Source organism: Ascaphus truei, chromosome 3 (assembly GCF_040206685.1).
Source record: "Ascaphus truei isolate aAscTru1 chromosome 3, aAscTru1.hap1, whole genome shotgun sequence".
Lineage (NCBI taxonomy): Eukaryota > Metazoa > Chordata > Amphibia > Anura > Ascaphidae > Ascaphus > Ascaphus truei.
The window spans coordinates 260,903,706-260,975,794 of NC_134485.1; positions in this window are offsets into that span (position 1 = coordinate 260,903,706).

Below are 72,089 nucleotides of genomic sequence, written 5' to 3' on the forward strand. Positions count from 1 at the left end.
GGGCGCAACCTGGAGGCGGGACCAGAGGGCTTGATATAAACTTCCGTGCGTGATGCACGCGCGCCTGTAGTCCGATGGCTGATAGATGGCCCAGGTGACGCGCCACAGGAGGCAGGGGTAGCGAAGCACCGAATTGCGGGCCGAGGTAAGGAGGGGGTGCGCCGAGGGTAGTGGGACTCATTTTTCCCAACATTAGCGCAATGATGTTCTGGCATTTTCCTTACAAATAACAAATCGATACATTTGAAACGACGTTTGGTTTACTCGTATGCAAACCATATGGTAATTAGCCAGTTTATCTAACAACGGAGATCCTCAGACCTCCGTTCATGTTAGCACATGGTAATAATACTATGATATTTAGCACCTTCCAAAATCTTCCATTACTCACATCCAGACCCTGATTATCATGGAGTTATTTCTGGGAATAGCCTAAAAGCAATGGAATGAGTATAGAACTTAACCCTTTCATTACAAAAAAAGTTACATGTGTCATACAAATATATATGCAAATACAACTGTATGCTCATCTGCATGTCTTAGGCAGGTCTGCAACCCCGCCTTTCCCCATTATCACCCAGCATACAGCACTTCCACTGCAGCAAGGAATTCTGGGAAATGACATGCAAATGAGCGCACAGTGTCACTTTTTGCCTCAAAAACCATTTTTAACATGGTTCCCTATAGGCTTAAGCTTGCTGCATGGTCACAGCTTTGAGCACAGCCAGGGTTAAGGTGCATACCCAGAAAACCACCCACAGACAGCCGTTTCGACCTTTATGGGTCTCATCAGTGTGGGGTTGATTTTAACTGGGTATGCAAAGAGGCTATGGGATATGCTATACCATAATACTGAGTTAAGTTATGTTGAGTAAAAAAAGTGACAAAAACCCTCCACAGGAAAGCAAATATGCAAATACAACTGTATGCTCATCTGCATGTCTTAGGCAGGTCTGCAACCCCGCCTTTCCCCATTATCACCCAGCATACATATATACATATACATATATATATATATATATATATATATATATATAATTAAAGATCATCATAAAGATATCTGAATATCTGAAACACATCATAAACTATATTAGGTTTTTTAGTAATTAAAGTGATATGTTTGTGTGAACTAATATGGTATTTAATGTAATAATAACTGTATAAAGTATGGGTGTACAATAATGTATATCCATACATACACTGGCGACACAGTTTATTACACTGCAGCCAGATCCGCAAGCCGGGAGATTTCCCGGCTTGCTAGTGGCCGCCCCTCGGCGTGCCGCGCTTCATAGACGCGCGGTCACGCGTCTTCGGGAGCGTGTGCCCCCTGCACGCGCGTCCAGGGGCTCCCCGAGGGAGCCCTGGTGTCCCGCGATCGCGGGACAGCGGCAGGGGGTTCCGGGGGACCCGGCGGACCCGGCAGCGGTAGGGAGAGCGCCCCGATCGGAGGGCGCTCTTCCGCTGCTTCGGCGCGCGCCCGTCACTCTCGGGCGCGCGCCAGGCTACTGCTGCGGCACAGAACGGGCAAATGCTCGAATAAACTGTGCCGCAGCAGTACCTCAAAAGTATAAATTAATATTCTATTTTTATTAATGTTTAATTAAAATAAATATACAATGAATAAAAAAGGAAATATTAATTAATATTGTTGAGGTATGTATGGATACACATTATTGTGCACCCTTACTTTATACAGTCATTATTACATTTATGCAAGCTTGTCACTGTCTGCTCAAACAAGTTATGAAATCTTAAATTGATTCTTGATTAACAAGTCTGTGTGTGGAGGAGAATTTTTCTATATTGTGACAGTTATTATTGCATTATATACCAAATAATTAAGTGAAAAAAATCAATAAGTGCAAAAATTATACATTTCTCAATGTTATAACAAGATATGGATGAGATTTGTGGTAATGCACATGAATATCTCCATTAATAGTGCTGCCTTAATAACACACCTTAAAGTTTGACCAATGCACATGTGCAGTGAATTGGAGAACGCATGAAAATAACATTTAATACTTTGACGAACGGTTGTTATTTTTGCATCTCATTAGCTTTGAGGATACCCGTTAGTTATAAGAAAAATAACATCTGTTTGGTATTTCATGAATGTCACGTTATTAGGTAAAATGACTAGAGCTCTGGGGATCTACCCCTCTATTTGGTGCCTGAGACACAGGGAGATAAGTGACTTACTCAAGGTCACAAGGAGTTGATAGGGGCATGTGAATCAGACTCACCTGCATCAATGTCAGGGGCCTATTCACAAAGCAGTGATAAGTGGTTTCAAGTGTGATAAAAGCCCTTATAGCGCAATACTGCCTTCTCTGCTACTCACAAAGTAGTGATAACAGTGCAGTATTGCGCTATAATGGCTTTTTATCACCCATAAACAGTCAGTAAGAAAAAAGTCGTACAATAGGCCACAAAATGGCAAATCCGCTGTTTTTTGCCAGTAAGCGCTATTCACAAAGCAGTGATAACGTTATCATACTATAAAAGCTCACCATTTCTTTTCACCAACTAAAGGCTGGCGCAAAAGAGATGGAGACATGCATAAAACAATTTCCCCCCTGCACAGCATTAATAAAAGAGGCCGACGGGGGTCTCTGGATGGTGTCCGGGGATGTTCGGTGGCCCTATGGGTGTCCAGGGGTCCTCGGTTGGCCCCTGTGGGTGTCCATTGGCCTCCACGTGGTCCCTGCAGGTTTACGGGGTCTCCACGGGTGTCCGGGGGTCTTTGGATGGTCCCCGCGGATGTCTGGGGATCCTCAGGTGGTTTACGTGCATGTTCAGGGGCCCCACGGGTGTCCAGGGGTCCTTGGTTGGTCCCCACTAGCCTGCATTACCAATCCTGTGGCGAAAAAATAAAAAGTGCGAACACTGCTATAAAGACGCCCCCTCTCCCCCTAACACATACAGTACAGTAATGGGCAAAATTACTAGTATCCAGATATGGATAATAGTGCATTTGCCCATTTAAAATAAAACATCAACTAGCAGCATAAAGTAAATAAAACTTGCACTTACCCCTGCCAACCGCAAGTATGAAGGCCGTCCTCACCCTCATCACCAACCTTGTCCTCTGTTGCCAGAAACAATGCAATAAAAAATACAATCTAATGGCCCCTAACCCCTTAATCACCTTAGCGGTTAGTAACCGCTATAGTAATTAAGGGGTTAACCCACCCTCCCCCGCTACCTATCCTACCCAGGGACACCACCCACACCCTCCACCCCCGCTACCCACTGATTGGCACAGTGTTAAAGCATGCCCATCTAACATGGGCATACTTTGCAACTATAGCAATAAATGGGGAAGAAAAAAAAACTGGCCCAAAATCAAATACATTACATAGAAAAATCAACACCTTAGAAATGCCAATAAACCAATTGATTGGCAAATGGTACATCATGCCCGCTAAAAAATAAACAACCACCATGTAACAGGGGAGTAGTCCCTGTTCAAGTAATGTGCCTTTAATCTAGCAGTGTGGTGGTTAACTGCTGGTAGTCAATTAATAAACACCACCTGCCTGATCTAGATTGCTTACAAAAGCCTGTCTGTTGAGACAGGAAGGGACTCCTTAGCTCTGAATGAGAGCTGACCTTTGGAGAGACAGAGAAGTGTTCTTGAGTCTCCCAGGAGAGACTGACCAAGAGAACACACATCTCTGGAGCTGACCAGTCTTGAGCTCTGCCCAGCATAGCTGATTGCAAGACACCAAATAAGACTTCTAAACCTGGATGCTGATTTTCTGTGCACGCACGGGTGCGGTTCCAGGAGAGCAGAGAAGCTTACTCTACAGCAGCTAACAGATAAGACTTTCATTATTAAGAGACTGCTTATATCTGCTTATTTCATGCTATATTTTTTGGGGCTGCGAGACATGCTTTACTAAGGGAGATGTGAATTAATTGCATAGGATTTCACTAGAACTACGCCCAAGTGAATAGAAGCTTTGTTTCCCCCCTGTGTTTGGATGATTTTCCTGATGAAAAGGAAAAGGCACAATAAAGCCTATTATAATTTCACCTTATAAAGTCTCCAATTGTGTACCTCTGTGAACGTCTGTCTACATATGGTGTCCGAAGTGGGACAAGAGGTGTCTTTGAAGTTAAAAAGGACCGGAGATTTTTATGTGAATTTTTTTTGTTATGCTTTTTGCCTACAAACCATCTGAGCAACTTAGAAAAAAAAACAACAAAAAAAAACCTCATGCAGCAGAGATCAGAGTTAAAGGGATACACACCACTGAAACCACACTGCACTGAAACTTACAAAACCACAGATGGACTCTTTGCCCCAATCCCAAGAGAGAGAGACTGCTGAAGTAGCTAAACCTTATTTTGCCTATCACAAAGTGTAATATGGTCATTGAAATAGGGGTTTTGCCTTTCAGCCATAGTCAGGGTTCAAGAAGTGAGTCAGCCCTTAAAAAGGGATAGGTGTAGTGGTACTGATTTTGCAAATAAAGGTTGCCACACCGCATAGGGCTACCAGCTGTGAATGGAGTATATGCAGAAAAGTGTGAAAATTGATACAAGACTGTGCTGAAGCAGGGGAATTTTTAGCAAACAAATGCTGAGTGTAAAATTGCCCTATAGGGGAAAAAGTGATTTCTGAACTGTGTAAAGGGTTTTTCAAAACCAATTGCTGAATGTTGAGTCACCCTGCCGGGAATGAAAGAAATAGTCCACTGCAAAGAATGTTTTTTTTCTGCAAGTAAAAAAGTCTGCCTATATATATCTTGGGAGCAAAAACAGACACCCAAAGTGTGAAGTGTGAATGCCATAATACCCAAAGATGAGACTGAAAATTACTGAACTCAGGCAGAAAACCAAATTCTGTTGCTGAAGCAGAGAGATTGCACCTAGCAAGTAAATGGTGTAAAGCAAACAGAAGTTATTTCCTAGCAACTACACATTCAGCATACCTAATGAGAGTTTATGCCTAGCAAGTAAATGGTGTAAAGCAAATAGACTTTTTTTTACCTAGCAACTGCACATCTTGTATACCCGATGAGAGAAAATGCATGCACAGTACTGCTGATATTGTAAAACTTATCCAAGAAAGAAAAATTCTACAGAGATGCCTGGGAGAGCTACGACCTCTACATGCAAAATATGCCTACCTGTAGGACTACCACAATTGGGGGTTCTAGCAAATACAGTGGCAACAGCTGCAATAGCACCTCCTGAGATCAGGAAGAAAATTACTCCTGATAGCCTAAAAATGGAGGACAAGATGCAGCGTTCCTGTAATGAACCCTACCCCATGGAAGAGTGGCCCTTCCACTCCAATAAAGAGGAAGATATCTCTTATGAGGAACCCGAACCGAGTCACATCCACAAAACACCCCAAGAATGGTGGGGGTGCCTGAACTCGGCACGAACAGAAAAGACCGCTCCCTTTGATGACGAATATGATCAACAGGAGACAGAGCGGGAGCAGCAGATCACCCAATATTTCTGTCAGCTAAAGCAACTGCAAGAAAATGGAAACAAAAGAAAACAGCGCACAACGCCAAATAGTGAAGCAAATTCAACAATATATTATAGAATTAAAAAGGGGGTAATATATCTGCGTAAATAAAAAAGGTTGGTAAAAGGCATGTAGTGTGTATCACACTGTTTACCACTCGGCTGTTAGCTGTAGATTCAGGTGCTTGTTTCCCTCTGCTGCTGCAGCTCAGTTGATTCTGGGGCAGGACGTCAGTCTTTTCACTCCCAAGGGGATTTCCCTTCATGCAGCCAGGTTCAGCAGCTGGTACTGGGGCTCGGTGAAATCGCTCCTGCTTCCTGGCCGATATGAAGCTGCTCCTGTACCGCGGCAGGTGTATCCTCTGCACAGAGGTTAAAACGCAGCTTGCTGCTGTCTTCACAGCAGTGGTGGATTCAATAGGGAAGTTTGAACAGTCTTACAAAGTCTCTCACAAGTGTCCAAAACAGCACACAGGATGAAATAAAAACAGGACAGGCCAACACATAGACAAAGGCCAATGTAAGCAGATATAAGGCAATAGAATGTTACATCCAACTAGTTTCGTAGAATTAACTACTTCTTCAGAAAAGCCTGGCGTATATAATGAAGCTGCTAAAATTTCAAATGAAGATGGAGACCCCAATATCCCTGATGGAACGGTATCATCCAAATCAAAAAGGCGGAGAAAGAAAAAGAAAAGAAGTTCTTCTCTTACCGTGGAAGGAACAGACACGTCCGCAGATCCTGTGGAGGAAAAGGGGGACCGAGTTGCCCTGCAGCCTAGAGAAAATGGAGACTTTGTCCCGCGGGTAACCGAATATCCAGAGGGCCCAAGGCAGAAGTCGTGTACGCCAAAGAAGTGTCTGTCCAGTGCAAACAGTGAGGAACCCTCAACCAACCATCCCAGTGAAGTGGAGTCGGAACCAGTGAGTGACGATCCCTTGACCAACCCTGAAGATGCCCTGAAAAATGCCAGGCATGACTGTGATATGCTCCGTGAACAATTGAAACAAAAGGAAGATGGTTACACAGAGCTACAGAAAAATAACGTGAGGCTACAAAAAGATGTGCTCACAATTTACTCTTTAGCCAGGACAGAATTGGATGATCTCAAGACTGAGCTAGATACTGCAAAGGCTACTATTTCCGCCATGGATGAAAAGCAGAGCCAATCTGATAAAATGGTGGCTACGCTATAGCAGAAGTATGAGGAGGCACTGAAGCAGATGACAGTCTTTCAGCAAGAGGTTCACACTCTTCGCATAGAGCTGAATGCCTCACAACAGGAGGTCAACAGTGTCCGGATAGAGGTGGACGTATCTCAGAAAGAGGTTCAGAGCACTGGATGCCTCATATCAGGAGACCAATAGCTGCCGCACAGACCTGGAAGTTTCCAGAAAGGAACTACACAGTCTCACTGAGGAGCTGGACATTGCTAAAGAAACTATTGGTAATCTTGATACAGATCTCAAAGTCTCTCAGAAGGAGCTTCACACCCTCAACCGAGAGAAGGAAGTCTCACGCCAGGAGATTGTCATTCTCAAAGCAGATGTGCGTAAATGGGAGGAGGACTACAAAGAAGCCCTGAAGAATACAGAGACTGAAAAAGGAGAAAATTCAAGATTAAAAAGAGAAAACTTAAAACTGAAAGAAGAAAATTTTCAGTTGACAGAAGAAGTCAAGGAAAAGTTTGAAGCAGAGCACCAACTGCAGAACCAACTGCAAGGTCTGCGTACACACCTCCAGTATGCTGAGGAGAAGCAACAAACGCTGCAGGAAGGAAAGCTGCAGGCTGCTAAAGAAATTCAAGTGCTGCAGGAACGTCTGATGACCCAGTATGTCCCCGCAAAGCAGCATGAGAAACTGAAGGCTACCCTGAGCATCACCAAAGCAACGCTAAAAGCCAAGCTTAGAACCCAGGTGACGCGGCACAAAAGGGAGCACAAGAAGGTCCAGAAACAAAAACAAGTAACTGTGGCCCAAGCAAAGAAGTTCATAGGGCTTCAAAATGCAATAAAAATTTGGAGGCAAGCTCAGAGAAAGCAAAGCATGCAGATAAATTCCCTGAGAAGAGACTTGCAAGACGCACTCAAAAAACAGGGATCTCTCGCGGATGAGATTACAGTCCTACAAGGACCAGTATTGACCCTGACTAAGCGTCAGTATCCCACAGCCTCAAAAACCCATGAAGACAAGGGTACAGTGAGAGCTGGGAATACCGCTCATCTGAAAGACAAGGTTGCAAAATTTGAACCACCTAAACAAGCACTAGCAAAACCTTCAGCCACCCAGCAGGCAACAAAAGAAGGTACACGTGCTGAATTAAAACCAGAAGAATCCTTAGCTGATGAAGCTGAAAAGATGGGACATTCTCTGGAAGTGGGTGTGGAATTGCAACTTAATCTAAAATGGTCTGAACTAGCAACCCCATTGAGTGGGAAAAGGGCAGAGCGACAGCTTCAAGAGCGGAAAACTAAAAGGGCTGTTTTTAAACGCTCTGCAACTGCTGCCATACAGTATGCCTACAATAAGACGAGCACCCGACGCGAGGGAAATCTCATAACCGCGCACTATACTTGGAGAAAGTCCTCCTCGAGCGACTGAGGGGTGCTGATCTCAAACACCTTCAGGAGGAGACACGAATAAACTGGAGAAAGGGCTCCAATACCAATAGGACTGAGGGTTCTCTTCCTCCATCCACTCTCATTCAAGTCACTGAGATATCTAGAATGAGAGTGGAAGGATGGGCTTTGGCCGTGGCAAGCCCAAGCTTCCCACTAACAGGGGAGGTATGTAACAGGGGAGTAATCCCTGTTCAAGTAATGTGCCTTTAATCTAGCAGTGTGGTGGTTAACTGCTGGTAGTCAATTAATAAAAACCACCTGCCTGATCTAGATTGCTTACAAAAGCCTGTCTGTTGAGACAGGAAGGGACTCCTTAGCTCTGAATGAGAGCTGACCTTTGGAGAGACAGAGCAGTGTTCTTGAGTCTCCCAGGAGAGACTGACCAAGAGAACACACATCTCTGGAGCTGACCGGTCTTGAGCTCTGCCCAGCATAGCTGATTGCAAGACACCAAATAAGACTTTTAAAACTGGATGCTGATTTTCTGTGCACGCACGGGTGCGGTTCCAGGAGAGCAGAGAAGCTTACTCTACAGCAGCTAACAGATAAGACTTTCATTATTAAGAGACTGCTTATATCTGCTTATTTCATGCTATATGTTTTGGGACTGCGAGACATGCTTTACTAAGGGAGATGTGAATTAATTGCATAGGATTTCACTAGAACTACTCCCAAGTGAATAGAAGCTTTGTTCCCCCCCCCTGTGTTTGGATGATTTTCCTGATGAAAAGGAAAAGGCACAATTAAGCCTATTATAATTTCACCTTATAAAGTCTCCAATTGTGTACCTCTGTGAACGTCCGTCTACACACCAACAAGATCCAATTCAATCAAAACAATCACCAAATAAAACGCCAATAAACAAGTAACACAACAAAATTATCATCAATAAAGCAACTAACAAATAAACATCAGAATTACAAATTAAAAAAAAAAACAAAACATCAATAAATAAAAGAATACTCCAAATAAACACCATTTTTAAAAATCAAAAGACCAAAAATAAACCACATTTAAAAAGCAAACACCAACCCCCCTTCAGAAATAAACATTTGAAAACATAACAAAAAATGCCATCATTCAAATACAAAACACAAAATAAATAGCATAAATATTTAAAAGCAAAGAACCAAAATAGATTTAAATGAAATAAAAGCAAGAATTTGAAAAAAATAGCATTGCTTGTCACTCTATGTATGTATGTTTGTACAGTCATGTGAAAAAGAAAGTACATCCTCTTTGAATTCCATGGTTTTACATAACAGGACATAATAACAATCATCTGTTCCTTAGCAGGTCTAAAAATTAGGTAAATACAACCTCAGATGAAAAACAACACATGTTGCTGGAAAAAAAAAGTAATTTTGCCTTTTTTTTTGCTTCTTGTACGACTTTTTTTGGTCAGTGTTTAAGCTTGTTAAAAAGCCATTATTGCATGATTCTGTCCTGTTATCACTGTTTAGTGAATTGCAAAATGGCAAAATTGCACTGTAAAGGCATTTATAGTACTATAAACCACTTATCACTGTTTAGTGAATGAGCTTCTGTATGTCTTGTAATCTAATATAATCAGGTATGATATTCTGTGCTCCGTTGTCTTCTCATGCTACTGGTAGTAGGGCTGGGTATGGTAGATACCTTAACACTACACACCATGTAAGATTATGACCTCTTGGAGAAAGTACTAGATGATGTCCCTCAATTCTGAAAATGACCCAGTTATTAGCACTTTATTTCTAAAATGGGTCAAACTTTATTACCCTGTTCTGTTGGATATTACTGTCATGTGGTCAAGTTTTACAGCATCTCCTTCCCCACCTATCATTTCTGATTAAGAGAGTTTCCAGCTTCCTATATTGCTTTACGATGTGAGAACAATACAAGAAAAGAATCTTTGCTGCCTGGTACTGGTATTTATTGGCAATATCTTGCAAGAGCTAGGATGGGTCAGGCATGTGAGCAGTGAACGATAAAATTAAGCAGTGTGTAAAGCTTTGATCTCCCCTCCCCTGCGGAGATGTTTGGAAAGAATTGAGAGAATGCCAGTAGTGTTGATTGATTGCACTTGTGCTGTGACGGTATGAGAACTAAGCTGTGACCCTATTTGCATTAAAGATGCAGCCCTACTTATTTGGACCCAAAATATTTATGTTTGTCAATGACCTTTGCTTTTTTAAACATTTTTGTTTGTAACGACCTAATTCCCAGTGACATTCTAGCATAATTTTCTGTTAGAGAAATACTAAACTGCATACTCAGCTTACTTTGCAGTTGTTGCAGGATAGACATGTCAGTTAGGTATGAGCATCTGAATAACCTCTAAACAAGGCAACACGTGTTGTGTGATTTTTTGCTCTTACTTTTGAAAAATGGAAATTATGATGGATTAAATGTGTAATGCATCTATTTTTTAACACCTCTTATTTGTGGAGCAAAAGGTGTTTGAATTGGGGTACAGAATAAAGAAACAGAAGGGATGCAACAGCGGTTTGAGAGCATACAGTTTAAAATACATTTTACAGTGAGAGGAATACGTAGAGGAGAGGAGGCAGAGGGGTATTAGCACCTATCTAGGTGCATACAGTTGTATGATGTGCTTTACCATGAAGAGACAGATGGGGGAGGGGGGTGACAAGGTGATATAATAGCTATAAAAGTACATACCATCTTTGTCTTATACTGCAGAGGCGCAACATAATTGTGTTTATTGTTTTAAATACATTTTATAGAGGACTGAGTACCGGGGATGGGGGAAACTTGGGGATATAACAACCGTAGTAGTGCATACATTGTTCGTTGAGAACTGATCTGATATGTATCTGGATGCATTCAGTTGCATAATGCGTTTAACAGTGGGAAGGTTATTGGGGAAGAGGGAAACAGGGGACTATAACAGCTGTGGTAGATTGTATATTGTTTGATGTAGTCTGCTGTGGGGTACAGGTAGGGGTTTGTCACTCTTAGCTGAACAAGCATTTAGGAGTTTCTGTCTGAGATCTCACTGTTTTACTCGTGAATTCTCTCTCACCAGGGGCCATGCCAAGGAATTAGAAGGGTTGCCTCATGCTCGCACTATGTTCCCATCTGTTGATGGATCGGTGAAAACCTAATTTGGGACCCACAAATTTTTGTAAAGTTCATTCATCTATTTGATAGAAAGCTTGTGAGATTTCCATTGTCATCATGTGCCATATGCATGTGACTTTGTCTATGCATGAGGTGTCTAGCTGATTCCACTGAGCCGCAACGCAACAACGGGTTGCTATGATATGTTTCACCAGCTTACATTACCTGTGTGGGAGGTCATGATTAGGCTTATATGTAGTGCCACCCAGTGATCTGGGTGCACCGTGGTCCCCAAAATTCCTGACAGATAGAAGATCCTGGACCACATTACTGTTATTTTTGGACAATCCCACTATTTGTCTGAGTGTGCCGGCAGGCCCTAAAATATTCTGGGGGGACCTCTAAGTACATCTTGCATAGCCACACTGGCATTAGGTACCATCTGTGTAGACTTTTGTACACATTTTCCTTTATGGTGACGAAATTGGAGCTTGTGGCTTCAGCTTCACAGATGTCCAGCCAATCGTTCATATCAAGCGAGGTAGGGGACATCCATTTCCTAAATGTCACTTTTATGTCTGAAGCACTTCTTCCCATTATGTTATTTGTATTATTTGTTATTTATATGATTGTCACGTGTATTACTGCTGTCAAGAGCTATGTACATTAATGGCGCTATTTAAGTAAAGCTATAAATACATACATTGGATATGACAATTGGATCTGAGAGAATGCCCATGCAGCATTTTCTAGTGGCCCATACCTTCCCCCCAAGGCCCATATCTTCCCTCCCCCTGACCCATACCTTCACCCCATGGCCCATACCTTCCCTCCAGGCTCATACCTTCCCCCCCAAGCCCATACCTCTCCCCCAGACCCATATCTTCCCCTCCCCCTAGGCCCATACCTTCCCCTCCCCCCCAGGCCCATACTTCCCTCTCCCCGGCCCAAACCTTTTCCCCCCCAGGCCCATACCATTAGCCCCCCTGGTCAATATCTCCCCACCAGGCCCATACTCTTCCAGGCCCCTACTTCCCCCCAGGTCCCTACCTTTTCACCCCCTCAGGTCCCTACCTTTCACTGCCCCAGGTCCATACAAATATTAAAATAAACAGATTGCATTGTAATATAATCATTTTTTTTCAGTCCTCAAATAAGCATTTAAGTTAAAGTTATGTCCTGAAACATTTTTTTTTCATGGTAGGTGCACCATGGAGGGGGCGCTATGAAGGGGGGGCTGATCCTTACATTTGTCCTTGGCCCCAATTTTCCTGTTGGTGGCAACTTCGAGAGACTTCAAGGTAGGATTGTGCCAGTTGTGAGGCGTGATCAGATTGTTTGCTGAACCTTGGGACCCTGAACAATCGTTTGGAGTTAGATCTCAGGTGATAAGTGCTGGGTGTGGTAGGGAGGAGGAGCTTATTCAGATTGGCGGGTAGATTGCCCTGAAAGTATTTGAAGGCAAGACAGGAAAAATGTACTTTGAGGCTAGACTCAAGTGATAGTCAATCCAGTTCTTTGAGCATTTCAGTGATGTGTGTTAAAGTAGACTGGAGGACAAGCACATATTGAGTTGAAGAGTGTGTCTAGTTTGCTAAGGTGAGTTTGGGGTGCCGTACCATATACTACTGTATGTCCCCATAGTCTATAATTGTAATTAGCATCTGCTGTGCGATTGTGACGGTGTTCGTCTCCGATCAGGAAGCGGAACCACAGGGCTGAGGTAGGGATGCCAATTAAACGACCAGAGCCCACAGACAGAGTCTTGTTAGAGTATCCATAATCTGTAAGCAGGCAGAGGGTCAGGGCAGGTGGAAGTGGTACAGAATCCAGGCGACAGGCAAAAGGTCAGGACAGGCGGAAGGCAGCGAGTTTGGGGTCATGGTCTGGGGTCAGCAACAGGGATTGCACAGGAACAGATTAGCCACAGCAACAGACTAGCCTCCGGAACAGGGAAGCCACAGGGACGGCTCAGGCACAGAGAAGTTTCACGAACAAGGAAGGCTCACGAACTAGAACCTAAGGTGGACATGAAACCAGGGAAACACATGCAATGCTCAAGCAGGGGCTGGAAGTCACTGGCTGCTATTTAAGCCCCTGAACAGGTACAGCCAATAACAAAGTTCAGGAGGACGCTTGCCAGCAACCAAGATGTCCACAGCAGCCAGGTAAGTGCAGTTTCCAGCCAAAGCCTGGACTGGAACCCTTATAGCGATGCACATTCTGACAAGCGAGCTTATAGAGGATTTGTTCCTATAAAGTACACCCACTTTGGGATTGGATGTCAGAGTTTAAATGTGCGACTCAAATGTTACAGGGGAGTCAAACCATATGCCCAGATACTTAAAACTAGTAACAGGGGCTAGAATGGAATTAGAGCTGGTTCTGATCTGAAGCTCCATCATTAGTAGCTTTAGAAATGTAGCCTTGATCTCAAATACCATTGTTACAGCCTTGTCATTGTTTAAAAACAGTTTGTTTTGGGAAATCGAGTTTTCACGTCTTGAAAAATCAGATTGAAGTAAGTGTGCAAGATCAGAGGCTACGACTGCGTGCATATAAGATTTTGTCATCCGTATACATGTGCATTAAAGCTCTCTTACAAGCTGTAGGTAGATAATTAATTGGTGCATGCCCTGTCATGCACATGTACCTGGTGCATACATGGGCAGCAGGCACTTGTGGAAATTTTCCACCCATATGGTGGGAACGTGGCGGGCCTGAGATGGGGAGGCTGGCTCAGATAGGGGTAACTAGGGGTCTATTGGTTAGAAAAAAAGGGACCTAAAATGCACAGGAGAGACAAAAACAAAAACAGAACATAGTGTACTGTGTATAATATAAAAAGTAAAGTCCTGCTGTAAATTACTACACTTACAGGATAACAGTTGAATGCAAGCAAAATTGTTGATCTTAGCTGCTTGTGCTGTTGGGCTGTCAGGCTCAGCTGGGCTCCTCGTCAGAGATACAGCTGCTGGACTCAACCGGGATTAACTTCTCCTCGTATCCAATGCTTACACTGGACCAATTAGCTCAGTTGGGCTTCCAGGATAGATAGTAAGATAAGGAAAGAGAAGAGTGTACAAACAGATTTATCGAGCTAAAAAAAACTTATAAAAGATATGCCCGCCAAGGTAACACTGCGCACGTCAACCGGATCCTGCAACTATCCTTGATCATTCAAGGAAATGTCCCGCATCCTTCTTCACCGATATCTCAGTGTACACAGCCTATGTACGTCACACGAGGGTCCTTAGCGGTTCAAATCGATGTTCCGCGTCATTCTCCGCCGGTACCTCCTTGCACCCGAATCACTTCAGTGTCACGTGAGAGATCTACTCGCATCTCGTGAGATTTCAGTGAGGTAGTCACAGTCTGTCAGCAATAGCAATTGCAAGTATTCCACGGAACTAATCACACGTTCTCAACGTCCATGTTCTCCACCCTACTTGTTTCGCCTTTGGCTTCATCAGGAGTTATGTTGGAGCTGCTCACCCTATCTCAGTTTATACCCTGTCTCAATAATAAGGAAATGGGCAAACATATAATGCAAGTACAGCTGATACAAATAAAAAGTACCACTATGAATAACAAAAATGATTCCTACTATAACCATAATGAACCTTGGATAAGGAAGAGAACCTTCTAATTAATAAAACACAGCACATACATATAATGTGTTATAAACCCATAATAACTGTGGATAGCATAAATCACCTTAATTATACAATCAATTAAACAAGACTTAAGGAAATCATTGACATCATTACCTCCAATTATTATTGGTATTGTGGACTCAATTTTGAACTTTTAATTATAAAAATGATACCAGATCAATTTCCAAATTGAGTCCTTGTGGTGCTAATGTCTTTAGTTTAAAGATCCAGGTTGTTTCTAACCTATTAATTGATAAAATCCTATCTCCACCACAATAACTTTGTTTAGACAAATCAATAACCTTATGCAAAACAAAAACCTTATGCCTGTCGGGTCACAATTATGACATAATTTAAAATGATTGGAGACATTATGAGTCTTCAACCCTATCCTGATATTCCTAATGTGTTCGGACATACAAATTTTAAAATTTCTTTTGGTTCTACCGACATAATATTGATTACAAGGACAGATTAAAAGATACACTTAAAAGGTAGAATCACATGAGATGAAATCTTTCATCTTAAATTTAAGATCTTTATCATGGGATTAAAATTCTTTGATAGAACCATTATTATTATTAGAATTACTTTGTACATTTTTAATTTGACCAGGGGCTAATTGTTTTTTTTTTTATATATTTCTAGCTTTTGTAAATATCATCTTTGGTTGTTTTGGCAATAGATTTTTTAAGACCGAACCTTTGGTTAAAATTTCGCAATGTCTTGTTAGTATCTTTTTAATCTCATTCGCCTGATTACTGCATTGTGTAAAAAATGCAAACTCACTGTGGTTTGCTTTATCTACCAAAGTAGTGTTTTTGTATTTAATTAAATCAGACCTTGCTACTGTTTTTGATTTGTCATAAGCATTCTCTATAATCTCATTCTTCTCTTATTTGTCTCTAAATTTACTTTTCAACAATTCAGCTTGTTGCTCAAAATGTCCAAATTAGAACAGTTTTGTCTAAGACGACGAAACTGTCCGTACGGTACATGGTTTAGCCACATAGGATGGTGGTTACTACTGGCTAGTATATTGTTGTTCCTATCTACCGTTTTATTGAATATTTTTGTTTCAATTTTCACTTGTTCAATGTAAATAACAAGATCAAGGAACTCCACATGTTCTTTACTACAAACCGTATTGAAAACCAAATTAAAAGGATTCTGATTGAGATAAATCAAAAAAGCATCCAAAGATTCTAAATTTCCTTTCCAAACAAAAAGGATATCATCTATGTTGCGTTGCTACAGAACCAGGCTTGCCCAAGGTCTGCTCTTGACCATAAATAATGGTCCTCCCAAAAGCCCATAAGGAGATTGGCGTACCCAGGGGCAAAACTGGGTCCCATCGCGGTACCCTTTGTTTGTAGAAAAAACTTACTTTCAAAAATAATAAAAATGATGAGTTAGAAAAAACTTGATGCACTCTAAAAGAAAATCTATCTGTTGAGTTTTCAAATCTCCATATTTTTCCCAAAAATATTTTTCGATTTTACAGCCATCATCATGATTTATCACGGTATATAGTGATGTTATGTCACAACTAGAAACAAATCCTCTTCCCAATTTAAATCTGCATTTTTTTTTGCAGGATTTGGGTGGTCCAGGGGTTTATTGGTGTTTAGTCAGCCTCCTTCTTGCTGTGTGTGTTTTATAGTAGTAGGGCCTTAGCCTAACTATATGGTTGCTTAGGCCTCACCTGGGCTGCTGTTTTAATTGAATTTGGAGGTAGCTACGCTAAACAAAATAAGCCTAAACCTTGTAGGGGGGGGGGGGGGGAACTGGGGATCAAGAACCAAATGGGGGTTCGCATGAGGTAGTGTGGTAAGATTGGGTGTGTCTGGATAGGTCTGAACCAGGACAGCATATTCCACAAGGGTTGTGTATAGGGGGACCCCTTTGTCTACTGTGTAGACCAAATGGGCGGGGGGTGTTTGGGTATGATTAGTTTGGTACATATTTATGTGTCCTGGAGTCCACGTCTCAACTCGACAGAAGCTGCCCTGGCCAGGCCAGCTGAGCATGGGCAGGGTTGAGGTTTATGTTTCGGCCTTCCCAGACACGTTCCTCAGGTGGGAGACCGGTGAGACCCATGTCAGTTGGATACCGGTCCCCAATGGCCTCCAATCAGCCTTTGGCCCGATGGCACCTCTGGGGGGTTGTCAGACACTCCCATCCTGCTCAGTAGGTCCTCTCCCTCTGCCAGAGTCCACATGGTTCTTGCTCTTGTATTTGATGCTGCATCTTCTTAGTGCCTCTGTCACCGGACTTATGTCCTGTGCCTGGAGAGGGTCTAATGGGAAAGGTAGGCATAGAGCTGAAAGACCGAGGCTGTTCTGAATCCCTGGGTCTGCCATGCAGGGCTTTGTGCTCCCGATCCAGGAACAGGAACTCTGGTAGCATTTTGTGCATGCAGGTTTTTGAGGATGGCTTGTATTGTTAAGTCCAATTCCAGGAGCCCCATGATGCGAATGTTATTGTGATAGGACTGGTTATCCATGTCCTCATTTTTTGTCAGATATAGCGTCATTGTAGAGGTAAAAGTCATTTTTTGAGTATCGAGAAAAAGGTGATTAGATTTTCTTTATGACAGGAAAAATTCTGTATTTAAAAAAAGGAAGGTATTTTGATATGACAAGTTCTGAATATTAGGTGTCTTTAATTATTTTTTCAATAGAAATATCAAGAAATTCCAAGTCAGGAAGTGCATTTAGTGTGTGTTTGCCAAAAATGTACTTAATGTTTTACCTCTACAACGACAATATCTCCCTGGTTTTAAGCTCCCTCAACCCACTTTTAAATGGCAGGATTTGTTATGCACCTGTGAATGATCAGTTTATTAAGACATTTCTCCCTCCATTAGAGAGGTTAAGAGAGCGTTTGCAGATAGTGTTTGGGCCTGTAAAAAGGAATTTCACTAAATGGCCCTTGCTTATGACAAGAGAGACAGATAAGTATTTAACTATATAATTTGTCAAATTGGATGTAGCACTGAGGCGTTTTGTCTTTTGTGTTATACATGAGGTAAACCTTACCATTTTTATCTACTGATTAATTGAGTGCCTGGAGTAGATCTTCTCATACATGTAACCTACATACATGTAACCTTACACTCTGTCTTAATAAAAAGGCAGGTATCAATATAGCACTATTGAGAGACATAATAATAATTCAGTCCCTGTCATGTCAGCTCTTGGTGCTTGAGAAGGTGAATGGAAATCAAAACAGTATACATTGAAAGTAATTTAATTGAGATAGTTTGGGAAATTTCCCTAGAATAAATAGTGTAAACCCAGAGCTAATCCTAATCACAATATCGGCAGAAAATGTGCAAAAAAGTCCCAGATCCACAATAGGCTGCTAACCTTTAGCACACATTTACAGCTATTCATATGAGTAGGAGCTGAAGCATGCTAAAGCTTAGCACCCTTTTGTGGATCTGGGCCTACAGTAAGTGGTCAGGGTAAAAGCCCATTTATTTCCCCCAGGATTTGATTTGTGATATTTCTCTAAAATTGTGCGTAACCCCCTTAGGCTGCGGCCAGGGTGGGAGAGTGCTCGCTGGCGCTCGAGCGCCATGACATCAGGCGCTGGGCGTTTCATGGTCAGCCAGTTGCGTGCTTGAGGGGGCGTGTCAGGGGGCACAGCCTGCACGTCACGGAGCTGGTTCGCTCTCATTGGGCCAACCACTCACGTGACGTATCAGCGAGCAGCCAAATCAAATTTGGTTGTCTCGCCAAGCAGGCAAGTGCCGCGCATGCGTAGGCGCTTGCTCACGCTGGCCACACTCATTGCATCAATGTGTTTCATCGCGGCAAGCATGAGCGCGCCCCAATGCTCAGCAGCAACCTGGCCGAGGCCTTACAGACTACACACAGTTCTTTACTTTCCTGCTAAAGTGCTGCCTACTTATGTCATCGTGCCTAGGCCTCAATGTTTCGACAAACAAAAGTTTCCTTCCCCCCTCATTGTTTTTAAGGTTGTTAACTCTGCAATGGTAAATACTATAAATTAGAATGTAACTATTCATGTTACCTCTGTGCAGGGGCTTCAATTTCCTAAATCTATGGAAAACACCAGTGATATAATAGCTGTATGATGCAAATGTGAGTGCTTCTGACTCATTGCACATGCAGTGAAATAGCAGACATGTGGGCTCATTTGGTATGTGTTCTGTAGAGAATGGTACAGTTTTCCTATCTGCGCACAAGACGGCCCAGGAGTGAACCAGGGTCACATAATTATAAACCTGCGTAATGTGCAATTTGATGTCTGTATTTTAGAACTAAAACAATCATGCATCAAAGGATGTCTTTGAGTAGCTGTGTTGTTTATACAGTTTCATACTGTAATTTGCTGAAGTTCTGATTACTATTCCAATCATTTGGTATGAAATATGTAGTAGTACATTATTTTATATGTACACTACATCGATTCACTACTCATTTAAAGTGGAGTTTAGTTTATTCTGCTTAAAAGAGTTTTAGTTTATCACTAATGCAAAAATCAGTCAAAATCATGGCAATGATTGCTTTCAACCAGTGTTACACAAAGGGGTTTCTATGTGAAAAGCAACAGTTCATGAAAATGACCACACTGCAGTGTGCAGTGAAACTAAATGATTCTATACCAGCAAACTCCCAAAGGTCTTTCTAATTAAAGAGATTACGCTTGAAGTAATACATCCAAGAATACACCCTATCTGCAATTGCTAGAGATGGGCGAATCTGTTGTCTGGATTCTAATCCGACGTGGATTGGCCAGTTTCTTTGAGCTGTGGTTTTCCACGGATCAGTCTCAAAAAGTAATGGATTTGGTCTAAAAAATCCGCAGTTCGGACTCAGATGGGTTCGCTCATCTAGTAATTGCCCAGTTATTAACCAATTAGGGAACTGTAACCGAAACTGAGGACATTAGCATTCAATAGGTGTTAACAAGGCAGTTGCACATAACATCTGAACATAACATCAAATAACATGGAAGCCCGGACTCTGATAGTTAACCATATACAATATTTAAGAATTGCAAGAATATATCAGAAAATAAAATTATAATATAATTACCATCCCCTTATAATCTTACTGCAGTATTATACATAGAATATACACAATATTGTTGCTTGTATGAGAAGGTTAATTCTTTATTTAGTTTGAAAATGGTCACCTACAGTATTTAGTGCTGTTCAATAAAGAGCTACAGCTGCAGCGGCCGTTATTCAAACAAATCACGCATTGTGTACATCGGAATACCGATGTCATGACGCGGGATGTCTTCCAACCTTACCGCCTTAAGACGCGAGTGCGGCGAGTGCAGAAAATGGCATTTTAGAGTTCTGTTTTTTAAAAACCTTAAAATGACACAGTAGCACAGTACTGTACATTGCAATTCATTCATTTCATTGCACCAAAGGAAACAGAATCCATGAAATTCAACAAAGCAATCCCGATAAGCGAGGGTGCCTGGGGCAATTGGCCGCGTTCATGCTGCGTGGAGTACAGCAGAGCACACGAAATAAGCGCCGTGATTTGTTTGAATAACGGCCGCTGCAGCTGTAATCCGAGGACCAGTTATGTAATTCTCATCTTACAGAGATAGAAAAAATTTACCATACTGATGTTGATTCTGTTTACCAATGCACCAAACACATAGAAGAGTATCTGATTAATAATGCTTCATTGACAATATAGAACATTCGGTCATTTGTTATTTTTAAATGTCAAACTTCTGCTTATTTCTCAAAGATATACTGTAACATTCTTGGACTCAAGGTGGTCTCTTTTATTAATCGAAGTAAAGGTGACAAGCCCCTTTGAGTTACATCGAGTCTGGCCTCTTATTGAATCAGTTGCCGGAAACGTATATCTGTTAACAAAATTATTGTTATTCCTTTATGTTTAAAAGAGAACCGGTTGGTGCTTAATACTATGTTACCATAATTCTCACGTGTATTCAAATGTCAAATTTTTACATGACTCCTTCTTAAAAGACACATTTATTAAAACTTACATACCCTGCATAACACTTATGTGATGCCAAGTAATACATTCGTTGGTCCAAGCTGGTCTGCTTGGACCTCAATGAGCTAAGTTTGTATAACTTGGCATCACAAACCTTTTACAGATGTATGTCGGTCCTAATAAATTTATACTTCTTAGCAAAGCAAGCCTAAATGTCACATTTTAATTTACCTGCGGGACTTCTGGTGTTTAATGTGGGGAACAATACGCCTGTTTGATGCTATATTTGTGTTAGTCACTCCCACTTCCACTGTGTGAAAACTTGTGGTACCATTTTTAACCACTGTGGTGCTGGTTTTTGTTTTTATACTTTGTAGATCAATCTTTTTTCAGGCTCCTATTTTGCAGGAATAGTTCATATTTTCTGTGTGCAGCTGGCAAATGCACATTAAGCTTACAAATATATTCCTTTGGTTTGTTTTGACACTAGCTCTAGCTAGTTCAAACATAATGATTGATATATAAACACAAAGGTTTACTTTTCTTTTTAGAAACGATATACTCACCATTAAATAACTTCCGTCCATCCTTTGCAATCAGTCAGTTGCTGTGCGTCACTAGATAGAGTATACTTAATCACACTACAATAGCTACTTAACCCTATTTCTTAAAGATGTCGCTGCATTTGGCAAATGTAGATTGGAGTAGAAATGAATGGAAGCACCCAGCTATATAACAGCTACTAGATCAGTTCACATGGATGTCTATTCTTTTTTTTAATTCAGGTCCAATGCTTTACGCTCTTTCTGAAGAAAGTACAATATTAAATCATTCTATACCGTAAATAATGCTTCTTATAGGGTCTGACTCAACAACAGGAAATGCAAGACTGCAGTAATTAAATAAGTACATTTATGGTTTTTAGCTCCCTTATTCCACTTTTAACTGGCAGGTCTTGTTATGCACCTGTGAATGACCAGTCTACTAAGACAGTTCTCTCTCCATTACAGAGGTTAGGAGACCTTCTCCAGGTACTGTTAGGACTTGCAAAAAAGACAGGATACCTTGGCGTGGTTTGCAAGCTTAAAATACTTTGGCCAAAGAATTGACCTAAATGACCCTCATTTATGAAAAGAAAAACAGATAAGTATTTAACTATATAATTTGTTATATTGGATGTAGCACAGAGGCTTTTTTTTTGTTCCATGAGATTACAATCCCAGTAGCCCTCCTTTTGACACAAATATATACAGTATGGTGTGGTGGGTTTGGGTTCGAAGCTTGCACAGGATGTGTGTAGAGATTGGCAAATCTGTCAAAATCCATTTCCCAGAATTTCCAGATCTTTCCATTCAAACTCCGTTCCGCGGTGTAAAATCCGTTGGCGGTTGTTCCTGTTTCAATCCGTGCGGATTAATCAAAAACTGCCATTGGATACAATCCACTGTTGGATGTTACCAATCCAATCCGGGGATTTTAAGAATCCACGGATTCAACAATAAGAATCCACGGATTGGATTCTTAAAATCCACGGATTGGATTGTCAATGATAAAAAAAAAAAATTCGGAAAAAGCAAATCACCCTTTCTGAGATTGATCCACGGAAATCTGCGGAAAAAAGGAAACCGAAAGACCCGCGGCGGATCCAAATCCACCCAAAAGATGTGCCCATCTCTAGTTGTGTGTGTTAATAATTAAATAACGACTGAAATGTAAAGCAGATTTGATAAATTTTTGCATACAAGGCACCTGCAGCACTGAAGGGTTAATTATTCTCTCGAGTGCTTCCAGTCAAATTAAGCAGTAATCCCCAGAAGCCTGTATGTCTTTAACTCGTATAGTGTTAGTATTTTGTGTCCTGTGCATGTCCTGTTTTTTTTGTTGTATTTTTAAATGTTTTTTCTTAGGGTTAAATAAAAATCATAATTTTCTTAGTCTCTAGTGTCTGAGTTTCTCATGGTAATTTGCAGAGGGCACTAGGCTCAGGGGAGAGATCCATTTTAACCTTGCGGGCAATTATTATTTCAAATTCCTACACCTGTTGAGCAGAGGTATAACAAATAAAAACAGTGTTGGAAAAGGCAAGAAAGATCTCTAAAAAGTCCCCCACACAGCTGGTCTCAAAGTGAATGTGCAAGGTCAAGAGGCCCTCTATATACTGCCCTTTTCACAACATTTTGGCAAAAATTGGCAACATTGGTAATATTTTAAACAATGGAAATTTTTCCTAAAGTTTCATGAAAATGTGAAATATAAAGCAGCAATTCCAACACAAAACGTAAATGAAGTCAAAACATAACCTAATAGATCAGCACAACATGAACTATTTCTAAGCTTAATTTTTTGCTAACTCTTCATTTTTTCCAGTGTTTGCACCTGTTTACTATTTTGCTGGCATCATCTATTATCACGTAATCTCAGTTGTCTTAATGAGTGAATAGCAGTGGCTATTTTAACCAATTCCAAAAGTGAGAGGAGGTTATAAATAAAGATGAACAAGTTTGGGGTCTTGGGGAGGGGGCAACATCTCAACCTTTTGTGCCCGAGGCTGAGATGAAAAGACTGAGCTTATCTGGAAAAAAGTGTGTGTGTGTATGGAATATATATATCTATATATATATATAGATATATATAAAATGGAAAAAAAAACTTAGTTAAAGTGTAGTTAAGGTTTGTAAGCAAACACTTCAAAAGTCTGGAAATTTCAAAGTTAAGGTGACATGCAACCTTAACTACCCCCCGTGCTTTGCTGATGTCATCATACATGATGTTATAAATGACATCACCCGCCGGGTGAAGAGAGAGAGATGTGAGTGTCAAGGGTTCATATTCCTCCACATGTCTGGAGTTCATTGTGCAGCCCAGGACATTTTTTTTATCCTTTAACCTTACATTTCTCCATAACACCTTATCCTTTTAGAAAGCAACCACTCAAAGACACTTCTACCCTTAAGCCACTAACTCCATGCCAAATGTCCCACAAATCCATTCTTTACTCTTTGAGTTAAAGGGGCCTAACACTTCCCATGTTAAACTACAGGCTACAAACTTTAACAACACCTAATTTTGTCTAACATGTAACTCAAAGACAACTGAACAGAGTGTGCTCAAACTTTCCACAAACATTCACCTTACCAATCTGACCAAAATTTCCAATGGATTGGGGAATTTTTAGAGAGTTATGACCAACTAAAAAGGGCTTTTTTAAAGGAAGTCTCAATCAAACCTTAACTGTGGAAACACTACTGCACATTCATAATATATAATCTGTACAAAAAGTACAAAAACATCTCTACATGGCACAGTATTGTTTTATTATTATGAAAAAGTGCAAAAAGGCTTCAATGGGATCTCACTGCTCCTTGCTGCTTCTATGGTCTCAGCGTCTTCTGACAGATTTGTGGTCTTCTCCCAGCTTCTCCTTTGATCGATGCTGACGTGCGAATGCTTGTTGTCAGCGGGATGACCTCAGCAATGGTGTCGCTCTGAGCAGTAGCAACCGCACTACTTCTATGAAAGTGCCTGACCAGCACAGCACAAAACCTCACGCGTTTCGTGAGTCAAATCTCACTTCATCAGAGGTGGTGCTGCTCGGAACTGTCAGAGGAGGCTGAGAACACTGACGCAGCAAGGAGCAGTGATGCCCAGGACTAACTGAAGGCTTTAAAAAAACTTACATCTAGTTAGTGTAATCATTTAGGCCTTTTTAAACTCTTTAATAATATTAAAAAAATACTGTGCCATGTGGAGGTGTTTCTGCAGTTTTTTTAACAGATTATAAATTTAATTTTTATGGTGATGGATTATCCCATCATGTTGCAGACCGCCACACGCACAGTCCACTTGAACTTACCTAGTTTTAGAAATTTGTGGACTCATTCATTCTATAGAATTGACTCACTTTTATTTTTGCCTCAATTTGTTTGTGCCCACTGCATCATTACTAACATTAGCAAGGATTTAATATACTTCCAGTACTCATCTGATGTTTTAGATATAAATATATAATATATTTTTTATAATACCGCAATCAAGTGTTTTTCTTCTTACTATTGTTTTTATAAATGTACTATTTACCCTACTCTATGTATGAGGTGCATTAAGCTTATACTTCATTACTTGTTTATTCACACTCTGTGCATTCCCCTTTTTAGATGCACTTTATTCTCTCTCTCCTCATCTTTATCCCTTGTCGATCCACTGCTACATGATGTCCTACCCAATTACCTTCCAATACTTGCGGTTACAAGATTCTCCTTCACGTTGCTCCAAAAAGATTTCCTAATTTCACCCTCTCCTCTTTCTTTTGGTCGTGGTCTTGGTCTTTTCCTAGCTCTTGGAATCCAGTCGAGTACCATCCTTGTCCAACGATTGTCATTTGTTCTTCTTGTGATATGTTGGGCCAACTGCTATTTTAATTCCTTTACCCTTTTAATGATGTCACAGGCTTTTGTTATTAAATAATAATATTGTATACATGGTATAGATATATAAATAATGTATACAAATACAAGAATGGAAATCACATATTCTAGCCATAATCCTAATTCAAAACCTAAACTTTTGTAACTATGTTTCCCCCCCCCCTTCCTAATCGCAGATAGGGGCCATTAAAGGGTGTGTGGTGCATACCTGCTGGTAACAAGAGGGCTGAGTCGTCCACAGTGACTTTGGGACCCAGAAATAGGCTTCCGGGGTCCATACCCCAGATAATACTTAGCAGTGCAGCGTCTCCATCTGCCATAGGCTCCAGGAATATGGAGGCGATCTCCCACAGTAGAACTTGTACTCTCCCCCCAGTTAGATCACACACCAGGCCGGAGGTATATTGCAAACAGGAACAGTTTATTACTACAGCCTTTGCAGTAATACACAGCGACTGAGCAGTTATCTGCTGCATACAGTCTCTTGGCTCACAGCTATCACTGGAGATGATTCCTGGACCGTCACTAAAGGCCAAGGGCACCTGCAGCTGTCCTAACTCTTCCCCACCTCCCTAGCGGAGGCAGAGGTATAATCACACTCACTCCTCCCCGCAGGGAAGAGCACATGTGTAGGCCCCAATCTTAGGCTCCCTGACGTGCAATCTGCCTTCCTCAAGGGGAAGGAACAACCTCCAAATTATGGCGGCACTGCCCTTAAGTACAGCAAAAAGGTGGGCACACCCGCTGTCCCAGCTACAACAGGATGCGCCACCCTCTGCTGTTACTCAAGTGCAGTATCAAAGGTGAAGGGGAAAACCCCATACCAACTACTGGCAAGCCTGTAAATAGCGGGGTTTATTGCCAGCCTATTGGGTAGAATAGTAGCCAGGGGATACCCCGCTACACTTTTTTAGAGTCAAAAGCAAAACACCATAAACTAGTGGGACATTTCTAGTTATAAGGGAAGATGGCCTTTATAGAACAGTGAAATTGTGTGAGGGAGATCAACACTAAGTAACATAATACACTAATGCAAGGATTAACCTGCGATACAGGTTATCGCACTGCGATCCAGCGTTATTTACCATTCCCTTAAAATGTAGTTAACACAAGGTCACTCTGCAATTTAACCCATATCGGAGGTTAGTGAAGGGGCTTATTCTATATAGACAGAAAACTCCTATTTAATTCAATGGGAGTTTCGGGGATTACTGAATAGGCTCCTAACAGTAAACATTATGTAGCCAGGTCCCCTTCTGCATGCTGGCACCCCCCTCCCATTGGCACCCCATCCCGGTACTCACCTCCACGGCGGTGCGTTTGGGGCGGCCGGTCGCGAGGGGAGGTGCGGGTGCGTGTGTGTGGCGTGTGCGCGCATCGGGTAGGCAGGAGCGGTGAGCGCGTCTACAGGGGCACCGGCGGCTTCCTCAGAGGGCACCGCCATCTTAGTTTTGTGCGCACGCATGCGCAGTGTAATGGAGCGATGGGAGGCACTGAGGCAGGTCGTGCATGCGCAGTGAGAAGCGCGCAAAGAGGCGGCCAATCAGGAAAAGGCTCTGAGCAGGGACTTCAAGTCCCATGAGCCTTAGGAACCCCATGTGATGCCAGGGAACCAATAGGATGTGAGGATCCTCATAGGCAGGGAATAGGAAGCTGTCACGGAGCCCACGCTAGCCAGTCGGCGCCAGGAGAGGCTAGGGGAAGGAGGTGAGGGTGCAGGGGTCAGTGACCCAATGAACTAGGCCAGCAGCCCCCTAGGCCCCAGTTAGCCCTGAGCCACTCAATCAGTTTGTGGTGCTTCAGGGACAGGCCCCAGGTTAGGGACCCTGCCCCCCTTAGCATATACAGTGTCAGTTAGGGACACAGCGGACACTGCGCTTGGGATCAAGCCTATTCCACTGAGAGAGCAGAACTGTACCCAGGGTGGACGGCCCTGACCGATCAACCCGTTGGAGGAACCGGACGTCGCCAGGAGGTCGTCGGATCCTTTGTGAAGATCCTTTGAACGCCCAGGTGCCATCGCACTGGGCAGGTATTGTTACGCACGTGCACCACCTACAGAGTACTAACACATAGTGGCAGCGCTGACCACAGGACAAGGGTTACTGTGGACACGGTGTGGGGGGACACGGTGGTGGGCAAGGGGTATACACTCAGAGGTGGGAGTGAATGACATTGGGACTTTAGAGTATAAGAATATTATATGCATATCAGTAAAGGTTATTCTTGTTTATTCATACCAAGTGTGTGTCATTGGTTTGAGTCCTGTGAGGGGCCCCTCCCGCGCTGTCGGGATCCCTCCCAGGTGGAGGCGTTGCACCATGAGATAGAGTTATATATATGTACCCCAGGCTCCCCGGGCGGAGGCTTAGGCTCCTGAGAGCCACACAGGTAATATACAGTATCAGTAGAGTCTGTGTTCACAGGGAACACCCGTTACAATTAACACAAGCCTATTCAATTACACATTTACTGCAAGAAAAATAGGAAACAACACAATCACATTGAATATTGCAGAAGTAAGAGAAAAGCTAATTAAAAAATGGTTTCCCCATTTGCTGCGTACATACACAAATCATAAAAATGAGTTAATACTGCAGTTTGTGTTACTGTGTCTTTAAAACAAGAACTGTAGTAACATGTTAGATACTAGGGGGCACCTCATGTTTCTTGCTGTGCTACAGTTCAGTTCTGTAATGGCTGCTTCTGACTCAACAACCCTGGTAGTAAGCAGTTTCCACGTACTATGTAATTGATGTGTTGCATGTTCAACAAACGTCATGGTTTAACAAGTAACAGGTTCCTGGTATGCTGACATGTGTTCCTGAGAATCGCTCAGAAAGTTCAGAAGTTTAAATACTAAACACAACACAATAAATACACTCAACTAAAGAGTGACAGCCAGCACCACCAATAACTGAAACAAATATGTTCTATACTGCCTAGGTGCAGTAACAAGGAGCATCCCTGTAAATCCTCTAACAAATACAACATATCATATGTCACCTGCACTCATGTAAGAGAAATATGACAAATCATGATGATAAATCAATATATTTTACTGCTTACAAGTAGAAAAAATGCATAAAGGTAAAAAAAATACTGACAAGACTCCGCTACATAAAAAACCCACAATAAACAGGTATCCTCAAGTTGTTTCTTTCCTAACAACACTGTGTGATATAGGCAAAAATCCTTATACTGAAAAGAAAATAGGAAAATAAACTAATAAACACGAGGAGGAATAAAGACGTACCAAAAAATATGGAGAAAAAACAAGTCCAATTTACTAAATAGGTGGGGTACACATCAAAAGAATACTATTTGTATGAAAAAATAGCATCAGTCCAAAACGCAACAAGACTTTTCTTCTGGACCATTCCCACGTATGAAAAAAGCAGTACTTGCCTTGCGATGTCTCTCCTCATCAGTTTAGTATCAGAATAGTGGCAAGAGGCACTCTCAGCCCTTCCAGATATCTAGATACCGCATGTGGAGTGATGTAGAACACCAAATGGATCTGACATAGCTGTAGGGCGTCTGACGTCATCCACATCTGATGCCTCATGTCTTCTCCAGCTGATGAAAATCAAGGTAAGTCGGATCCCGCCCTGGTGATGAAGCATCCTGGTTGCTTAGCAAACTGCCATGACGACCAGAACCAGGAAGTAAACAGCCTCATATTCATCCAGGAAGGACTCTCGTCACAGGCTAATGCATAGAGGAATACAAATGGAAAAATATTTGCCAATGGGATACAGAGAGCATAGATACATGGTATGAACATCTATTTATACCTGTGTGTTAATTTGTTACTCAAACAACTACCTCACTACTGTATAGCAAATATTAATTGCAATGAAATACACATATCAACTGGATACACTGAGATACTTGGAAATAATACAAATTGAACCGCACATATCTTTGTATTTTAGAAAATATCTAGAGTCGACCATATGTAAAAAATCGGACACATGGCCATGTGGGAAGGTAGTAGTCTTTTGATGTGTACCCCACCTATTTAGTAAATTGGACTTGTTTTTTGGCATTTTATTTGGTACATGCCTTTATTCCTCCTTATGCTTATTAGTTTCTTTCTCTATTTTATTTCCAGTATATCGATTTTTGCCTATAACACACAGTGTTGTTAGGAAAGAAACACCTTTGAGATTCCAGTTTTCCTTGTCTTTTTTATGTAGTTGAGCCTTGTCAGTAGTTTTTTTTTTTTTTTTCTTTTATGCATTGTTTTTACTTGTGAGCAGTAAAATATATTGATTTGTTTTTACATGAGTGCATGTGACTTATATGATATTTTAAAGGAAATGAGACCGCTCATCCTATTACATACATAATTAATATTCAAATAAGCAGGTGCTCGGAAGGGACAAAGGTATATATATATATATATATATATATATATATATATATATATAACAGTGTTATCCAAGAAGGATCAAAAAAGTATCCCCATAGCACCCGGCACTCAATGCTGGAAAAAATTGCATTGGACGACAATAATCCAACAGGGAAAATTACCTGTATCCACAACTGTATAGGGAATTAGTAACCCTTATACCAAAAAGTCCAAAGAAAATAATAAAGTTTTATTAGTCTAAATACTCATTAAAAACACACATATACATCATTCAAAACTATTAAAATACCCCATTCAGAGGTGGCTAGTAGGATCAGTGTTGGTTCAATAAACTATCTCCATTGATAGGAACTCTAGTGATTCCCATTTCAGTGATTCATGCCGTGTTATAATTCTATAGAGAGTTCAAAGTATCATATTATATTTATTTATTTAGGCTTGTTAGTATAGCATATCCTTGCATGGATAAATATATTCCTTATTTATATATATTGATAGGATAGCCCTATAGATGTGCTGAGTCTTATATCAATACATATAGTTAGCTTGCAACATATACTGGTGTTTTGCTGTTCAGCAATCCCTATATAAGTTGTAACATAGGGGTTAAATTAGCTACGAACAATCTATGTGGCATATCATGCCTCGAGTATATATAAGGGTATATATAAAGGCGCCAAGTTAGTATTATACAGCCCCAAAATATTGCGTGATCACAGCGGATCATATGCCAAGTCTGTGTCAGGACTCGGCAAAGAATACAAGCCTGTCTTCTCTCAATGCAGCTGATCACTGAATGTCGCCACCTACGATGACGTCAGCGAGTGACGTCTATTCCCGACGACCGTTTCACGTAAGGCTACGCTTCTTCAAGGGCTTTATAATACTAACTTGGCGCCTTTATATATACCCTTATATATATACTCGAGGCATGATATGCCACATAGATTGTTCGTAGCTAATTTAACCCCTATGTTACAACTTATATAGGGATTGCTGAACAGCAAAACACCAGTATATGTTGCAAGCTAACTATATGTATTGATATAAGACTCAGCACATCTATTGGTCTATCCTATCAATATATATAATAAGGAATATATTTATCCATGCAAGGATATGCTATACTAACAAGCCTAAATAAATAAATATAATATGATACTTTGAACTCTCTATAGAATTATAACACGGCATGAATCACTGAAATGAGTGTATGGGAATCACTAGAGTTCCTATCAATGGAGATAGTTTATTGAACCAACACTGATCCTACTAGCCCTCTCTGAATGGGGTATTTTAATAGTTTTGAATGATGTACATGTGTGTTTTTAATGAGTATTTAGACTAATAAAACTTTATTATTTTCTTTGGACTTTTTGGTATAAGGGTTACTAATTCCCTATACAGTTGTGGATACAGGTAATTTTCCCTGTTGGATTATTGTCGTCCAATGCAATTTTTTCCAGCATTGAGTGCCGGGTGCTATGGGGATACTTTTTTGATCCTTCTTGGATAACACTTTTATATAGACTTATATGATATACAATAAATACAGTTAAAAATCAAAATAAATATACTGTAAAGGGTGCTGGCCTGTAGGGGTTTTGCTTCCGCCCATAATAAAGTCTATAATAAAAAAATAACAATACCCCAATAATGTAACTTGAATATGCAGATTACCTTTTTCATTGAGTATTTACAGAACATAACTACTTCTGATTGAATTCGGTGAAGTACAGTATGCAATTTTGTTTTTTTGTGAATGGAAAAATGTCCAGTGAAACTGCAGCCCTTTTGTGGAGTTTATTAAACCATGCCATAGTTGAATATACACAATTCGGAGAAAAAGGATATTTATATTCTGATATTTTTTCAGCTATCACAATCAGACTTTTCATACCTGCTTCAATATCCTAATCAAAGTGCACCTGCGATCAGGATCCTCTGAAGGATGGAGTTGAGTACATTAAATATGAATTAGGCTTGTTTCTAACTATTGCTTGGGATTTAGAACATAAATCAGTATTTTCCAGTGGTGAGTTTTTTATAACAGGAAATAGTGACATTTATTGCATCAATGGCACTTACTAGAGACCATTTACAATTGCCTTGGGCCATATAAACTTAAATCCTGGATCCCCCTACCTCCTCCAACTGGTGTGACGCATGATGTGAAATGGAGCTTCTTTAAGGATTATTTAATTGACTGTTTGCTGGGATATTATCAAACAAAAAAACATGTAAAATAAAAATAGGGATACTAATCTAGTTTAAAGTTCTCACTCAAACTCACTTTCACAGTAGGTAATTTTGGGCGTGCTAAGCCTTCAGCTTCACTGTAAACGCATGCTCACATTACGGGAATGACTCTTTTGATAATAACCCTATAACAGTTTTTAGGAAACAAAAAAAGAGAATGCGCTCAAACGCCCATAGAGAAGTACAGTTTTAATAAAAAAATACATAAAACACATATGGTTTTGCAGTCACATGGTGTCCATAAATAAAAGCTCACACTTATAAGGGGCAGGGTGGCGCCCACTCAGAGGGTCCTGTCATGTCCTGTAGTCTCTGATCCTTGTGTCTGTCTGCTGCTGTGTACTCCGTCGGTACAGCCTTTACAGGCGCTGCGGTGACGTCACCCGCTGTGAGATCAATTTCCACAGGAATTTTTTGAACTCCTGATGAAGTGTTTGATATCACGAAACGCATAGAGTTGGCAGTGTTTCCTGGTGTCTGCTGGTAGCCCATATTCTTGAGGTGAAGTCCTGGTTCTTCCGGTTATCAAACAATTGCTACGCAGATTGATTGCACAGCGGGTGATATCACCGCAGCGCCTGCACAGGCTGTACCGATGGAGTACACAGCAGCAGACAGACACAAGGATCTGGACTACATAGGACCTGACAGGACCCTCTGAGTGGGCGCCACACTTCCCCTTAAAAGTGTGAAGGCTTTTATTTATGGAAACCATGTGTGTGCAAAACCATATTGCATTGTATTGTATTGTATGTCTTTATTTATATAGCGCCATTAATGTACATAGCGCTTCACAGTAGTAATACACGTGGTAATCAAATAAATAACAGATAATATAAATAACAGATCATGGGAATAAGTGCTTTAGACATTAAAGTAACATTAAGGAAGAGGAGTCCCTGCCCCGAGGAGCTTACAGTCTAATTGGTAGGTAGGGAGAACGTACAGAGACAGTAGGAGGGAGTTCTCTGTGTTTTTTTTACGTATTTTGCATTAAAATTGTACTTCTCTATAGGAGTTTTGTGCGCTCTCTCTTTTTTTCTTTCCTAACATGTACTAAAGGAGGAGCGGCAAACCTCCCACAGAGAGCAGCACACCCTGAGATCCCTGCCTCTATCTCCACATTGGAACCTTATCTTTTATCACAGATAAGATGTTACTATCTTTACTATACGTTACTATAGTTATTCTACGGGACTTTATTTTAATACAGGCTGTTAGGTACAGCTGATTCCATTTGTTTATTTCATATTTCACTGTGTTATTTATATACGTCTGTGGATAATAGTTATCCCTTAAATGTTGTATTCACATGTGATTTATATCGTTATATTATTTTTCTTAGACCATCACTTTAGTATCACTCTATTATCTTCCCTTCAAGAAGTGTCATCTGCTTATATTATACATTACACCTGCCTTTGATAAGAACTGTGTAACTTACACTTGGTCATCCAGAGTGGGCATTCAACCTCCTATTTAATGTTTAAAACCATTAAAAAGACATTTAATCTTTGCTATTGTTGGCAAGGCTGATGCAGGCTGATTAGTTTATATTGCTGTTACATTGCGGGTAGGAAGAAACAGACGGCAAGTGAGGATTTTTCAGGAAGACATCAAGTACAAGACATGCTATGGAAATGTTGCGACAAAGCACATTTTTATGGCAGCTTGCACGCATTTCCATTAGACGTGGTTTGTAAATACTAGGAAACGTTACTGAATATGGCAGCTGTATGATGCCTTCCAGACCATTGCTTGCCCACTGCCAAAACATTTCTACGTTCTGAAAAAAGTTGTGATATAAGCAACAAAATTGACCTAAAATAGATCATCTACTATGAAAAGGAAATTAATTGAGATGACATTTCAATTTTTACAAGCAAATAGGTAAACTTCCTAACACTAGCCTTGGTTCAAATGCTATCCATAACTGTATGATACATCAAGACTAGAGAGAGGCAATTTTATTTTTATGGATTTGGATCTGCAGCGGATCGGTCATTTTTTTGGTCCACGGATTTCAGCGGATCAATCTTTTTTATTATTATTATTGCCAATACACTTTAAGAATCCGCCAATGAGTTGCTCAATCCACGGATTGTATCCAATTGCGTTTTTTGTTGAATCCGAGCGGATTTAAACTGACTAAATCTGTTTGCGGATTTTACACTGCGATACGGATTTTGGGGGGAAAATTCGAGAAAATCCGGGAAACGGATTTGTGCGATTTTGCCCATCTCTAATCAAGAGATCACCTAATTACCAACAAGCTTCTGCAAAAGTCAGCAACCAGAGACAAGAAGTCACGTGTACATTCGAACATGTGTCCTTATTTTAACTGCTGCTGATCATGTGATCAAAAGCAGTGCTACTTAATTGTCAACTTTTAATTAAGGTTTGTAAATTCTGTTTGTCAGTTATAATAAATGTACCTTTAAAGTTGCTTGCTGACACTTTTTCAAAACATTACACTAGTTTGCTATTACTTTGCACACTCCCACACATACAGCTTGATTGTATTTTTTGCCTTGAACCAGAGATCCCTTCATTTGAATAAAAACTGAAAGGTATCTAACAGATGTTTAATCTTTGGGATTTGACACTGAAAAGGACTGTCCTGAGGCTCTACTGTTTTTAAAAGCAGAAAAAGACGAACTAGACTTTTACTTCCATGGCCAAATTCTGAGGCTTAAAGCATATTTTTGACTAAAGCAAAATTTCTTCTGTCACTGCAAAAATAACTGTGGGATAAAGAAGGCTGTGCAATAGTACGTCTTAAATAACTGCTTTCAAAGGCATAGTGAAAAAAGATGAGCCACTTCAAGCATACCATGGGAAATTCAACTTGTTGCGCAGAATTGTTGGCAGTTACAAAGCAAATTCAGTAATAATGTGATTATATTGTGTGTCACTGACTATTATTGCAGGCAGAGTCTTAAAAAACTTTAAGCTCTCCCTACGGCAGAATTGCAGTTTTCACCTACATTTAGTTAACTCTGCATTGAGTGGAATTTGCCTTGCCTACTACAACTAAGTGTATGCATTTTGTTTCTGCTTGAGACTGTGCAATTGTGATCATGTACAACTTAGAAGCTGAAGTTTCAGCCTGGCACTCATGTCACGGACTAAAGCTTGAGTATATTCGTCAGATTGTGGCCAAAGCATTTATTTTCAATCCATTCTATATAAAAATGAGACTCATAATCAAAATTATCTGTGTCTTGCCTTCTATAAAAAGAAAGGATAAGGAGGCATTAAGGGGTATTATTCATTAAGGTTGTTAGAGATTAACACCAAAATGGGCGGTGACTCCCATATCATCTAGTGGCGGTTAACGCCTGTTCAGGTGGGTTCACCCACATTGACATTAATGAATCTCTAAGTGTGCTGAGCCTGCGGCATGGAGATTAGTGAAGTGCAGGACTTTGTTCTGCATGTGGCTGCTGTGGTCATCTTGTGCCAGGGCTGCAAGCCAGTGTTTTCCTGGGCTCAGCATAGCAGCATAACACTCATTACTTTGGCAAAGTGAGGTATCTCCTTAGTGGTCTTGGTTCTGGGGTCAACTGTGTTGGGACATAGGTGAAGTGCTGACTGGTTAACAGACACTTGGCTATGCTGGTTATGGTGCCTATTTTGAAATCTAGAAAGTTTTAACAGTGTATGCTCTCTACACACAGAATTTATGAGCACAAGTCCCTGCTCCGCAGATATAAAAAAAAAATTGTGATGAAGTAACTTGTTATTGGTCAGTGGGAGTTTACATTGATATTTCAATTTCAGGTTAACAGGCTTCAAAGGCAAAAACATTAAACAGACCATCTTCATTTCTGAAAAAAACATAGGGTGGAGAATATGTTATATCACTGAAAGCTTTTGCTATGTTGCTACTTATATTACTAAGTGATAAGGCCTAGCTATCAGTGTATGCAGCTATAGCTCAGAAATCTTGGGACATTAGATTATCATCTGGAAAAAAATCCAGAAATGCCTCACCCAGTAGTACGGGGAAAGATAATACTGCATAATGTTTTTTTTTTTTTTTTTTTAATGCTGGTGGCAACCAGAGTACCAGACATTGCAAGTCTGTGTAGACCTATGCTTTGACAGACGCTGTCACCTAGTATATTATAATATATACTGTTTTTTAACTTACTGGTTGTTGCAATTCTTCTAGAGTCCACAATGGACGTCTGTCATAGGCACATCTGTGCCTAATCATGTTGTTTTTGTCAGAGGACCTTTTCCACGGCAACAGCGACAGCTTAATGCATATTTGAGAGAACCAGGGAGTCTGGTGCTAATGGTGATTCCACTTTTGACACCACTCTTCTGGCTTGTGGAAGTGCTACTGGTTTCTCTGTTTACACATACATGTAGAAAGAGAGAAGAATGTAATAATATTGGGAATTGAAGACATCCTGTTTGTCTGCTAATCAAGGACTGTACATGGGTTCTGAGAAAACCAGTCAGGCTGTTTTAAGAAATAGTGTTAAGCAAGGCTATATCTGTCGTGGTTCCTACAGGTCCTGCTCAACTGACACCAATAGAATAGCCCATTTTCATCCTTACAGTTGAGGTTCTAGGATGGAGATGTAGTAAAATCTCTTGATGTATTTTTCCCAGTTTCTTGTTACCTTTTTGCATTGACTTAATTTTGTTTTTATTCCTTATTTTATTTAATCAATCTTTCTTTTCTGTTTGTGAAGGTCCACTCTCTGAGTTGGCTAATTGTCTATCTACATATGAATTGCCTGTATGTGAGTTCATAAATCTTACTTTTTTTTCAATCAAAATGAAGATGCATGAGGCATAAGCGTGCATGAGGGAGCATTAGTAGAGGCATGCACTGTGAGACACTAGAGATCTCTGGCTCTCCAGAGCTGCAAATGAGGCATGTGGCTTTTGCAGCTAGGAATACAAGAACAGGACTGTGGTGTGCCCTGGTCCCCAAGGCACCATGAAATATAATGGGATTTCTTCTTTCTGCATTGAAAGACAGAAAAGGAACATACATTAAAATTCAGCTGTATATGTACTTGAGGCTATGTTTAGAACAAGAAAGACTCCATACAGAATGCACCACATACTCATTGGTAAATCATGCAGTTTCTTGACTACATTGTCTCACAGAAATCCAAAGCCTATGTTTTTTTTAAACTAGCTTCCTTCATACTTGCACAGAAAATATCTATTCTCGATAGTCGGTATCATCAGGGTTCAATCTTTTATCGAAATGCTGAGTTTTTTCTTACATACTTTTTGGGTTCTCTGTTTTTGTTAACCAATTATTTTTCTTCTTTTTTGTTATTGTCAAAATTCACCTTTTAACTGCACCCTTATGCTTAGAACTCAGTGAGGAGACTATGGGCTATATTTACTCGATAAGGTATCTTCTATGTTAGAATTACAGCCTAATCACTTTAATGGGCTGTAATGGCTCATATTTACTGTGGTCTTGAAAAGTGTCTTATGGAAAAACACTGTTAGGCATTATATATCTGTTTAGCAAGTCCCCTGGCTGCAAAACTGGAGTTATAAATAGCACCAGATTTACCCAAGAAGAAAAATCTCAATAAAAGCCATTATATTTTTCCCTTTGATATTATATGGTGCTGGATTTTGCTCAAATATTGCTACTGGTAAGACCCAAGAATTCAAGGTATCTTGTGAACATGAAATAATTTTTTTTTTTATAGCGGGAGCACATCTGTATATAAATGAACACCTATCAGGATTGTGACATTGATTATAAAATTGCCAGGTATGTGGACTACATCTGAACATAAGGCAAAGCCCACAAACTGGGCTGCACTGTCAGGAAATTCAGTCAGAGGGAAAAGAGATTTATCTAATTTTTATCTGCCATAGAACATTACTTTTATACTACTGTCATATTGTTTTACTCCATGCAATCATTGGCTCCTAGCCCAGTTCTGAACAATAAGAGTCTACTTTTAGAAGGATACAGAACAATAAGGACTACAATGCAATGGGCATGCAAAGCCTTTCCTCAACAGAACAATGCCATGATGACTTTGAGATATATGACACTAATAGAATATTGAAGGCCAAGTTTTTAATAAGTTATTTCCAGCATCCAAGCCATAAAGGTTTGCAGTGTTTGACAATTACAGCCTAAATTACCTCAAAGATACTGACAAACAGCGCACACTTCCTCACCTATTACCATATTTCGAAGCCAGTTGGGATGCAAAACAGTGCTTTTCAGACAAAGTGTGGGTCCTTGTCCTAGCTCACTGCTGAGTAAGATAAGCAGACCTCCTATTGCTGAATTATGATCTTGCTTTTATTCAGATGCCCTGAGGATCAGTGGAAACCTTTCCAACTGCTTGAAAAATTGAAATGCTTTCTTTAAGAACTGCTTGCTGGTGCTGTGACTGACAGGTTATGAAGCTTTGTTTTTTATTCAGAGGGCTGTTGGTTCAGTTACAGACTGTCTTTTCAGTGCACTGCTGAAGAGCTTAACCCTAAGGGACAATAAATGAATGCTCATTTTTGTAATCTCAATATCTAATTGTGGTAAAAAACCCAAAAAAAGGCAATCCTTGCATAGGTTTAAAAACTGAATTGAAGCAGGATGTGGGCAGTGATGGGTATACAGTATATTGATATGGCATTTGAATAAGGAAATCTAAAAAATGTTATTGCAAGTGTGTAAACGTGTATGTGAGAAATGTATGGTTCAAATCATCTTTTGTTTACCTAAAGAAGTAGACTACCATGTGAGTGGATAAATGAAACCACATATACATTTCAAATGCCATCTTTCTATGCATTTGTGAATAAAACGTTGGATACCACGAATGAAAGATGTGGACTCTCTGGGGCCAGATTTGATAATTTCTTAGTATTTTTGTGACCACCCTTCCCAAATGTGTAGTGCAAAAGAGAGACCTAGGGGTAGATTCATGAAAGTTTGTTATTGCGTGATCACACCGCACTAACCAGGCTTGTGAAATGCCCATTTCCACACCAGCCTGTGTCTCACACTCTCATGAACCTACTCCGTCCCCAGATGTAATTCAAGCTCCATAGCGGATGTGTCTCTCTCAAATTCGATCCCGGCCTCTCGCTTCTTGTGCTGATTCTGGTTGCTATGCAACCCTCTAACAGTACCTGTTACAGTTATTGCACCACATCAGTTTGTTTCTTCTGTCAATTATAGCCTGTGAGTCAATTCAGAGAGAAAATTGAACAGTTTGGCAGCTGATTTTTTCCCTACTAATTGGTAAAAGAAAGCAAGCTGGTGCAGTGCTGGCTGCGACAATAGCTCTTTGGAATCCGCTTAGTGGCTGAAATCAGCGTGCGTGCTCAGCACTGTGTAGCAGCTTTCATGCTGCTTCTGGGATCGTCGTGTGCAAGTCTCACACTTTAAGTAGTCAATTTGCTGTTCAAGAATCATGTCAAAGAGAATGGTTTGTTTTCTATCTATAAACAGACACAATAAGGTTATTCTGGGTAAAAGGAAAGGCGGAAAAGAAAAATGGCAACAGACCAAAATAAAGATGCAAAAAAAATAAAAAATACTCAAGAATCTTTCTGCATGCCTCAAACAGGTTAACCGAGCCTGCTCCAGTGCCTCCAGCATCATTGTTCTGCATGGATATGTGAGCGCATTAACTGCTAGTAAGCACATTAAATGTGTGACTTTATTTTCCTTCCAGTCTGGTCGCAGTCTGCTTCCAGCTTCCAGTTTCCCAAGGCAGAATCAGACAAACAAGGTCACGAGAAAGAGAGCGAGATGATGAGGCTGCTATCACTAGATGGATAGCCTTAACACAGCTTTGTTGGGCAAGCTATTTAGGGCTAGATCCACAAAGCAATGTTAAATAGAGACCCACAACTTGCTAATTATAGGCAAAAACAATGTCCGAACTACATCTCATTAGCATAGGCTTAATATCCTGTTATTGTCACATAACGCCGCGTTATATTACAATAAAGAGACGCTATGCCAGTTTTGGCGTTACGTCTATCCAGACCCTGAAATAGCGTTTTTGCTGAAATGGAGAAAGAACGGAGGGGAGAGGGAAAAAGAAAAAAGGGGGTGTGGGGTAAGCACACGCGATGTAAGTGAAACTTCTCTGTTTTGTAAATGAAATCAATTATACATTTTTTAAACATGACATGTACGTCATGTTTACGTTGTAGAGTCTTTTGTGTATGTTTGGGTGCTTTACTTTGTGTAAGTGCGGCGAGATATTGTTGTTGTCTTTGTTTGTTTTGTTTTTTGTAATGATGCAGAGGTGTGGTTTGTGTATTCCTTACTGTTGTTTGTGTTTACGTTTCTGTTGTTTGCTTGTTATAACAGTTATAGTTAAACTCAATGTCAAGATGTAAAGGTATTGGTGCAGTCTAGTTGCAGAAGTAGCAGGACTTATGTTATTGTTGTACTGGATATTTGATAATTTTTAAATGTGTACAATAGATGTGTTAGGGTCTACATAGTTTTCTCACAGGTGATGAATGTTTGCTGGGCATTGTTTTGCTGTCAGGATTAAGGCACCATGTTATATTTGGGAATGCAATGGCAGGGATGAGAACTGTGGAGGAGTTACATTGAGTTGGGTAGGGTTGCGACGTCATGACGTCTATTTGTGTACCAAATGCAACCATTAACCTGGAATGCATACACACAGGTGATTGTGGACATGTGGGGCGCATCTGGGCATTTCCGTAGTTGTACATGGGTCCAGAACTGGGAAACGTAGCCATGTGCTTATGGGTATAGTACCAGGAATGATTGTGTCTGCGCAGGCGTGCACAAACGGTGAATGGAGCCATGTAGGCATGCGGACATTGCTGTGCATGAGCACATGCGTGGTGTCGGGCAGGCACTTCTGAGCATGTGTGGAGTTGGATGAGGCATTGAGCGCATGTGTGGAGTATGGTAGGAGTTGCTGCGAACGCGCACAGTTCGGAAGCAGCTTCTGCGCATGCGTGGGTTAAGGATGCCCCTTCTAAGCATGCATGTAGAAAAGTGGCTGCCTCTGCGCATGTGTTGAATACAGAGGTAGCTTCTGCACATGGTAACATTGATGCTTCTGCGCATGCGCGGAGTACGGATACTGCCGTTGCTGCTTCTGTGCATGCGCAGACTACCATAACTGCTTCTGCACATTCACGCAATACGGCCGATGCTTCTGCGCATGCACAGTCATCCACTTCCATTACTATTTTCGTGACTATTTTGACTTTTTCCCCCATGAGATTCTTCGTGGATGCCAGTGTGTCAGGACCGCACGGTCCATGCCCGCACCACCCTACCTGCCGTTGCCAGCGTCCCGTCATGGCGGCTCGCGCTGCCGCTCTCTCCGCTCCTCCGTCGGCCCGCGTTCCATCAGCACGCTGTCTCTGCCTTCCAGGATCGCGCGGTGGGTCCCATCCTCGCATGCACCTCGGCAGGTCACACTCCAACCCGGGCGCGCACGCGGCACGAGCATGCATGATTTAAAGGGACCAGCACCTGCAATAATGCCTGGACTCACTTCAGATAGGATACACCTGAGCTGCACCCTGCCTCAGCCTATCACAGGTCTACCTATGTCTGAGGTCTCCTCCCTTCTCTCCCTGATTGGTACTCCTCTGTATATTAATCTAATTCACCCTTTGGTCGTCGCTGAGCATAGACCTTCTATGCACCGTGCTCACTTGCAGCCTGAGTACCTGTTCGCGTTATCTCGCTTACCTGCTTGTACCTGACCTGTCTCTTCTTGTATCTCTGAACCTTGGCTTGGCTAAACGGACTTCTACGCTCTCCAATCCTCGACAACGGCTTACGGACCTCAACTACTCTACGCTCTCTAATCCCTGACCCTAGGCAAGTACCTGTACCCTCTCCACTCTCCTATCCTGACCCTGCTACATTCACGACTCTGCAATCCGGACCCACCCCCGTGGTTTAAGGCGGTGGTTATATATATTCCCCACCTCGGCCCCGCGGTTCAGTCCAGGTTGCAGTGAGCAACCGTGACACAGTGCCAGCAAAGACGTTTCACTTCAATAATAGCAGAAAAGAATGCTATGTTGTTTAATTAGGCCTAACTGTGGCATTTCCTCCATTAAGGCGCTGCAAAATAATCTGTATAGGAGTAGTGCCAAGTTTAGATATAACTTATGTAGCCCTCCTACCCCCACCCTAAGTGAGATCTAGGTGGGCAGGTGTATCTGACTACGGACCAGGGTGGTGCTGTACCTGGTTTGTAACTAGGAGAGCTGAGCTTCTGCCACGGAGAACCTGAGGCAATACAATACTATGGCTAACTACTTACAATGGGTGCCGCGCCTCCACCTGCGATGGCTCCCACCAGAGAGGGAGTAGTTCCTCGCAGGACATTCAATAACCACGTACAACGGAATTGATAATGACTAATACCTTTACTACCGGCATAGTATGAATAAAACATCAACACATAGGCGTCACGGCGGACGCTACCGCTAACTTGCACCACGGCGGGTGCCCACACTTTAGGCGCCACGGCGGACGCTACCAGCTCCCCAGAGTGATCCCACCCCATGTCCAGTGCACCTCACCCAATGTCTCGCACACCCAGAACCTGTACCAATATGTGTGTGTGACTGCGCAGTCACTATGTCTGTTGATAGGCCTTGTTGGTGCACATGAGGGTGTAGGTTACCTGCCCGGGCTCCAGCCACGGGTGCCGCTATATCACTGGGGTTGGATCCGCCGGGATATCCTCCTACGCGTGGGGTGAATTCCAGCGCGGATAATATCACCGTACAGCTCCGCACCGTCTCTACCTTAGTTAGGGTCTGTCTGCTGCCAGCAGGCCGCAGTCACACTAGCTGGGCCTCCGTGGAGATAGTCCAGCTCCCTCTTAGCAATCCGAGCAATGGCCGTGATACACTCCTAGCAAATATATAATGGGGAAGGGTCCCTAACCTAGGGCCTGTCCCTACAATACTCAGCTGGGATGGCTCAGGGCTATCTGGGGTCTAGGGGACTTGCTGGCCTAGTGCAGAGATTCACAGACCCCTGCACCCTACCTCCTTCCCCTAGCAGCTCCAGTCACCAACTGCTTTTCTCTGTCTGCTTTGTGCTGCCAGACTCACAGCTCTGCATCAGACTACCTCAACAATGTTGCAGACCTCCAGGTGCCTCTTACTGACAGAGGCAGCACAGCAACAGGAACTCACTCTAACAACTCAGCAACAACTAACAACGCGCGCTCGCATACCAGAAGGAGGGGGTGAGTGCGCAAGGGGGAACCAGGCTACATCCTCCCCCTGGTGAAACCATCAACGTCCCCGCTTGAACTAACCCATGCATAACAATATTATATAATAAAAATACAGTGTTAAAACACAACTTAACGATTACTCTAAACGAGAATGTACAGTTCAACAAATATATTTATAACTGAGGTTAGCTTGGCTTTAGCTTGCTGCTGAGACTCATAGTGAGGTGCCCCTAATGAATCATAAGCCACTCTAGTGGGATGGCGTCTCACTCGCTGGCTCCTGCGAGTCTCAGTCTCCATTTCTTCATCTTGAGATAGACCATCGTAGGCTTGAGGCCTAGACTCTCTGGCAGAGGGTGAACCAGTTTGGGGAAAGTCTCTTTGTAACTGAACATTGTCTCTTTGAGGCACAAAACTCGGAGTGGTAGGATCTAACGGTTGGTTACTTGGTGATAATCCTGATGAAGGTACTTGACTAGCAGGCCCATTACCCGTTGCTCCTTCGGGAGGTGCCCACCAATCTCGGTTGGATGTTCCCTCCAAAGGATCTTGAATTGTTTCATCTGTGGGCCCTGAATTCTCGGTAGACTCTTCAGGCTCACTGTCGTTTATTACTGTTTCTGTTTCGGGTTCACTTTCTCCCAGTTGTGGGATAGGTAACAAGTGGTTTCGGTGCCAGACTTTTACCCTGCCATTCACGTCACGTATGCGATAAACAGGGAGGCCCGGCATTTGGGATTCTACTTGAAAAGGCCCCTCTCTCCAGCGATCAGCTAACTTGTGCTTGCCGGGAATCCCTAAGTTGCGTAGGAGTACTGCGTCTCCCGGTTGGAGCTCTCTATAGCGTACTTTGTGGTCGTACCTTCTTTTATTATTGGCATTCAGTCTAGCGGTGGCTCTTTCGGCTAACTGATAGGCACGGTGCAGACTGTCCTGGAGTCTCTGCACATATCGATAATGAGCCATGTTGGGTACCCCGTTGGTAGATACCCGTAGGCGGATGTCGATTGGGAGTCTGGCTTCTCTCCCGAACATCATGAAGTATGGGGTGCCTGTGGACTCGTGCCTAGTGCAATTGTAGGCATGCACCAAGGCCTCAACATGTTTACTCCATTCTCCTTTTTGGAAATCTTTCAGAGTGCCTAGCATGTCCAGCAATGTCCGATTAAATCTTTCAGGGAGCGCATCTCCCTCTGGATGGTAGGGAGTAGTCCTTGACTTTTGAATATTCAACAGTGTTAGCAACTCTTTGATCAGCTTGCTCTCAAAATCCCGTCCCTGGTCAGAGTGCATCCTGCTGGGCAGACCATAATGCACAAAATACTTCTCCCACAGCACTTTAGCCACTGTGGTAGCCTTCTGGTCCTTCGTGGGAAAGGCTTGAGCGTATCAAGTGTAGTGATCTGTCACTACTAGCACATTTCCTATACCCTTTGAATCTGGCTCTATGCACAAAAAGTCCATACAAACTAAATCCATAGGCCCGGAGCTTTTGAGATGGCCCATTGGGGCAGCACGGGTGGGAAGTGTCTTCCTATGAATGCACCGTAGACATTTCCTGCAATGTTGTTCAATTGACTCCCGCATTCTAGGCCAGAAGAACCGGTCTCGCACTAAACCCAAGGTCTTTTCCACCCCCAAATGTCCATGATCATCATGTAGTGATCTTAAAACGAGACCGTGCATACGCCGGGGTAGAAATAGTTGTCGACGGTCAGGATGATTGTGGAATTGAACAACCCTATAGAGTAGGCCGTTATCCATCTCAAACTTATCCCATTCTCTCATGAGGAGGCTCACATCATCGGGAGGAGTCCGTTTCACCAGTGAAGAGTCATTTTTGTGCAGAGCCTCTCGGACAGCCTTAGCCGCAGGATCATGTGTCTGTGCTAGTACCAGTTCCTTCACCGTGAAGATAACGTCTTGGGTTAGACCCATGCCATCGGGGTGGCAGTAAGCTTCTGGAAGGGCTTGAGGTCGACACCCTAAAGAATCCGCTACTCGTAGCTCAGAGAATGCCACTCGATCATTTACAATAGCAGCAGTGGAACACATAGCTCTCATTCCTGGCCCTGGAATTTCTTCCCAAGGGCCATCGTCGGCGGTCTCACCCAGTCCCGATCTCCTAGATAGAGCATCGGCCCCTATATTGAGAGGTCCAGGCTTATATTTCAAAGAAAACTGGTAATTGGCGAGGGTGGCCAACCATCTATGACCGGTCGCATCTAACTTGGCCGTGGTTTGTACATAGGTCAGCGGATTGTTGTCTGTTCGGACCTCGAAGGTGACCCCATATAGGTAGTCATGTAGTTTGTCAGATATGGCCCATTTGAGGGCGAGGAACTCCAATTTGTGAACTGGATAGTTCTTTTCACTGGGAGTCAAACTTCTACTTGCATATGCCACAGGACGAAGCCCAGTGGGGTACTTCTGGTGTAGCACGGCTCCCAATCCGTTGAGGCTGGCATCCACGTGCAGAATGTAAGGCTTCTCCGGGTCAGCATAAGCTAGAACGGGAGCCTCTGTTAGACTATTCTTCAGCCCCTTAAATGCTTCTTCACAAGCGGACGTCCACCGATCCCCGAAGGGGGTCCTTGGGGTGGTCTTCTTCTGCTTGGGTTCCTCTGGATAGACCTTCAGCAGATTGTTCAGCACAGCCGCCTTCTTGGAGTATCCGTCCACAAACCGTCTGTAGTATCCACAGAACCCGAGAAATGACCTCAGCTCCATCACATTCTCTGGTCTTGGCCAATTCACCACCGCCTCCACCTTGGCCGGGTCGGTGGCCACTCCATCTGCAGACACTATATGACCCACATAAGTGACCGATGTTCGACAGAAGCGGCACTTATCCAAGGAGAGCTTCAGGCCTTCTTTCCCTAAGTGATCCAGCACTTTCATCAGTCTAGTCTCATGTTCTTCAAGTGTGGTTCCGAACACAATTATGTCGTCTAGGTATACCAGACACTCACGAGGACAACTATCTCCAATCGTCTTCTCCATAAGCCGTTGGAAAGTGGCTGGAGCACCGCAGATACCTTGGGGCATCCGGGTGAACTGATAAAATCCCAAAGGACAGACGAACGCCGTCTTCTCTTGATCAGCTGGGCTCATTGGAACCTGGTAATACCCAGATCGAAGGTCCAACACGCTAAACCACTGGCTTCCGGACAGTGCGCTGAGGATCTCCTCTATTCGTGGTAGCGTGTATTGGTCAGGCACAGTACGTCTGTTCAATGTTCTGTAGTCCACGCACAATCGAACAGACCCATTTTTCTTTCGTACCACCACAATCGGTGAGGCATAGGGACTTCGAGATTCGGTCACTATACTGGCCGTTTCCGTCTCGTTCAGGACACCACGCACATCCTCCACATCTCTGGGAGCTATACGGCGAGACCTTTCTCTAAATGGCGTGTCATCATTCAGACGAATCGTGTGCTGAGCGTTTCTGCTGCATCCTACGTCCATCTCACTAGTAGAGAACACATCTCGTCTCTCTCTCAACTGAGCACGTAGCTTCTCCTTCCATTCTTCCTCCAGGGGAGACTCTCCGAAGTCGAATTGTAGTGCCTCGGGTTCTTCTCCCACACGGGCAGTGTGAACGGTCACTGTGTCGTCCACAGGATCCACAGGATAAATTCTACCCAGCCTTTGTCCTACTTCAAGCGGCATGGTATGTAGAGACATGTTCTGGATAGACACGGTAATCTTCCTGGGGACATTAGATGGCCAATCCCGTACTTCAGGTATCATTCGGTATCCCCAATGACTCTCAGACTCGGGAAGAGTCTCCAGCGAAAAGTATCTGTCGTTTTCGTGCCGACTGGGGTACTTGATCAGCGCGGTCACATGCCTCACTCCCCCTGGTGGAATCTCCAATAACCCTCGCTCTTGATTAAAGATTTCACCATACTCTTCTTCATATGCCACTCTATAGCATTGTTCCCGTAGGCCAGGGGCTATTTTCAGGGATGACAATGGTAGCTCGCCGGCTTCCTGCAGGAATGAGCGAATCACCGACCTCACAATATCTGCATTCGTGCCCAATATGATGGGGGCACTGGGATGTTCTCGAGCCTCCGTGCAGACCAAGGCTTCCACCAGCATGGGATGTGACTTGTTAGTGTTCAACTGCAAGATATCCAGCTTGACCGCCACTATTCCGTCTATGGGGTAATCATCTTTACTCAGTCCCCACAACTTCATCTTTTCGGCTGACTGCAAAGGAAGATGGCTGAGGTGCTGGTCGTAGAATGGACGGTAGATGATGGTCACTTGTGACCCAGTGTCCAGAAGTGCTGAAGAGTAGATCCCCTTCACGACGACTCTTATTACAGCGGTGGGCCCTACTCGGCAGTAAGCATCTGGTTGGGGCGTCTCCTCTATTGGAGGCCTCCCCGACTCTTCGGCAACATCCTCGGGTACGGTTGATAAGGACGAGATTGCCTTCCGCACGGTTACGGTGTAGGTCTGGGCCTTAGTGGGTCTCTTGGGGTGCGAACAGCTCCTTGCAACATGGCCCTTCTCGCCACAGTTGAAGCAACGGAAGTCTGGGCGGGGACCCGGACTGTCAGGTGACTTGGGAGCGGACCCAGGCACCTCCGGGGTGGCCGTATCCTTACCGCTCTTGCTTCCCTTTGCTTTGGGCACTGTTGCTTCCTTGGTCTCCTCCTTGCGAGGGTCTTTGGCCTTCTTGGGCGTATGCAATCTAGTATAGGCCTCATGACTCTTCACCTCATCCAGTAGGTCTTCTAGAGTAGGGTCCCCCTTCCGTAGCGCGCATCTGATCATTACTACGATATGGTGAGTGGGTATGGCTCCCCGCAGGAATTGAGTGCGCCTATACTCATTCACTTCTGAGGCCTTGATGACGTGGCGGGAACGTAGATCCCACAAGAGCAATTGGATCCGTTGTATGAACTCTGATAGGTCTTCCCCCTCTTTCTGGCGGAGATTGTAATACTTAGTCCATAACTCACTCACATCATCTTCCTTACCGTATACCCGGGTAAGAGACTCCATCATCTGGTGTGCGGTAACCTCAGTATGCTGATCTTTATACATCTTGATGGTAGTGGACGCAGGCGGGCGCAGGCACTCCATGATTCGTTGTCTTTTCACCTCATCAGGACAGGTCCACTCTTCCAGTACCTGTGAAGCATATTCCTTCCAAACATCAAAAGCCTCTTCACCGGTGGGGGTAGGTTTTACCCCTGAAAAGAGATTTAACTTGCGGTATGGCTGAGAGGAAGGGGATTCGTGCTTGGGCCCACCCAGTTGTTGGATGGCCTGGGCTAGTAATTGGATTTCTCCCATTCTACTGGGGCTGAGGTTGGGGCTGGAGCTCCGTCTGCTTGAGCGACAATTAGCACAGGATAATACACTGGCCTCATCCCCGCATATACTTTCAGGTGGGGACAGGGACATGCACATACTAGTCTCTAGTAAGTCTGCAATGGGGCTACAGGGTTCGGGTTTTATCGGCATTTCAGGATATATAACAGGACACCCTGAGCTGAGGGCCCTGTGGAACCGCAAGTTGGATGGGCCTTGCTCTGACAACAATTCACATCCCCCAGTGATTAATACGGTGCACCATGACCCGTCTGGGTCGGAGCGGCGACCCAAGATTCTGGCATCTTCTAAGCCTGGATACTGCATTAGGATTAAACATAGTTCATAGGATGAGGCATTGGTGGGAACTTGTCCTACAGCAAGGGTTTGTGAGCGCGGGACTTGCCTTTTTACCGCCCACGCGTACACCTCTTGGCGGGAAGGTAACGTGTAACCTAACGACATTTTCACTGAGTCCGGGCACCCCAGGTCTGAATCTCAGCAGCGCCTCCAAATGTAGCCCTCCTACCCCCACCCTAAGTGAGATCTAGGTGGGCAGGTGTATCTGACTACGGACCAGGGTGGTGCTGTACCTGGTTTGTAACTAGGAGAGCTGAGCTTCCGCCACGGGGAACCTGGGGCAATACAATACTATGGATAACTACTTACAATGGGTGCAGTGCCTCCACCTGCGATGGCTCCCACCAGAGGGGGAGTAGTTCCTCTCAGGACATTCAATAACCACGTACAACGGAATTGATAATGACTAATACCTTTACTACCGGTATAGTATGAATACAACATCAACACATAGGCGTCACGGCGGACGCTACCGCTAACTTGCACCACGGCGGGTGCCCACACTTTAGGCGCCACGGCGGACGCTACCACCTCCCCAGAGTGATCCCACCCCGTGTCCAGTGCACCTCACCCAATGTCTCGCACACCCAGAACCTGTACCAATATGTGTGTGTGACTGCGCAGTCACTATGTCTGTTGATAGGCCTTGTTGGTGCACATGAGGGTGTAGGTTACCTGCCCGGGCTCCAGCCACGGGTGCCACTATATCACTGGGGTTGGATCCGCCGGGATATCCTCCTACGCGTGGGGTGAATTCCAGCGCGGATAATATCACCGTACAGCTCCGCACCGTCTCTACCTTAGTTAGGGTCTGTCTGCTGCCAGCAGGCCGCAGTCACGCTAGCTGGGCCTCCGTGGAGATAGTCCAGCTCCCTCTTAGCAATCTGAGCAATGGCCGTGATACACTCCTAGCAAATATATAATGGGGCAGGGTCCCTAACCTAGGGCCTGTCCCTACAATACTCAGCTGGGATGGCTCACGGCTATCTGGGGCCTAGGGGACTTGCTGGCCTAGTGCAGAGATTCACAGACCCCTGCACCCTACCTCCTTCCCCTAGCAGCTCCAGTCACCAACTGCTTTTCTCTGTCTGCTTTGTGCTGCCAGACTCACAGCTCTGCATCAGACTACCGCAACAATGTTGCAGACCTCCAGGTGCTTCTTACTGACAGAGGCAGCACAGCAACAGGAACTCACTCTAACAACTCAGCAACAACTAACAACGCACGCTTGCATACCAGAAGGAGGGGGTGAGTGCGCAAGGGGGAACCTGGCTACACTTAAATAATGTAATGTTAAATGCCAGTGTTAAATTAAGGTACTTTAGCAGACATGATAATCCCTTATTTGCACATAGTGTGCATGTTATTATCACTAATGACATTATAGATAACACTTTGATCTTGCAATCTGGCAGAGAAAGAGTTAAACAACAGTTTCACTTATTTGCATCCTGTTAAAAATGAATATTCTTTATTTCTCCCGGCTTGCTGAATTCAAGCACATCAGCATTATGGTGGCTTCCTAACTACTATGGAAACACTGAACAACACAAAGACAACAATTCAAAGTTTTGAGGATTGGCAATAATCCCCTTTATTTAACATGGAAGATGTAAAATGTAAAGAATATGAAACAAAACTGTTTATTTGGCTGATTTTTAAAAATGTGCCTATTTGCTACATGTAACCTATTAAACATGCCACTGTCCTTGGTTTACTTTCATCGTAGAAGGAGCTATTCCTTAATGCAGCAGGCAAGGGCCACACATATTATATGGTGCTAAAATAACTTACTGGAGGTCACAAAGAGATCTGACACTGGGGGTTTGAACTAGGTCCAACTACCTCACGGGAACTGACATGGCGCTTAGCAACTGAGATACTAGCCATGATGTCTTACTTTTATGCTCTAAATGCTTTCTGGGTTTTAGATTTGACTCAAGTCTGTTGCTGACAACTTCTCACAATGTTTCCTCCCAAGCCAGAGGCTGAATGAAAACAAGGTTTCCCCTCAGGCTGATGAAGGAATGAATCACCGCACAGAGGTAATCAAACAACTCGTTTGTGGTGAGGAAAGGGGAGAAAAATACCACCCATCTCTTATTGAATCTGCTCTCCTCGTCTCTCCCATCGTTAATTGAATTAGCTGTAAGGTAACTTACAGTTTAGCTCCGTTTAATAAATCCCTGTTTAATAAGCCTCAACTTGGCATTGTAGTTTGAAAATTGGCTTTAAAATAATAAAGAAACATTATACATTGAGAAGTACAGTACCAGTTAACGACTAAATGAGCCTATAAAGTGGCATAATGCCATATTTCATGGTTCTCCACGGGGTGACTGTAACAGGTGAGAATGGAGTCAGCGTTTGTATGTTTGTTAATTTATGGTATAATCTATGAGCGGAATAAAGACGTCATTGATTTTCTAAATTACCGGTGCATAAGCTGCCCATAGTGATCAGGGTGTATGAGCTGTGGTGAGGTGAATCTAGACTTACAACTCTGTATTCAAACATAGCATCTGTTACTGTTACCACAATGCCACGTGCTCTCCTTCTGTGAAAGAGCATCAGGGACATTCGTTAAGTGAAATTCAGGCAGTAAGGACAATTTTTCTCATGCTGCTTACGAAAATCATTATCTGTCTTTATTCAATGAAAAATCCGTATTCAGCAAACAGGCACCTTGCTTGCCTTTACATACCAACATGTTCCCTCCTATAGCAATTTCAGACTTAATTACGCAAATTACACATGCCTGTACAAAATAATGTCTCCTTCCAGTTGCTGTGCACTCCATGAGGTTAAAAAGCATTTGTAATAAAAAAGGAGTTGCAAATGCTTGATAAAAATACTCTGTTAGTTTCATCTGAATGGAACTGAGATATGTTAATGGGGAGCAGGATGGCATGCATTTTTATTGTTATTTTTGCTTGTATTTTAAATTCCGTTTGAAAAATGATCCCTTTTGTCTGCTTACTCCAGTGTGTGGCTGCTTAGAAAATTCTTTCTTCCTATCACAAAACATAACTCACTTATGCAAATGTATGATGAATACCGCATCTCTTACCTTCTGCTATGAAAAGCACATTCACCTAAAAAATTACAATATCTTGCTTGAATTCTAATTAGGCTTCTTCCTATAAACAATGTAGCTAAAGTTCAGAGCTATGAACTAAAAGCCATATTTTCTAAAATGTGTTTTCTCATTCTATTTCCATGGATTCTGTCTTCAAAATATATATATAATATATAAGGCCAAGCTATTTAACAAACTGAAGCAGAGCATAAGTAGTTCACAATATTACCATGTCATGGATATTAGATTTATTGTAAATGATGGCTATAAATTGTAGATTCATGGTATCTATGTAATGATAAAGATTAATAAAAAGAAAAAGTAATAAAATGATTATGAGCAAGACACATTGATGTAACAAGAAAGCAGGTTAAAATAAAAAAAAGGCTTTATTACACTGGTATCATCGTTATTAATAATGTTAATCCTGAAATGTAGAAACAGGTTTTTTCTCTCTCGTTCTTTCTTGGCTCTAAAGTATAATAGATGATCTGTTATTCATGCAGTAAATATTTGAGACAAAGCTGCCTGCACAGACTGATTTTACCGCTGTCTGCTTTATTGTACCCCCTGTGTACTACCCTGCTACTGTACTACTGTTCAAGTCAATCACTCTAATTCATTGATTCAGAAGAGGTCTGCAAAGGTCCTTGTTTATGTCTCAAAACAGGGAGGAAGCATGTACACTATGCACCCATTCACTACAAGAGAAATCAAACGCAACAGTACTGAGCAAGTTCTCACTTTTGTAAACAAATTACTGTGAAAACAACCAGGCTTAGGGCCTACTGCCAGCCAACAGTAGCCCACCTCAGGGGAGAACTAGAGTCACAGGTCAAGTGGGCACAGAGGTGACCTGAATGAAGAGACCCCATGCTCTCTTACCATTTGTAAATATGATTGTGACGGTAGGTGGTAACCAGGCTCTCAGTAAAGGTTAAGCCCATTTTGGTTACCCCTGATTTGTGTATAAGGGCCCAAGAGAGTTAGCTCTTGGGCCCAGTAACTTTGTATCTTTTCAATGAATCTGTCATAAAAGTATTTTTCGTGTTTTTCTCTTTCCGGGCATGTAATCAATCAGGGATTGGTATGGTGTGCGTTTCATAGGGGAGTTTGCGGAGGATTCGTTAACAGAATGTGCCTAGGAGGTTGGCATCTGGAGTTGTTGGTTCCCCCATAAATGTACCCAGGAATCATGCCTGATTCTTGGATAGATGTAGGCACATTATCCCGGCAATATCTTCCCTTGAAAACGCAAGCGCGACTCACAACTAGGGTACCCTGCTTCAGCATAGCCCAGAAAGGAGAATGAGGCAAAAGGATGAACATGTATCCCTGTAGCTGAGGAAATCCCTAGGTTAAGGGGAGTACCCCAGCTAGTGCCAAGGTGACCCAGAACCAATGTAGGGTTTGTGGGTGCCCCAACTGTATTTAAGTTTGAGGGGAGACTCTGAGAGTCCAGTATGAGTCCAAAAGATAGTGTGTGGGGAATAAGTCAGGTAGAAATAAAAGTACAACATCTTTCTTCTTCTGTCCCCTGTACCCAGAGACTCAGAAGTATATTACCAAAATACCTTACTTAATGTATTAAAGTATACATTATTAAATGTAATGTGTTTTTACATTCGTAACCGGTGTCCAAAGAGGCTGCCCGAGCTAACCCATAGGCGCCGGTAAGTCTGCTGGACATTGGAATTCAAAGCAGTCAGAGGATGCCAAGGGTGAGAATAGCATTTGGTCAGCGGGGAAAGGCGGAGTATCAGGTTCGGAGATCAGTGGCAGTTGTCCGGGCTGCCACGTGTTCTGCCAGACGTGGTAGAGCCTGTCCCAGCGAGTGGTGTTGAGATAACCAGGGACGAAGGTGGCAAACTTGCACATGACCCTTGGCTATTTCAGATTTCCCGCTGACCCGGCTTTTCTAGCAGGCTTGGCTCTGATTTGTTGCTTGGGAATTTTCCCACGCGTTGATTGGCTGCTGAGTTTTGTAAATGAAGCTCAGAATACTATAAAGAATCTATGAGCCAATCATATTTTAGTTCTCCAGTTGTAAGAGCGTGGGTGGGCTTTTCAAAGTTGCTTCTGCGCGAATAGCAGAGCAACCGCCTTCGATTTCAAGCCTGAAAAGCCTGCCAGCCAGAGACTAAGTCTAGCTTTTTGCGCCCAAGTTCTCAAAATCGAACATAGCGGACACGGCTGGGATTTTATGCCGATTTGAGTTCCAGAGGATTTGTAGTAACTTGCTGTCAGAAGGGACCAAGTTCTCAGAAGAGAAAATCCCGGTCAGCGTAAAACTCATCTACTGAGTTCCCTGCACCTAGGAAAGTCTAGCTTTCAACCCCAGTCCCAAATTAAGTGTATATTTTTGTCTTTATTTTGTGTATCATTGTGTGTAAGTGAATTTGTGCGAATAAAGTTCAATTTATTCAATTATCTTGTTTTGCTCAATGAATGATCCTGGTAAAAAGGTGTAAATAACGGTCTCCCGTGACAGGCCTTATTTACTTTTGGCAGGGGTGGGATCATTGAGCTTTATGCTATAAAATCCTGTGGGAATTTATATCATAAAGATGAACCCGTAGATTGCGAGCTCTCAAGACAAGTATTGTCTTACACACGTTACACAAAGCAGCAAAAGGGCAGTTTCCTCTGTCACATTAAGTTTAGTGCCACCAAGCGAAGATGGACAGACGGTCAGGTCGTTACCGGACCTGGGACCGTCCTCGGATCGTAACCCTGTGTGAGGTATATGGAAGGAGGAGGAGAATGGGGAACCAGAGTGTGAGCTTGAACTAGGGAGTGCAGCCATAGTAGCCCCAATTGCTACCGGTCTCCCTACCCCAGGACTTAACTCTCTCCTCACCGCTTGGGGAGAGGGGGTCACCTTCAAGCAGAGGTTGCAGTTGATTGCAACCTCTCAAGGTGTGCAGCCCCCAAGACCCTGGCAGAACCCTGACCAACCTCCCCTACTGAAGGTGTCACACTGCAGCTTCAGCAAGTTTGTAGATGGCATGGACGACATTGACGGATTTCTCAAAGCGTTTGAGGATCAGTGTCGCCGGTTCCGTGTGCCAGAACGGGACTGGGTTTTGCGGTTGTCGCCGCTATTGACGGGGATCGCTCTGAAGACATTCCAGGGGATTCTGTTTAATTGTTTAAACAATTAAAACACCAAAACAGAACAATGAATAAATAAAATAAATATCTAAATAAACTGCATCATTCAAAATCAAAAGTAAAAAAATAATCCAACATTAAAAAGCAAACACCAATAAAAAGCCAGAAATAAACTATTTAAAGCACCAGAAAAAAATGCTGAACACTACATTAATATACAATATAAATAGCATACAAATTTAAAATCATAGAAGCAATATACATTTAAAATAGAAGCAAGCATTTGCCAAAACAACCATTGCTTCTTACTGTATGTATGTATGTATGTATGTATGTATGTATGTATGTATGTATGTATGTATGTATGTATGTATGTATGTATGTATGTATAGCCCTAAAGGGCCATACATAAATACATTTAAAATGAATGTGTCAAAAAAAAAAACAATAAAAAAAATCTGTAAATGAAAAATAACATACATTTAATATTTTTCTTCACCCTCCGATTTCCGTGGTCACCGCAAGCTCTCGAACCAATCCACGATCCCCAACAGCAACGGGCCACAGGTAAAAAAAAATCCAAAGTCCTTTTCTTCTTTCTTTTTCTTCATCTGTAAATTGTAATCCAATTTTGGAATTTTAATGTTTTTTTTTTTTTTTTATAATTGGCAAATGCACTATTATCCATATCTGGATAATAGTAATTTTGCCCATTATTGTACGTTATGTGTTAGGGGACGGCGGAGGCGGGGTGTATTTATTTCAAAGTATTGGCTGTTGGTTTTTTTGGGCACAAGATTGGTACAACAGGCCAGCTGGGCCACCCGGACATCCGCGAGGACCACCCGAAGGCCCCAGACACCCTGCCGGCCTGTTGTATTAATGGTGTGCTGAAAAAAAGGTAAACAATGATTTTATTCATGTCTCCATCTCTTTTGTGCCAGGCTTTAGCTGGTGAAAAGAAATGGTGAGCTTTTATAGTATGATTTACTAATCACTGCTTTGTGAATCACGCGAACTGGGAAAAAACAGTGTATTTACCATTTTTTGACTGATCGTACAACTTTTTTTTCCAGTGTTTTTTTTCTGAAAAAAATGCCTTTTAAGAGTGATACTGCAGTGTTATCGCTGCTTTGTGAATTACGCTGCACGCTGTATCGCACGGAAAAGGCACTTATCGTACTTAAAAGGACTTTTCACTGCTTTGTGCATAGCCCCCATGATGTTCCAACATTATTCTAGATAGTCTTCTTCTCTTCTGTCTTCTTTCTCCTGTCCTCTTAATTCCACCCACTGCAGTTTATTTCAGATTCTGCTAGGTTTTATTTTTATCTTAAACACTATTCTTAATTTCTTTCCCCTCTTGGCAAATCCTCCCACAGCTCCCTATCCTATCAAAATCACAGTGCTGACAAAAATATCTCCATGACACTGCTCAACTAATCATGTCCAAATACTCCCACAACTTGCACCCTCCCTTTAAATTCTCCTGCTTATACCACAGTCCATGTCTCCTAACAAAAAATGGGATATAAACAATAAAATAAAGGATCACTCTATGATGAAGTTTCTAGGGTGTCATCTCACAATATTGTAGTCCAACACTGTGAATAAGAAAGCAAAAACAGTGCACTGCCAGGGAGTCAGGTGGTGGCAAAGTATAAAAATCTATTTATTCAGTAACACTCAAAAAGCATGACCCCAATAGGGTGAGACAAGCACCCATTTCACCATATACCCAACACTGTGAATAATACTGGCCAAAAATATATGTAGGGTGGCAAAAATGATTCCTATTGCAAGTATCCGTCCTCTCCTCGTTCTCTTACTGTGTACCCCCAAACTGGAACAATCTACTGGAGACTCTCACAGCCACCACCAGTCTAAGTTCTTTCAAAACTAAAGCTGTCTCACATTTGAATCTGGTCTGTAACTATTACGTACGCCTATAATATATATTATCTTTACCTCTTCATGCAATATCTTGTATATAATGTATAACCCTGTTCACTTATGTAACTATGTATTTGTAACCATGTATTATTTGTCATCTTAACTCTATGCCCAGGACCTACTTGAAAACGAGAGGTAACTCTCAATGTATTACTTCCTGGTAAAACATTTGATAAATAAATATAAAGTCACATTCCTTCCTTGTAGCTGCGTTTCATCGATGTGAATACAGCATGGTTAACAGCAACCTTTTTCAGTTGCACAAATCCTTTTGAGCATAGGTAACAATTGGGGACATCATTTTATCATCTGCATATACTTACCAACATTCTTCTTACTGTACCTGACACTGTGCTGACTCTCACCTTTACCTTTCCTGCTTCTACCACAAAACCCAAAGAAAAGTGCATGGCAACTTCTAGTTAGTGACTGAACAGATTGACTAGCCTCTATTCTCACTAAATCTTATGGTCATTAATATTTTTTGTTTATTTTACACAATGTTTGTATCACTGCTTTTATTCTACCCCATTCTATTGTATTTCTAAATATGTTAATGGACTTCATAAATAAGTAATGATAATATAAATCTTTTCAGCATTGGAGGAGATATTGGTAATTATCTGCACAACCCATTGTGCGGTTCTGTTTCAAAGATATGCAATGCATGCAGCATTTTGTGAGGCTCAATGCTGGTTAGACGTCAATGATTGCATTCTTTTAAAAAGTCAGTGTTTCTATTGAGGTATGCTTTAATTGTTTCTAGCTTAACTTCTTTATTTTATGGTGAGCTACCGAATCTTTCAGAACTCATGTTTTGTAAGCTGTAGTCCTTATATTGGCTACTCTGAAAAAAAAAAGATATGAAACATCTGAAGAAGGGACTTGGATTGTTATTGAAGTTTGCAGTACCATCAATGTGTGATGTTTACATGGGTTCCGCAAAATGTTCCACAGTTTTGTCCAGGCCCAATATTTATGATTATGAGATCATACATCTATGCATGTGTTTATTGTGACAACTACCCACCACATCTATGTGTGATTACTGTGCAAATAATCCATTAATTGTGTCTAAACTACACAGTTGTGTATAAAGTTACAAGTATACATTAGATCCGGGCTGCGCAAACTGAGGGGTGCACCCCCCAGGGGGGGAGCGGGATTTTTCTGGGGGGGGCACAGTGGCTGCAGAGGCCCTGCGCTCTAACCCAAGGCATTTAAATTAAATGCCGGGGGACCACACAAGGCCTCTGCAACCTCAACTTACCGGGATTCAGTCTGCTTCTGGTCACATCGCCATGACAACACGGCATCAAATGACACCATGGGGTCATGTGACATGACGCGTCGTCATAGTTACATGCATAAAATGACACTGCGGGGTCACGTGACCCTCAGCTTCATTTGACACCAGGTCACTGGAGAGTGGGGGTGGTCGCGAGCACTGGGACCGGCACACAGGGGAGGCGCAGCAAAAAAAACTTTGCGCACCCCTGCATTAGATTGATATACACTGTATAATACATGTAGTCTGTTTTAACTTACCAGGTTGCTCTTCCACAGCATCCTCTATGTGTCCGCCAGTCCTGGAAAGCTGACATTAGTGCCATGAGCATTATTTGCTCCATATGCATTTTTTCTGCAGGACTTTCAAGCATGACCATAATATCACAGGCCCCACTGTCCAGGTAAGCAGGTTTTCTTTTCATGTAGCTGGTGGCGACAGGTTCAATGCCAGGACCATCCTTCCTCTAATTATAGAGGTAAATAAGGATTTTAATCAGTTAGTGTTAGGACCTGCGATATTATGGTCATGCCTTGAAAGTGGCTCACATGCTTATACACTTTGGCCAAAGGGTTAACTAAATGCCCCTTTTTCAAGAGATATATAGGTATTTCACTGTGTATTTTTGTCATGTTGGATGTTGCTCTGGACTTCTTTGTTTCTTGCTTTATACCATTTTATGCTAACCTTTTCATGGGGTGGTGGAAATCTCAATTTATTTATGATAGCACTAATCACTTTAGGAAAAACATTATATTTTACAAAAGGTTTATTGATGACCTGATTATTATTTGGAATGGTGACACTCACACACTTTCTTCATTTTTACATTACATTAATGATAACACATAAATTAAAATTCACATCTTACTTTGATTGTCACCACATTCACTTTCTTGTCCTCTTGTCGGGTGACAGAGTCCTTTACTTTAGATTTTTGATCCATCTGGGGCTCTGTTCTTCTTTTTTATTTTCCCAGAGACACGTGACGTCTTTGGGGCGTCCCTGGGCAGTGTGCATGCGCATATGTTTGGACGTCATGACGTCAATACGTTTTTGGGCACAAAAAAGAGCACCCAGCTGTGATTTAAAATGACTGCAGAACGCAAGTGTATTTTACTCCTTGATAAAGTACAAAGGTACGAAACGCATAGGAGGCTTTTCCTCTATGCTTTTGTCTATCCAATAAATCCTACTTTTGTATTATTGGATTTCTCTCCTCCATTTTTAGGCTGTGCACTACTTCTCATCTTATCTATGGACTTCTATTCAGCAGCTGCACGTCTTTTCCAGCATCAGGAAGTTGGATTTATTCTATCATCTTTAAAGAGACTGTGTGTACCTATTGCTTTCCATTGATATGGACACTCCCAATGAAACAGAGGGTTTATGATTATTTCACTAATCCCTGTTTTCAGGGAATATTTGTCATTCCTCATTTCATGGACATATACTCACTACCTATATGGTTATAGCCTTATCCACTGTTCCACAGTACTTGGATTACTTATCAGCATTGACCCTTTATTAGAGCGCCCTAACCACTTCATATATCTACATTGACTATGCCATTGACTTAATGCTCAGTGAATCGCTTGTAAACTCGGACTAGGACTCGGACACCAAATTTATAAAAGGGATGGACAATCTAATTTATGAGGAGAGGCTAGCTAAATTAGATTTATTTACATTAGAAATGATGCGTCTAAGATGGGATATGATAACTATATGCAAATGTATTCGGGGACAATACAAGGAGCTTTCAAAAGAACTATTCATACCACGGGCTGTACAAAGGACTCGGTGGCCATCCCTTAAGTTTGGAGGAAAGGAGATTTCACCAGCAACAAAGGAAAGGGTTCTTTACAGTAAGGACTGTTCAAATAAGGAATTCATTACACATGGAGACTGTGATGGCAGATACAATAGATTTGTTCAAAAAAAGGTTGGACATCTTTTTAGATAGGAAAGGTATACAGTGATATACCAGATAAGTATACATGGGAAGGATGTTGATCCAGGGATTAATCCGATTGCCAATTCTTGGAGTTGGGAAGGAATTAGTTTTTCCCCTTATGAGATATCATTGGATGATATGACTCTGGGGGTTTTTTGTTGGCCTTCCTCTGGATCAATAAGTAACTATAGATATAGGATAAAGTATCTGTTGTCTACATTTAGCATAGGTTGAACTTGATGGATGTACGTCTTTTTTCAACCTCATCTACTATGTAACTATGTAACTAGGTTGCAATTTTTTTCACGGCTGAAAAGGGCAAATGTTGCCTAATTTGTGACATCTCTAGAAAAGAGCTGTCATCAAGATTATAAAACATAATCTGCCTATGCTATGCAGCCTCACATAGAACCAGATCCACAAAAGGGTACAAAGCATTAGCCCACCTCGGCTCCTATTCATATGAATGGGAGTAAAGATGTGCTAACGCTTATCACTCTTTTGTTGATCTGGGCCATAGTTAGCAAAAACATTTTATTAAACAGCCTTTCAATGTACTTGGCTTAACTGAAAGATTTAATCACCCTTACCGCAAAATCTATTTTATTTTACCTGGCCCTTTGAAATGTGTGCTTATTAGATATGGTTCTGCACTTTTATACATGGCTAATGATGGCATTATTAGTCCTTTAAAAACAATTAATAAATGGATTTGCAACTATTTTTTTTTACAGAGATTAAATTAAAATTGTATTAACTCCCCAAATCATTTGGTTAGCATTTAAATAAAATTAAAAATACAATTGTTGGATCTTTTAAGGCAACAATCGCTTACATTTATTAAACATACGAGTGCCATTAGTTCTCTTTGGTCCTAGAAGGGACAGCTCTTTTAACTAGAAAGAATCTAATGGAAACAGTAAAAAAAAATACAAATATTTAGTATGAGCCAACAAAACCGCACAAATCCTACAGCACTACATAACTAGAATGAGTTTCAGAATTGTGCTACTGTGCTGTTTTTGATACCTCACAACATTAGAGCGTACATCTCCTCTCTCACAGATTATGGATGAAGACCAAAATGAAAGATCCAAGAGATGCTTTAACACAAATGTATTTCCTGACAGAAAACACACAACAACACTGTCTATAGGAATACACAGCGGGCCTCAGGATATAATTTTACAGTGAGCCATAGTGCTCAGCATTGTGCCACCGCAGGATGATAAATCTCATACAGCATTTATTACTGAAGCAGCACACATAACTTGGTTATTTCTCAGCACTGTTCCACTTCAGTTTTTATGGAGAACAAAGCTGTGCTCCCACTGATAATAATGATTCTTTCAATAGACAAGTGAGCACCTGGTTTGACATAAAATGTACTGTACAGTATGTCTTATTCATTGCTGGTTAATGCTTCCAACCTAAAGAGATTTTCCCAAGGGATAACCACATCCAGCCCCAATGAGAATGAGGGATTCACCGCCAGGACTATCTAAGTCTTAAGAGGACCAAGCCTTTTATATTGTGAAGGATATAAAGGCTATCAATCAAGGGATGCAAATTAACTTTTGATGGACAACTGAGCATCAGAAATGCATTTGGAACATGCACCACTTAGAATAATTGTGTTAATGCATTTTAAAACTATATTTTTCCCCTTTGAGTTAGCATTTGGAGTGCTTATAAAAATATTTAAGATATGCACATATTGTAACTGAATGTATTACAGTTTGCACTTGGTCCATCATTTTCTTTCTTTGTTTTATACAGTATGTCACAAAACTCTCAGTTTGAATTGGCATACATCCCTCTGGCTTCGGGTATTCATCAAATTCTCCCATGTGTTGCAGAACCAAGTAAACAAAGTACTTATGTGGAACATGATACTTAACCCCACATACTGTATCTACTCTAAAACTTGGGTACGACACCCTGTTATCAGTAGAGTAAGTGTAGGGCAATACCTACCACTAATGTTTATAAACTGAAGAGTATAATTTCAGAGCTAATCACCCTCTTCCTTGCATCACCATTATAATTAAAAGGAGTGATAGTCTTTTGTTTTATTACATTAAATTACCAGTGTATTAAATGTAGGTAATAGGTTCCAATAATTTGCCACGAGCCATAAGAATCTTATTTAAATGTATGTGACTGTCTCTTAAAAACACATTTTTCACTCACTTAAGTTACTAGGGAATTATATATACTGTACTGTACCTTCCCAGGAAACGAAACAGTGCCTGTTAATAACAATACTCAGAATGATATATGAAATTATTTTTAAAGCACAGAAAGAACATTCAAGTACATCGATGATCAAAGCAACAAAAAAAAGTAATTGAGATATCAAAATTCCCTGGATTATATGAAAATGTAATCCAGACATTTTACAATAATTACAGTTCCATAAAATGAGCAGCAAGTATAAGTAGCCTGCTTCTTATTGCTCTGAACAAAGGAACAGAACACACCAGCCCATGCCCCCTGTTTTACTCTCTGTCTCGATCATTTTTTAGTGACCTACAAATGTCTGCTTACATTTTCCTTACAAGTGTGAAATCCTTCCCGGATAAATGATTCTTCTTCTTAAAGTGACTGTGTATGTGACATACAGTTGGAATGTGTCAATAAGTGACAGTGCCAAACTCCGTCCTGCGTCCTGACACTTGGCCAAAGTACTTTTCATTGAGAGTGCTACAACTTTGGTGAGCAAATGGAGTTTGACTAGTTCTGATTATTGCAATTTTAACGCTACTTGATTTCCTGAATAAGCATACTGGTTTCTCCAAATGAATCTAACACCTGCAGTGAAACCGAATCTAATGTGTGAATATAGAGTCCTATTTATCTCAATTCAGCTAGGAAGGCAGTAGCCTAAGAAACAAGGAATACTGCTTCCCTGAATTTTAAATAGCTGTTACTGTTATTATACAACTTGAATTATATAATTCCTGAGTCAGATAATCATTGGGTCCAGGGATGATAAACGGTGAAGTTATCGATCAAAGTACATTCAACTTATTAAATGCTCGGTCCATTAGTTTGCTGCTGTTTTGATCACACTTTCCAAAAAGTCAGAAAAGCCGTGAAAAGATTAATCAAAATGACCAAAAAGTAAAGATTAAGGTTTTTGTGTGCTTTTTTAAAAATCGAATTTCGACAGCTAAAGTAATCGAAATGTATAGAACATGCCGTGCCCAGTGACTTTTAGCGTTAACTTAACTTGTTGTGCAGTTTTGGATTGAAGCAAACTTTTTTGCTGAATGAAAAATGTGCAAAGTTCACAAACGCGTGCGTAACATACACACATCTTTACTGATAGGGAGAATCTATCACAAGAAGGGAACAAAACAGCATAAATCATAAAAATATACCTTATTAGCTAACAAAAGCAAACAAATCCTGCGTCACCAGATAACTAGACTGAGTTCCAGAATTGCCTTACGTTTGCTCTTTAATAACTTCAAGCAACTTCTCTCCAAAGAGGAGCGATATAAAACTAATTAAAGACAGATTAGGTAATTTAACACAAATGCATTTCCTGTTTGCTCCATTTCTGTCCTAGTTAAGGCTAGGAGACTTTCTATACATACAAACAGGGTTGTCTCGTTCAAATTAATATTGCTCTTTGCAGTTTCTAGTTGTTCACATTTGGATGCGTTAGGTATAATTTATTTTCTCTATCAAAGCCACAGAGCAGTAACTGTTAACGTATCTTTGCATACTTTATAGCCTTTTTTTCCTTTCTCCTGGCATGAAACACTCAATAGGGCTCATTTATTAGAGTGTCCTGAGTGTAAAAGTAGGAAAATGTTGGCACAAAAACTGCAGCAGTTTATTTAAAGAGACTTGAGAGGTCATTTATCATAGTCTTTTGGCTGCAAAACTGGGGTAAACAACATTACATTTTCAAGAAAAATCTTTCACATTGAAACCAATGGAATTCTCACTTTGATAAATCTGGTGCAGAACTTTTGCACCAGTTTTGAAGACGGAAAGGTTTGGTAAAAAAACTCTCAAAGTGTCTTGCTTTCAATGAATTTTTTTGAGATGGGTGAATCTTTAGCCAGACATTCCGAATATGAAATTTTCCCCCAGCTTCGTTTTAAAAAGGGATGTTCGCTTTGTGTGTATACAATACCACCGGCCACCACTGCACATTCCATAGCGAATATTGTGAGATTGGGTTCGCCCAGAAGTTTCAGACCCTGAAATATGGATTTTATGAGCGTGAGCTAGAGATAAGTACCTGAGATATATACTAATAGGATATGCAAAGTATATTGTAATGACTACTATTTGCATAAATCCCAGGTATCTCAGGTGAGCACCAGTGTCTCTCCATGTGTTGTTTGAAGTTTGGTTCGGGGGGATTTATATATACTTGAGGCTCTAGTAACATAGGTCTTCTATCCATCTGCAAATTGTTTTTTTTAGTTAAAAACAAAACAGCAAAGATTTCAAGGTTCAAAAAACCCTGACAACTTTACCGAAAAAATGTAGTTACATTTTTTTAAAATGTTCCTACCTATTTTCTTTTTTTTCATATTTTGTTTTCAAAGATTCAAATAGAATCAAACTAGTGAAAGTGCCCACTGGTAATATATCGTATGGTGCTGTTTGTTGCACTATGTGTTGGCCTTATTTTGCTGGTGGAAAACGTTTAAATGTAGGCCCCAAAGTCACAAAAGTTCATATTGCACAAATCTACTGGATACGATTTTTTTTTGTCTCTACATGAAAACAATAAGAATATTTATAACCTGTAAAAAATAGATTTTGGAAATGATGATGTGTCTCAGAAATGTCAAAGGAGCTCCTGACATTGCATACTAAACAGTAATAAAGGTATAGTAATATATTTCCACTATATACAGCTAAACCCCGTTATAACGCGCCTCGTTATACCGCGATTCGGTTATAACGCGGTTTTCCCGTGGCTCCCGTTTAAAAAAAAAAAAAAAAAAAAAAAATTTTTTTTTTTTTTTACATTTTTTTTTGCACACTGCACACACTGCACACACTCACTGCACACACACTGCTCATTGCTCACACTGCCACACTGCACACACACTGCACACTGCACACACACTGCTCATTGCTCACACTGACACACTGCACACACACTACACACTGCACAATGCACACACACTGCTCATTGCTCACACTGCACACACTGACACACTGCACACACACTGCACACACACTGCACACACACTGCACACTGCACACACTGACACTGCACACACACTGCACACACACTGCTCATTGCTCACACTGCACACACTGACACACTGCACACACACTGCACACTGCAAACACACTGCACATTGCTCACACTGCACACACTGACACACTGCACACACAATGCACACTGCACACACACTGCTCATTGCTCACACTCCACACACTGCACACACTGACACACTGCACACACACTGCACACACACTGCACACTGCACACACACTGCTCATTGCTCACACTGCACACACACTGCTCATTGCTCACACTGCACACACTGACACTGCACACACACTGCACACACACTGCTCATTGGACACACTGCACACACACTGCACACTGCACACACACTGCTCATTGCTCACACTGCACACACACTGCACACTGCACACACACTCCTCATTGCTCACACTGCACACACTGACACATTGCACACACACTGCACACACACTGCACACTGCACACAATTATTATATAGAAATAAACAGACAACTGCACTTTAACAGATGTATTTTGCCTGTACACTTACGCACACACACTCACAGACACTCACACACACTCACACACACTTACACACACTTACACACTCACAGACACTCACACACACTTACACACACTCACACACACTTACAGACACTCACACACACTCACACACACTCACACACACTCACACACACTTACACACACTTAGACACTCACAGACACTCACGCACACCCACGCACACTTACGCACACTTACGCACACTTACGCACACTCACACACACTCACACACACTTAGACACACTTAGACACTCACAGACACTCACAGACACTTACAGACACTCACACACACTCACACACACTCACACACACTTACAGACACTCACACACACTCACACACACTCACACACACTTACACTCACAGACACTCACACACACTTACACACACTCACACACACTCACACACACTCACACACACTCACAGACACTAACACACACTTACAGACACTCACAGACACTCACACACACTTACACACACTTAGACACACTTAGACACTCACACACACTTACACACACTTACACACACACTCAGACACTTACACACACTCACAGACACTTACACACACTTACAGACACTTACACACACTCACACCCACATACACACACCCATATACACACACACACTTTCTCTCCCATATATACATACACACACACACTCTCTCACTCTACACAGACGGGGGGTGGGGTCGGAGCAGAGGAAAGGCCACGACCAGCACCACCACCCGCTCTCCCCCCTCCTCCCGTACAGGCAGCGGGAGCGCCAGGGACAGCAGTGGGGAGAAGAAACCCCCCGCTACCACCTCCATGCAGGCAGCGGGATCTGAGGTAAGCGGCGACCTGAGGGACATCCCCGCTCCCATCTCCTGCCCCGCGGGCTGTCACGCGGTGACAGGGGGAAGCGGGGACAGGAGGGACATCCCCGCTCCCATCTCCTGCCCCGCGGTGACAGGGGGAAGCGGGGACAGGAGGGACATCCCCGCTCCCATCTCCTGTCCCGCGGGCTGTCCCGCGGTGACAGGGGGAAGCGGGGAGCGGAGGGACATGCCCGCTCCCATCTCCTGTCCCGCGGGATGAATATGCGCTAAAGCGCGGCGGCCATTTTTTTTCCGCGACCCCGTTAGTAACGCGGTGGTCTCGGGGTGGACCCCGAGACCCGCGTTATAACGGGGTTTAGCTGTACTTACATTGGATATGTGAACCAGAGTTCCACAAAGGCATGACTGACTCCATAGAAGATGTACACAGGGCACCAGCATAGAACTTTCTCATCTTTATCTGTGAGGATTGAAGCACTGCATGTCATGAGTCATATAATGGTTATAGCACAGCTTGCAAAAAAATATTTATAAATGCTTCATTTTAAGCTTACTGAGAGTGTGGGTGTGTATATGGGAGCAGAAAGCTCATTGAAAATCATTTGATAGGTATTTTAGTTATATTAGTTTTGAAAATAACTTTATTATGTCGCTAGGATGCACACTGTGTGTGGTTCTCTACAAGATGATATGTGGCTTGTGTTTATATATTAGGCAGAGGTTATTGAATTCCACTTCCCGGTGTACAGCTTTTTGAATGAACTGATAGATAGTCATTTGCTCTGCTTGTGGAAAAAGGAGACGAAACCTAGGTATCATTTTAAGTAACTCCCTTCTCTTTAAGTTAGAAACCTTCAAGCCAGATAGTCGAGAGAACTGTGGAAGATACAGATAGGAAAAAAAACCTTTGTATGAGGGCTCTATTTTATGTAAGACATCATAAGGTACAAATGGTACTATTATAAATGTAAAACAGTGGCTCTTGGAATACAATGGCAACTCATCGGGACAATAAGGGACAATAAGGGACATCGGGACAATAAGGCATTCAACCTTAATGATGTGTTGCACATTTAAAAAAACCCCAAAATGACAGATTAAATACATGAAATGATCAGTCACAAATAAATTACTTTTAGCAAAACTGTACTTGTTTCCTTCAAGAATGTTTTTTTTCCTTCTTCTGGTCTGTGTACTGAATGTAATTCTTATAAAAAATGTATTGTACTACACTCAACTGTTTGGCATCAGAATTACTTTACAAACAAGCTAAAGAGATTGATAGTTGACCTGCAGACATTAAAGAGCAAATCCTATGTAGCCAGGTCCCCCCCTTGTGCACTCACCCCCTCCTTCTGATATGCGAGCCGCGCGTTGTTGGTAGTTGCGGCCGGTTGCTAGGGACGCGGTCGGCCGGTTGCCGGGGACGCGAGCGGGCCGGTTGCCGGGGACGCGATCGGGCCGGTTGCCGAGGCCGCGATCGCGTTGCTAGGGTCTCGGCGGTCCGCGGAGCAGGGCGCCGCCATTGCAAGACAGCTTGCGCATGCGCAGTTAGAGCAGGTGCGGGAGAACGCTAGTCAGCTCGCGCATGCGCAGAGGTAAGCCCGCGAAGCCCTAGCCTACCAGGGAAGGTATTGGCCAGGGACTACAGATCCCATGAGCCTTAGGGAACCCCATGTGACGCCAGGGAGCCAATAGGGCTGTAGGAGCTCCCTGCTTGCAGGGAAAGGATACATTTCGCGGGGTTTTTGCACACGGCAGTTGGTGACTGGAGCAGCTAGGGGAAGGAGGTAGGGTGCAGGAGTCAGTGACTCTCTGCACTAGGCCAGTAATTCCCCTAGGCCCCAGATAGCCCTGAGTCACACTAGTTGAGTTTTGAAGGGACAGGCCCTAGGTTAGGGACCCTGCCCCATTAGCTATTCGCTAGTTAGGGATCCAGCGGACGCTGTGTTTCCCGCCACGAGGCTTGGGCTCAAACCCTAGCCTTAAAGAGAGCTGGACTATCTGCAAAAAGGCCGAGCAAGCAGTGACTGCGGCCTGCGGGCAGCAGACAGATCCTCGCCAAGGTACAGACGGTGCGGAGCTGCGGTGATATTATCCACGCTGGAATTCACCCCACGCGTAGGAGGATATCCCGGCGGATCCAACCCCAGTGGTATAGCGGCACCCGTGGCTGGAGCCCGGGCAGGTAACCCACAAACTCACGTGCACCAACAAGGCCTATCACCAGACATAGTGGCTGCGCAGTCACACACACACATTGGTATATGACTTGGGAGTGCGAGACATTGGGTTGGGGTTACTGGACACAGGGTGGGATCACTCTTTGGAAGGTTAGCGTCCACCGTGACGCATATGGTGTTAGCGTCCGCCGTGACGCATAAAGTGTGGGCACCCGCCGTGGTGCAGAGGTAGAGTGGTGTGGTATACTGTGATTAGTGTCTCCTATATAGAGGGACACGTGTTATATGAAGTGTGATATATCTGTGTTATTGTGTTCTCAACTAAAAGCTCTTTGGTTATATCACGTATGTGTATTTGGTTATTGGGATTGTCCTGCGAGGAACCATTCCCCCTCTGGTGGGAGCCATCGCAGGTGGAGGCGCTGCATTGTTGTAAGTGAGTACCCCTAGTATAATTGCCCCAGGTTCCCCGTGGCGGAAGCTCAGCCTCCTGCAAGCCAACAGGTAATGCACCACACCTATGGTAACCTTGTATGTTCCCTTGCACCCCACACTATATCTGCGATTGGGGGGAATACCCGTTACATTTGGAGGCGCTGCTGAGATCTCAGACCTGGGGTGCCCTATTCAAAACAGTATCACCGAAGACCAGCAACATGGTAATTCCCTCACGTCAAGAGGTTCACACGTGGGCTACCACCGTCCGTGAACCACCTAAACACGTTGTTGCCGTAGGGAACGTCCCGGCGTTAGTGGCAGAAACTGACATCCGGGACTCACTGAGAAAGCTCTTAGGGCCAGATAAAATATGGTACCGTGGCAGGGTGTTCGACTCTACTTGTCATTGGAGCGCCCTACTATTCACCGTGGGGCGGGACTTATGCCCAGAAGCGGCCCGAACACTCTAGTAGCTCCCGAGTGCCCGCCAGAAGGATACCCCCTTATATACTCGGACTTACCAGTAATTAGGGAAATGTTTTCACTAAGAGCCCTTCCTCAAGATCCAGACGAACCGTCCACCAGTACCTGGACACCACTTGCACCCGTGTCAAGTACCCCAAACCGGGGTGGCCGTCCCCAACCCAAAGTCTCCTTTAGCCCAAGCGCCCTCACAGACGCCAATAGTTGGGCTGACAGTCTGCCCTCTGCACCCGACCCCGTACCCCGCGAGGTACACCCCAGGCATACCAGAGAGAGGGTAACGAACGAAGGTTCCATAATGGGGGTGACGCTACCTCAATTCGTAGAAGCTTTCACCCTGGCCTCCCAGTCCCAAGGCTACCGGAAACTTAAATCCTTCTCGGGTGTACTTCCAATACCCCAGGGGGAGGAGGGAATAGACCTTTGGAGAAAGAATGCAGTAAAAGTCGTAGAGGAATGGTCGTGCACTGACAATGTAAAGCGGCAGCGTATCATGGATTGTCTTCGGCCTCCCGCCTCTACCATTGTGACCATCCACAGGGACCAACACCCCGAGTTGACGGCGTTGGAAATGGTGGCGTTCCTGTTGGAAGGGTACGGGCTAGCAGAAGACGAAGGAGCGATCTGGACGAAGTACTTCCATCTTTATCAGAAGGAGGGAGAGGACTTGTCGGCTTTTATTCACCGCCTACAGCTGGTCTTGGGAACCCTCCTCAATCGTAAGCTGATTCCCGCCTCTGGGATGGATGAAGCACTCCATAAGCAGTATCTGCGGGGATCAAGCCCCACTCACCCCATAGCCAACATGTTCCGCAGCAAGATAATGGACGGGGGCCCCTATAAGTTCACCGAGTTGCTGCGGCAAGTGAAACTACAGGAGGCTCATGTTATGCTACACTCAACCGCTAAACCTAAGAGCCCCTCTGCCTCCAAAGGAAAGGGCTCTACAGAAAAGAAGGAAGAGTCTGCTGCCTCGTCCAAGGGTTACAAACCAAGACCCCCAACCGACCACCTTCCCCGCCCCCGAGTCGTCCGGAAAGCCGCCCGGTTGTATGCTATAACTGCGGTAAGAAGGGTCATGTCCTCCGTAACTGTCCAGAAAGAGAAGGTCATCCAGAGGAACACCCTTCCGATAGAGGGAAATCAGCCCGATCAATGGTCTGCAGTGTACCTATGGCAGAAGCTGACCCCGAACTCCCTCATTCTGGAACCACGGATGCCCCTTCTGATGCTGGCCCCAGTGATGACGCCTCACCTTGTGAAGCTTACAGTCAAGTGGGCCCTGCGGCCATCGTGCCCGTGGTACTGGAAGGGATATACGCATCGGCCCTATTGGACACAGGGTCACAAGTAACCATAATATATCGCAAGTTCTATGACCAGCACCTTCAACACTGCCCCCTGAGGCCGGCCGAACATATGAAGGTTAGGGGGTTAAGTAATGAAGACTACCCCATCGATGGGATTGTAAGGGTCCAGCTGGAAATACTCCAACTGAACACCGGCAAGAAGCACCCCATGCAGGTAGCGGCCATGGTATGCCCGGAGCCCCAAGACCATTGCAAGTACCGAATCATCTTGGGAACCAATGCGGACATAGTACAAGCTATAATCCGAGCCTACTTGAAAGAGACCAACGAATTGCCGCTGGCCGATTCGCTCCTAGACCCCATCTTACGAGAAGAGTGCCACCGGGTATATGCCTTGGAGCGTCATGGGGACCTCTACAATCGTCAACGCGGACTGACAACCATATTACCAGGGGGAGTGCAAAAGATGGCCGTCTGGTGTTATTATCCCGACCGAGACGAGAACGACCAACTGTTCTCGCTGGAGAGTGCGCCTGAAGAAGAGGAGGATCATAGAGGGTATAGAGTACTACCCGAAGTGAGGGAATGGACGGCTAAGATCCCTCTTCGAACCCACGTGTATGTGCAGAATCTCTCCCCCTTTCCGATGGAATTTGATGTCGATCAGAAGTTGGGATGCATATATCCGGTCAGCCCGGTGGGAGCCACGCCTCAGGTGAAGGCGGCGGCCGCGCATGAGCGGGTAGTCGATCTGGACTTCAACTTTGGCGAGTCGACGCTGTCCACCGAGTGGAAAGAACGGTTGACCACCCAGCTGCTTCAACGACGACATGTGTTCTCCACGAGCGACATGGATGTGGGGTGCAGCCGCAGTGCCCAAAATACCAT